Source organism: Mesoplodon densirostris, chromosome 14 (genome assembly GCF_025265405.1).
Source record: "Mesoplodon densirostris isolate mMesDen1 chromosome 14, mMesDen1 primary haplotype, whole genome shotgun sequence".
NCBI lineage: Eukaryota > Metazoa > Chordata > Mammalia > Artiodactyla > Ziphiidae > Mesoplodon > Mesoplodon densirostris.
Window position 1 is genome coordinate 2,068,521 of NC_082674.1, and position 71,661 is coordinate 2,140,181.

Here is a 71,661-nt window from a genome sequence, read left to right on the forward strand (position 1 = left end):
CTGGTACATTCTGGTCCCTGGGAATCGCTCTGAGGATGAAATACCGGGATTTGTGCGTTTGTGTTTTTAGAGCATTTTCTAATGTAATTCAGGGCATGGGTTGCAGCAAGGGCAGTGAAGAAGATCTCAATAAAATCAACTTCTGAATGACAAATATGAAAATCGCACAGCCTCTGCCCTGGCTGACATGGGTTAGTTTGCTGCCTGCTTCTCAAACTTTAAAATGCACAGAGGTGTGCTGGTGATCTTGGTATAATGCAAATTCTGACTCAGTAGGTGAAGGATAAACCCTGTGACCCTGCATCTCTACCTATTTTCTAGGCCAGAACTCCTCAAACCACCCAAGGACCCAGTCCAGGCCTCTGCCGTTTGGCCACAATGAGCTGAGAACAGCTTCTACGTTTGTGAAGGCCAGTGAAGGAAAATAAAGAAAAAGGTACAGCAGAGATGCAGGAGCCCCGAAGCCTGAGATGGCGACTGTCTGGCCTGGAGAAAGGAGATTCAGAACAGCGTCAGTGTCCCTAAGAGCCTCTAACATGGAGCCGGGCGGTGGAGGAAGAAGGGTGGCCTGAGCGTCTCTGTCTGGATGGAATCACTTACCCTCCTCATGAGGGCACCTGGAACATCCGCCAGAGACTCAACATACTGATGAGACGCCTCCCCTAAAACAACTCCTGATTCTTCTTGACTCATGTCTGAGCTGATCACGCTTCTCACCAGGCAACTTGAACAACCTCGCAGCTTTTGTGTTTATAAACCTCTGACTCTTCTTCCCCGAAACACTCTTTCAGTTTTAGCTGAAACTGTGTCTCCAGAATTGCAGGCCTTAAGACCCCGAATAAACTCTTCTGGTCTGCAGGCTCCTGCCCTGCTTTCTGGCCGGTGGCCCTCATGGAGATGGCTTCTGACACCTGAGTTAGACGATGCTAATATTCGCTGTCATCCACCCGCATCTAGAGCCGCAGCCCTAAGCCACCTGCTCCTTCAACCCCCAAACCAGGGAATCATCAACTTGAATAAACGCAGATTAAGTGTTTGGGCTGAACGAACAGGAAGTGCGGTCGTGGTCCCTGTGCCCTGCGCTGTGTCATGGCTCTCACGCCAACCCCTGGCCAGCGGGAGCCCTCCTCCATCTCCCCTGGCCCACGTGTCCACACGTCTACAGGACGGTCTTCACGCTGTCCTGCAGACATTTGCTTTTGTGTCTATTCTTCCTACTAGACCATACATTGAAGGAAGGAAGAGCTTGTTTGTTCCAAGAGTCTGTCATGTAGTAGGTGCTCCACAAATTCTGCTGAGAGCAAACAAGAGGCTATGACTCTGGGAAGCAGCTACTGTGGATGAACACACACTCGCGCCTTATGTGTCACATGTAAATGCAAGGTAATGCATTGACATGTAAGTGTATGACTACATATACCTGAGTTTATAATCTATACATAAATTGTATGCATCACGTTTACTATGTATCTATAACATACATATGTATTGTACATGTATATATATACACACAAATTCAAATGTGTATATGTACATACAAATGTATTGTATTATATTATACATATGTATTATATATATAATGTATATATGTATACTTGTATATATGTATGTATTTTAAATATATTATATATGTATGTATTATATATATATTAATATGTATGTATTTAAAGAAACTGATTGAGTTAAATCACAAAATTGATTCATTCACAATTCTGGAGGCCAGAAATCCAATATCAAAGAGTCAGCAGGACCATGCTTTCTCTAAAGCTCTAGGGGAGAATCCTTCTCTTATGGACTGAATGTGTCCCTCCAAAATTCATATATTGAAGCCCTAACTCCTAATGTGACAATATTTGGAGACAGGTCTTCAAGGAGGTAATTAAGGTTAAATGAGGTCATAAGGGAGGGTCCTAATCCAATATGATTGGTGTCCTTATGAGAAGATGAAACTGGGACACAGACACATGCACAGGGATGACAACGTGAGGACACAGGGAGAAGACGGCCGTCTACACACCAAGGAGAGAGGCCTCAGGAGAAACAAACACTGCCCACACCTTGATCTTGGACTTCCAGCCTCCAGGGCTGTGAGAAATGAATTTAGCTCTTTAAAGCCCTCAGTCTGTGCTCCAAACATGCTCATACGCCTTCCTTAACTTTTCAGGTCTCTGGTGACCCAGGTGTCCCTGGCTTCTGGCCACATCACTCTGATTTCTGCCTCTATCATCACATGGCTTCTCCTTTCTGTCTCTTGTAAAGTCACTTGTCACTGGATTTAAGGCTCGCCTAGATCATCCAGCATGATCTCGTCTTGTGATCCTTAAGTTAATTGTGTCTTTTTCCAGGTAAGACCCTTTTCCCAGGTAAGTCCACACTCACAGGTTCTGGGGGCTCGGACACAGATGCACCTTTCCTGGGGTCCCTCCCACACCATCATCATTGGGGACATTTCTCGAATGCCTTCTCCTCTGCAAGGTGGGGTGCCAGGTGCAGTGTCCTCCTCTCCAGGCACGCACCCCCAGCCCCGCTCCAGCTCTGATTCCAGGAATCACACCTTTTCTCCACCAATGCCCAGGCATAATAAATCCACTCCATCTGATGCAGGGGAATCTTGTTGCTGCTCTAAACCTGTGTGTCTGGCTGGTGAGCCCGTGGACGTCCTTTCCATCTCTCGGGCTCCCAGGTCTGCCTACTGTGCGCTGAGAGAGGAGGCTGGTCTGCCCTGACTCCACTCTGGCTTTGTAGTCTCCTGAAGCCCACAGCTCAGCTCATCACACTAACAAGACTCCAGGCATCTGAGGGCGGAGACGGGGATGCTCTCCTCGCCCCCCTTCACCTGCTGCCGCGCCGTGCACCCCGGTGGGGAGCGGATCTCACCAATGTGTTACCTACAAACACAAGGTGCCGTGGAGGGGCGAGAGGGGAGGCTCACTGCCCCATCTGGGCCCCTCCCACACTGGCCGGCACAAAACAGACACTCAATGACTGTCAGGAAAAGTGTGGCCTTCAACCACAGAAATGGGTCAAAGTGGCCCCTGCACTGCCCAGTCTCGTCAATGCAGTTGGTTGGGCTTTTGCTGAGAGCAGGGCCATGAGTGTATCATGAATCAAACACTGGAGGGACCCAGGATGGCAGGCGTTTATCACCCCTGAACTTATAGCAAAATGGGAGACCGAAGAGCACACAAGCTGGTCAGACTTTTTGCAGTTGGTCTCACATACTCTCTCCAGTGCTGTCATATTTCTGCCAGGTAACACGTCTGTCTGTCCGTCTTCCCCTCCCCAGTCCTCCTCGCTCTCCAAATGCTCCGCTTCTGCAGATGACCTTCCTGAACTCTGACCCTCTGAAGGGCTGAACCCCCAGGAGGCCTGTGGTGGAAGGCAGGTGTCCACCTAAGTCATGGGTCCATGGCCAAGCCCGTCGATGGTAAGTGGGCACCTGCCCCATGACAGATGGGCGCCAGCCCTCCTGGGAGGCTGTGCCCATCACGGTCAGGGTTTGAATGCTGGTCTCAGTTCCACGCAGTCTCCTAAACTGCCACCAGCCTGCTTAATGCACTGCCCGAAGAAAGGTCCACTTCCACAACTAACCAAGTGTATCCGGGGGTCACCCCAGAGGAGCCTGGGCCCCGCGTGACCCCAGGAGGTCAGGGAGCCCTGTGGTGAAGGCAGCCAGGCGTTAGCGTGGGGAGGGTCCCCTCTCCCAGGCAGCTCCTCGGCCAGTGTCTAGGAGATCCTGAGTCCCGCTGCAGGGCCTACCATGCAGTAGACTCTGAAACAGAGCTGGGCAAACGAAAGAGAACTCCAGATCAGAAAGCTGACTTGCGGCCATGATCTCCTCAAGCACCGTAACAGCCGCATGAGTTAGCTGTTACTATCTTTTTTTTTTTTTTTTTTCTTTTTGCGGTATGTGGGCCTCTCACTGTTGCGGCCTCCCCCGTTGCGGAGCACAGGCTCTGGACGCACAGGCCCAGCGGCCATGGCTCACGGGCCCAGCCGCTCCGCGGCATGTGGGATCTTCCCAGACCGGGGCACGAACCCGTGTCCCCTGCATCGGCAGGCGGACTCCCACCAGGGAGGCCCTGTTACTATCTTGATGTCATCGGTGCTCTGGGCTGAATTGCGTCCCCTCAAGTACATGGTCAAATCCTAATCTCTGAACCTGTGAATGAGACCTTATCTGGAAACGGTCTTCGCAGATGTAACAAGTTAACATGAGATCTCCCTGGAGTCAGGTGGGCCTGAGCCATGAAGGGTGTCCTTACCGACCAGGGAAGTCTGGATGCAGACACAAAGGGAGACGGCCCTGTGACCACAGGGAGATGGCCAGGTGGGGGGTGGAGGCAGGGACGAGGTGATGCAGCCACAAGCTAAGCAAGGTCAAGGTTGGCCAGGAGCCCCCAGAACCCAGGAGAGGCAGGAAAGGTCCTCTCCTGGAGCCTTCAGAGGGAGTGGGGCCCTGCTGGCACCTTGATCTTGGACTTGCAGCCTCCAAAACAGCAGAACAAATTTATCCCAAGGTGCCCCATTTGTCGAAATGGGTTGCAGCAGCCATGAGAGACCCACTCCGACGGATAAAGGGGAGCCAGTGTAGACCCCGCACTGTCTGCCCAGAGCTGCCGGCCTCCACCTTCGGGCCGGGAGGTGCCACGTGCTTCCTCGTCTGGCCTCATTTTCACTGCATCAATTTGACCCCTTAAACAAACAGAAAGCAACGCATTTAAAGGCAAAGGAACAACCAGCTCCTGCATTTCTATGTCTACAAAACATGAATGGTGATCACTGTACATATGCTGCCTAGGGGGATTCAAGAGGACACGCGTGTGAAGCTCTCGGCACAGGACGCCGCGTGCAGGAAACATCCTGTGATGCTCATTTTTATTCCGCTGCCTCGCACACACGAGGACGCCTTTACACACCACCCTTCTTTCTCCCTGTGAACGGCAGCCGCTCTGCGGGGGGGCCCATCTCTTCCACCCCCGGGAAACGGGGCCTCAGGGACCGTGCTGCCCGAGGCCAGGGGCAACGGTGGCAATGCCGAATCCCACACAGGGACCTCCCGCCGCCACCCTCAGCATCCAGCACGTTCCCAGGTAAACAGCGGTCCCTCGGTAAGTGCACAGGGTTTGCCGTCACGGTGATCCGAAGGCCTGCTCCTCGAGGCCTAGGCTGATGAAGCCCCTTCCTCCAGGACGTGCTAGGGTTTGTGTTTATTCCCCCGCTTCGCTGCCGATTACACAGATCACTGAACGAGGGCCCAGGCCTAGTCTCTAGCTCAGCCGTGCTGGGTTTTGCACCAGGTCGGGGCCGGGATCTGGGTTCCCCCTTCCCACTGCCCGGCTGCGGAGACGCGGGACAGCCTCAGGCAGAGGCAAGGCTGGTCACTTCCGAGCTGTCTGACACGTGGTCTGTGGACGTTAAAGGTCAGAGCTCTGCCACGGACTCCGTCATTCGGGGAAGCGGGGCCTGAGCACATGAGGTGCGGCAGACCTCCCCTGTAGCCGGGCGGTCACGCCTGCCCAAGCTCTGGCCGGCCTCTGCAGACCTGGGCCCAGCACGGGGTGAGACCCAGGAGGACTTCTCGGGGCAGGGTCCCTCGGGGCCAAGGCCCTGCGGCCCCTTAGGCCCACGGACTGCAGCCAGGGTCCCTCAGGCCTGCGTGCTCGGCTGGTGCATGACCCAGAGCCCTGCCTGATGCTCAAGCCACGCCCCCAGGGCCCAGCTCCCCCCCTCCCCCTGCCCAGCCCTCCCCCCATCCCCCTGCTCCCCTCCCACCAGGCAGTTGGAGCCCCCTCCTGCCAGGGGCGGTTCCGAGGTTTGGGCGCTGAAGGGGCCCCACGTAGTGCCCTCCTGGGAGAGCTTGTCTTTGATCAGTTCTCTTGCTGGGGAGGTGCCCGAGCAGGGGGCATCTCCCCAAAGGCCATGCCACCCGGCCAGGGGCCGAGACCCCAAAGAGAGACAGAGAGACGTTTCCAGGGAGACAGGGCAGGGAGGAGGGATGCGGAGTGGAATGTTCGGAGCGCTGGCCTGGGCTGCAGGGCCTGGGCGGGGCCAGGTGCCCGAGGTCGGTTGGAGTGAGTCTCGGGCAGAGCCCACCAGGGCAGCTGTATCCCTCCCAGCCAGGCAACCCCGCTGCTGCCACCAGCAAACGCCGGGTGCGGCTGTGAATACCTGTCCCTTCTCCAAAGCCCGCTTAGTGACATGAAAGTGACGAGCACCATTCCGAGCTCTCCTCCCCCCTTCCTGCTGGTGTGACCTTGGGCTTAAAGGAAAGCACCAACCCGGGTCCCCACATGTAACCTGGGGTCACGTGGGTACCTGGCCTGCGGGGTTGGCATAAGGACTAAACCAAATAATAAACATGATTCAATAGCATAATGCCTGAGACAAGGCTGGCCCTAAAAATAGTCACTATTATTCCTACTACTTAGGAGGCAAAGGGACCAGCCAGCCTCAAGTGCCCATGCAGTTTCCCACCACAATCTCTCTCCACCTTCCTGAGACTCTGGGCCGACGGCAGGCACGCAGGGCATCGTGCTTTACCACCTGCGCCTCAGAGCTGGGGACACTGGACTCAGAGAAGTGACTGCTCAAGGTCACGGCATCTGAGGTCCAGGAAGCTCCATCCTGAGCACCAGGGCCGAGTTTCTGGCAGGGGAAGAAGAGAGCCCCCTGTGTGCAGAGACCCCTGTGTGCAGAGCCCCTCTGTGTGCAGAGCCCCCACTGTGCAGAGCCCTCTGTGTGCAGAGCCCCCTGTGTGCAGAGCCCTCTGTGTGCAGAGCCCCCCTGTGTGCATAGCCCACTGTGTGCAGAGCCGCCCTGTGTGCAGAGCCCCTCTGTGTGCAGAGCCCACTGTGTGCAGAGCCCCTCTGTGTGCAGAGCACCCAGTGTGCAGAACCCCTCTGTGTGCAGAGCCCCCTGTGTGCAGAGCCCCTCTGTCTGCAGAGCCCCTCTGTGTGCAGAGCCCCCTGTGTGCAGAGCCCCCCTGTGTGCAGAGCCCACTGTATGCAGAGCCGCCCTGTGTGCAGAGCCCCTCTGTGTGCAGAGCCCCCTGTGTGCAGAGCCCCTCTGTGTGCAGAGCCCTTTGTGTGCAGAACCCCTCTGTGTGCAGAGCCCCTCTGTCTGCAGAGCCCCTCTGTTTGCAGAGCCCTCTCTGTGCAGAGCCCCCTCTGTGCAGAGCCCCTCTGTGTGCAGAGCCCTCTGTGTGCAGAGCCCTCTGTGTGCAGGGCGCTCTGTGTGCAGAGCCCCTCTGTGTGCAGAGTCCCTCTGTGTGCAGAGCACACTGTATGCAGAGCCGCCCTGTGTGCAGAGCCCCTCTGTGTGCAGAGCCCCCTGTGTGCAGAGCCCCTCTGTGTGCAGAGCCCTTTGTGTGCAAAACCCCTCTGTGTGCAGAGCCCCTCTGTCTGCAGAGCCCCTCTGTTTGCAGAGCCCTCTCTGTGCAGAGACCCCTGTGTGCAGAGCCCCCTGTGTGCAGAGCCCCCTGTGTGCAGAGCCCTCTTTGTGCAGAGCCCTCTGTGTGCAGAGCCCCTCTGTGTGCAGAGCCCTCTGTGTGCAGAGCCCCCTGTGTGCTGAGCCCCTCTGTGTGCAGAGCCCCCTGAGTGCAGAGCCCTCTGTGTGCAGAGCCCACTGTGTGCAGAGACCTCTGTGTGCAGAGCCCCCTGTGTGCAGAGCCCTCTGTGTGCAGAGCCCCTCTGTGTGCAGAGTCCCTCTGTGTGCAGAGCCCCCTGTGTGCAGAGCCCCTCTGTGTGCAGAGCCCTCTGTGTGCAGAGCCCCCCTGTGTGAAGAGTCCCTCTGTGTGCCGAGCCCCTCTGTGTGCAGATCCCCCCTGTGTGCAGAGCCCCCCTGTGTTCAGAGCCCTCTGTGTGCAGAGCCCCTCTGTGTGCAGAGTCCCTGTGTGTGCAGATCCCCCTGTGTGCAGAGCCCCCCTGTGTGCAGAGCCCTCTGTGTGCAGAGCCCCCCTGTGTGCAGAGTCCCTCTGTGTGCAGAGCCCCTCTGTGTGCAGAGCCCCCTGTGTGCAGAGCCCATCTGTGTGCAGAGCCCTTTGTGTGCAGAGCCCCTCTGTGTGCAGAGCCCCTCTGTTTGCAGAGCCCACTCTGTGCAGAGCCCCCTCTGTGCAGAGCCCCCTCTGTGCAGAGCGCCCTGTGTGCAGAGCCCTCTTTGTGCAGAGCCCTCTGTGTGCAGAGCCCCCCTGTGTGCAGAGCCCTCTGTGTGCAGAGCCCCCGGTGTGCAGAGCCCCTCTGTGTGCAGAGCCCCCTGTGTGCAGAGCCCTCTGTGTGCAGAGCCCACTGTGTGCAGAGCCCTCTGTGTGCAGAGCCCCCTGTGTGCAGAGCCCTCTGTGTGCAGAGCCGCCCTGTGTGCAGAGCCCCTCTGTGTGCAGAGCCCACTGTGTGCAGAGCCCCTCTGTGTGCAGAGCACCCAGTGTGCAGAACCCCTCTGTGTGCAGAGCCCCCTGTGTGCAGAGCCCCTCTGTCTGCAGAGCCCCTCTGTGTGCAGAGCCCCCTTTGTGCAGAGCCCCTCTGTCTGCAGAGCCCCTCTGTGTGCAGAGCCCCCTGTGTGCAGAGCCCCCCTGTGTGCAGAGCCCACTGTATGCAGAGCCGCCCTGTGTGCCGAGCCCCTCTGTGTGCAGAGCCCCCTGTGTGCAGAGCCCCTCTGTGTGCAGAGCCCTTTGTGTGCAGAACCCCTCTGTGTGCAGAGCCCCTCTGTCTGCAGAGCCCCTCTGTTTGCAGAGCCCTCTCTGTGCAGAGCCCCCTCTGTGCAGAGCCCCTCTGTGTGCAGAGCCCTCTGTGTGCAGAGCCCTCTGTGTGCAGGGCGCTCTGTGTGCAGAGCCCCTCTGTGTGCAGAGTCCCTCTGTGTGCAGAGCCCACTGTATGCAGAGCCGCCCTGTGTGCAGAGCCCCTCTGTGTGCAGAGCCCCCTGTGTGCAGAGCCCCTCTGTGTGCAGAGCCCTTTGTGTGCAAAACCCCTCTGTGTGCAGAGCCCCTCTGTCTGCAGAGCCCCTCTGTTTGCAGAGCCCTCTCTGTGCAGAGCCCCCTGTGTGCAGAGCCCCCTGTGTGCAGAGCCCTCTTTGTGCAGAGCCCTCTGTGTGCAGAGCCCCTCTGTGTGCAGAGCCCTCTGTGTGCAGAGCCCCCTGTGTGCAGAGCCCCTCTGTGTGCAGAGCCCCCTGAGTGCAGAGCCCTCTGTGTGCAGAGCCCCCTGTGTGCAGAGCCCTCTGTGTGCAGAGCCCCTCTGTGTGCAGAGTCCCTCTGTGTGCAGAGCCCCCTGTGTGCAGAGCCCCTCTGTGTGCAGAGCCCTCTGTGTGCAGAGCCCCCCTGTGTGAAGAGTCCCTCTGTGTGCCGAGCCCCTCTGTGTGCAGATCCCCCCTGTGTGCAGAGCCCCCCTGTGTTCAGAGCCCTCTGTGTGCAGAGCACCTCTGTGTGCAGAGTCCCTGTGTGTGCAGATCCCCCTGTGTGCAGAGTCCCCCTGTGTGCAGAGCCCTCTGTGTGCAGAGCCCCCCTGTGTGCAGAGTCCCTCTGTGTGCAGAGCCCCTCTGTGTGCAGAGCCCCCTGTGTGCAGAGCCCCTCTGTGTGCAGAGCCCTTTGTGTGCAAAACCCCTCTGTGTGCAGAGCCCCTCTGTCTGCAGAGCCACTCTGTTTGCAGAGCCCTCTCTGTGCAGAGCCCCCTCTGTGCAGAGCCCCCTCTGTGCAGAGCGCCCTGTGTGCAGAGCCCTCTTTGTGCAGAGCCCTCTGTGTGCAGAGCCCCTCTGTGTGCAGAGCCCTCTGTGTGCAGAGCCCCCTGTGTGCAGAGCCCCTCTGTGTGCAGAGCCCCCTGTGTGCAGAGCCCTGTGTGAGCAGAGCCCACTGTGTGCAGAGCCCTCTGTGTGCAGAGCGCCCTGTGTGCAGAGCCCTCTGTGTGCAGAGCCCCCTGTGTGCAGAGTCCCTCTGTGTGCGGAGCCCCCTGTGTGCAGAGCCCCTCTGTGTGCGGAGCCCCCTGTGTGCGGAGCCCCTCTGTGTGCGGAGCCCCTCTGTGTGCAGAGCCCCCTGTGTGCAGAGCCCCCTTTGTGCAGAGCCCCTCTGTGTGCAGAGCCCCTCTGTGTGCAGATCCCCCCTGTGTTCAGAGCCCCCCTGTGTTCAGAGCCCTCTGTGTGCAGAGCCCCTCTGTGTGCAGAGCCCTCTGTGTGCAGAGCCCCACTGTGTGCAGAGTCCCTCTGTGTGCAGAGCCCCTCTGTGTGCAGATCCCCCCTGTGTGCAGAGCCCCCCTGTGTTCAGAGCCCTCTGTGTGCAGAGCCCCTCTGTGTGCAGAGTCCCTCTGTGTGCAGATCCCCGTGTGCAGAGCCCCTCTGTGTGCAGAGCCCTCTGTGTGCAGAACCCCCCTGTGTGCAGAGTCCCTCTGTGTGCAGAGCCCCTCTGTGTGCAGAGCCCCCCTGTGTGCAGAGCCCACTGTATGCAGAGCCGCCCTGTGTGCAGAGCCCCTCTGTGTGCAGAGCCCCCTGTGTGCAGAGCCCCTCTGTGTGCAGAGCCCCCTGTGTGCAGAACCCCTCTGTGTGCAGAGCCCCTCTGTGTGCAGAGCCCCTCTGTTTGCAGAGCCCTCTCTGTGCAGAGCCCCCTCTGTGCAGAGCCCCCTGTGTGCAGAGCCCTCTGTGCGCAGAGCCCCTCTGTGCGCAGAGCCCTCTGTGTGCAGAGCCCCTCTGTGTGCAGAGCCCCTCTGTTTGCAGAGCCCTCTCTGTGCAGAGCCCCCTCTGTGCAGAGCCCCCTGTGTGCAGAGCCCTCTGTGCGCAGAGCCCCTCTGTTTGCAGAGCCCTCTCTGTGCAGAGCCCCCTGTGTGCAGAGCCCCCTGTGTGCAGAGCCCCTCTGTGTGCAGAGCCCCCTGTGTGCAGAGCCCCTCTGTGTGCAGAGCCCTCTGTGTGCAGAGCCCCCATGTGTGCAGAGTCCCTCTGTGTGCAGAGCCCCTCTGTGTGCAGATCCCCCCTGTGTGCAGAGCCCCCCTGTGTGCAGAGCCCTCTGTGTGCAGAGCCCCTCTGTGTGCACAGCCCCCCTGTGTGCAGAGCCCCTCTGTGTGCAGAGCCCTCTGTGTGCAGAGTCCCTCTGTGTGCAGAGCCCTCTCTGTGCAGAGCCCCTCTGTGTGCGGAGCCCCTCTGTGTGCAGAGCCCTCTGTGTGCGGTGTCCCTCTGTGTGCAGAGCCCTCTGTGTGCAGAGCCCCTCTGTGTGCAGATCCCTCTGTGTGCAGAGCCCCTTTGTCCCACCACACTCACGGGGATGTGTGTTCTGTGTCCTCCCTCCTCCTGGCCCCTCCAGTGCACCGTCTCTGGATAGGAATCGCATCCCACCTGGACACATGAGGCTCCACAGCCCAGCAGGACGGTCACTTGTGCACAGACCACCATCCCATTCCCTGGTGAGCAGGGTGAGGGGAGGGACGGAGCAGACACAAAGGATGCTGCAACCCCACCAAAGCGGCTGAGAACCCTGCGCCTCCAGGCAACAGACGGAGATACAGCAGGTTCCCAAAGCTCAGTCAGGTCCCGGAGGCTCAGCGTGAGGGCAGTGCTGCTTGTGCTCCCCCTCCCTGTCCCCCAGCCAGGGCACAGCCTTTCAGAGCACTTACACTCCTCATGTGACACATGCCCTGCCCTGGCGGGTTCCCGTGAAAGCCCTAACCCAATGTGACGGCATTTGGAGGTGGAGCCTTTGGAGGGGCACCTCAGTTTAGACGAGGCCACGATGAGGGCAGGGTCCTCATGGAGAGATCGGTGCCCCTGTAAGAAGAGGGGACACCAGAGAACTCTCTCGGCCAGGTGAGGACACAGGGAGAAGGCGGCCAGGAAGGGACTTCCCAGGATGGGGTCAGTCGGCACCCTGGTCCCGGGCAGCGGCATCCAGAGCTGTGAGGAGAAGCCTCTCTGCTGAAGCCCTGACCGTGATGCTCCCAGATGGCGCCGGAGCCCGCAGGGTGCCCACTGGCTGTGGAGGCAGAGGCAGCCCTCTTGGGAGGGCTGGAGGAGGGCTTCCTGGAGGGGGCGGAGAGCAGGCTCTTGGAAAGAAGAGGGAGCCTGTCGGCCAGAGGAAGCCATTCCTCATCACAGAGGCAGCATCTGCAAACGTCCAGACCCAGGGACAGCATTGGGGTAGGAGAGGCCGTGCGAGGCCGGGGCAAGGCTGGACACACACCTTGCGATCTGTGTCCACCTGTGGTCGCTGGCGCTTTGCCAGCACCATTGGGGCACAGGGCCTGATGAGGCCCGCTCCCACTCTGTGGGGGCTGAGGGCTTCAGTCAGGAGCAGGACCTCGAGGGATGCAGTCGCACCTTGGGTGGGTCGAGTCTCTAGCCCCGAGGCTCCCACGCCAGAGGCAACTCCGCAGGAAAGAAGCGGGCTCGCATCACAGCTTCTAAAAGGATAATTTTTTTTAAAGCTTGCAATGAGTTAGAAAAAAATGTTCTCACTTAGACATCGAAAAACCAAACACCCCAATTAAAAATTGGGCAGCAGACCTGAGTAGACACTTTTCCAAAGAAGACATACAATGGCCAACAAGGACATAAAAAGATGATCAGCATCACTAATTGTGGGGAAAATGCAAATCAAAACCACAATGAGATGTCACCTCACACCTGTCAGAATGGCCTTCATCAAAAAGTCTAAAAATAACAAGTGTTAGTAAGGATGCGGAGAAAAGGGAACCTCTGTGCACTGTTAGTGAGATTGTAAATTGGTGCAGTCACTGTGGAAAACAGTCTGGAGATTCCTCGCAAAATTAAAAGTAGAACTACCATATGATCCAGCAATTCCACCTCTGGATATTTATCTGAAGGAAACAAAAACACCAATTCAAAAAGATGTATGCACCCCTATGTTCATTGCAGCATTATTTACAGCTGCCCAGATATGGGAGACACCTACCGGCCAATCAACAGATGAATGAATAAAAGAAGATGCAGTACATATATACAATGGAATATTACTCAGCCTTAAAAAAGAATGAATTCTTGACGTTTGTGACAACATGAATAGACCTACAGGATATTGTGCTAAGTGCAGTAAGTCAGACAGAGAAAGACAAATACTGTATGATCTCACTTATATGTGGACTCTAAAACAAGCAAACAAATGAACAAGCAAAACTAAACAGAAACAGAGTCATAGATTCAGAGAACAAACAGGTGCTTGCCAGAGGGGAGGGGGTTGGGGGGATGAAAGAAATAAGTGAGGGAGATTAATAAGTACAAATTTTCAGTTCCAAAATAAATGAGTCATGGGTATGAAATGTACAGTGTGGGGAATATAGTCAACAATTATAAAGTATCTTGTGTAGTGACAGATCATAACTAAACTTATGGTCATCATTTTGAAGTGTATAGAAATTTTGAATCAGTACATTGTGCAGAAACTAGCGTGGTGTTGTAGGTTGATTATACTTCAGAGACAAACAAATAGACAAAAAAACTCATAGAAAAAGAGACCAGATTTTTGGTTACCAAAGGAGGTTATAGAGGGCGGGGGAACTAGATGAAGGCGGTTGAAAGGTGCAAACTTCCAGCTGTAAGATAAGTATGAGAGACGTCACGTATGTGATGAATCTAATTAACACAGCTCTACGTTATCTATGAAAGCTGATAGGACAGTACATCTTAAGAGTTCTCATCACAAGGAAAGAAGTTTCTTCTATTTCTTTAATGTTGTATCTCTATGAGATGATAGATATTCACTAAACTTCCTGTGGTCCTCATTTCATGATGTATGTAAGTCTAATCATTGTGCTGTGCACCTGAGACTTATCCTGTGCTGCAGGTCAATTATATCTCAATAAAACTGGAAGAAAAAAATGAGTTCTCCCAAAATGTGATAGTAAAACTGCTTCATTTTTTAGCCCAATTATATTTCTATTCAAATTAATTTGACAGTTCGGACTCATTATTTCAGCACGAAGGTTGCTGTAAGTCACATCTTCTTGACCTCCCTCTTGTCACATCACAGAGCTTCATGGGAGGCCGCTGTTCTGTTCTTGCACAGACAGGGTCCGGAGGAAGCACTGGGCAGGTCTTTCTGCAGGTGCAATTTACAAATAAATGGGCCCGGTTCTTCTTTGTTTGAGGCTCAGCTAGTGGCATCCATAATACTCTGTAATTAATCCATGGTGTGCGGGGAGGGACGGGGCTGGGGAACCAGCACCGGTTGGACTGGATGGTGTGGGGCTGAGAGCTGGGAGAAACCAGAGCCAAAAAGCCCCCAAGTCCTGGCACCTGGGAGCCTCTGTCTCCGGGGCGTAAAGTGGGGAGGCGTCACGTGTCAGGCTCACCTGGGGGCCCCTGCAAGTTTGTCAGAAATGCAGCCTCTCTGGCTCTCCCAGAGGCAGGGCTGGGCATGTCCAGCGCTCACCGACAGCCGGTGACCAGACAGGAAGGGCCGAGTCCCTCACCGGACACAGATCATTGCTCCGTGCACCGTCCAAACATCATTTAAATGAGTGGAATGAAGTGCTTCACCAGGCGTCACAGTCATCACTGCTCCGTGGGCTGCCCTGCTCAGGTGAGCCGCTGGAAGAGAGGGAAGCTGCCCCGTGGAGGCCGGCGCTGTCCTCCCAACCCCTCCACCCACGGCTTGGAGCCCACGGGCAACAGACACGGGGCCTTGGCCCTTGGTTTCCCAAGGGGTGACCAGGTCCTGACCGGACAGCTGGGGAAGACCCCACTGGACACTGGGCTCCAGTGCTTGGACTGATTCTGCAGGGTCCTCGGAGAGCTCCTTGACCTCACTTTCACGGATTGTGCTGAAATATCCATGTTACTTTTCTATTTCTTGACAAAAGCATTGCAGGAAAAACATAATCTGGCTGTTTGGGTTTTCCTATTGTTTCCCTGTAACATGTGTTTGTTTGTACTCTTGTGAATCTATGCTGCAGCATCATGGATTCGATGAATATTTGTTGAATGAATTTTGTTTTTCAGCCCTTATGGTGAAAGCTTATTCCAAACGACCACCTTGTAGAAATTAACCAAGTGTTGGTTTTGTACAAGATACGTATTAAATACAGGCTGTGGTCAGGAAGCCCGCTCCTTCTGCCGAGGAAATGCTTTGATGTCTGCTGTGAGCAAGAAGACACGTTCATCCTCTCCCTTGAACTCACCATGTGTGAATATCGTTCTGGTTTAACCCCACATTCACAGGGCTCTGTCCCCTTCGGGCTGAAGGCCTCCGGGGCCAATGGAGCTGAGGGGCCCACGACCCTATTCTCCCGCAAGTGACAGATGGTGGAGGAACATCAGTGAGTCTGAGGACGGAAAAGCAGGCTTGACTGGGACCAAGTGTCGAATATCGCAGTGTGGGAACAGCCCTGGTCCTTGGGGAGGAGGAAGCGGCAGGGGTCTTGCAGGCGTGGGTCCTGCCTTCCCGTCAGAAAGGCTCCAGAACCCCTTTGCCCTTCGAGGTGGGCAGTAGCCCTGCAGCCCCCTGCCCCTGCCTGCCTGAGGCTCTGCGACTTCACTGTCAGGCGCCCAGAGGGGAGACCACTGCTCATCACAGCCTGCTCTAAGGCAAGCCTTCAGGGCACTGATTTTGTGCCACCTTCAGACCGTGCTGACGGTGCAGACAGCCGCAGAGACAGGAGGAGGTGCCGCCTCTGGAAGCCCCAGTGTGTAAGGGGACCCCAGCGGGCCCCCCTCAGACAGGTGCCCTGAGGCAGGAGGGGCTGAGTCCAGAGGTTTCCGTAGAGGCAGCGCAAGGCAGGACCAAGGTGGCTCAGGGCCTGAGGGAAAGAGGAAGAGAGTCTGGGGATTGGTGGGTATGTGGTGGACGCCCGGGCCGTGGACACAGCTGCTGTCCATGGCCAGGTCAAGCCTCTTCTCTGAAGCAGGACGTTGGGCCAGGCGGCACGCACTCAGTCCTTGCCCTCCACCTGGGCCCTGTCCCGGGGACCCTCCTCTGCCTGCAGGCCTGGGGGTGAGGGCGGGGAGGGACTCGGAGGTGTCACAAGCTGGGAGGGTCGACAGGACCACCTCCAGGTCAGAGGGGAATCCTGACCTCCTGCCACTATCCTCTTGGCCTCCGGGTCACTTGTGGTCTGAGATGGAAGGTCCCAGTGTGTGCCAGCTTGTAAGACTAGCAGCTGAGAAGGCTCTGCAGGAAGCAGGGGCTACAGTCCACCCTGAACGAGCAGCACACGGCACCCCCGAGAAACCAGCTGCCCTCCCAGGAGGAGGATGGCCGTGGGGCCGGCCGGCTCGGTCCCGGTGCAGAAGCGGGCAGCCGGCTCCCGGCCGGCCTGGGGCAGCTGCTCGGTCCCTGCGCCCCCCGACTGCAGGCCAGTCGACAAAGAGGACTCTGAGCTGGGGTCACATCATGGCCGCAAAATGTTCACGGGACCAGTGGACGGGGAAGCAGCGGTGGTCAAGAGGAATTGTACAGGACGCAGCACGAGCAAGCAGGTGCGGCCTCAAGCCCCAGTGCGGTCACCGTTGCGGAGCCGTGGCTGCGGCGGGAGCGGCCCTCAGCTGGGCTTCCCGGCCGAGCGCAGACGCTGGGGCGCGGGCGGCCAGGCTCTGACCACACTCCAGCAGCGCGGGGAGAATCGGGGGTCTTGGCGGAAGCGAGCATCGGGGGCCAGGTGCTCCTTCAGCAAGCAAGGCCGGCGCTGCCCAGCGGCCCGACCCCCGAGGGTGCACGAAGCTGCTGCAGGAGGGTTTGTGCGGTGGACGCCCCCAGCCCTTTGCTGTCGGGGTTAGAAGGGAAGGAGGACACGCGACATGAGCAGAGGGGCCGGGACGGGGACAATGGGGCCGAGTCAGGAGCCGGGATGAGGGCTGCGGCCGAGCCCCCGGAGCTGAGGCCCGGCAGCCGGCCCCGGAGGCCGGGGCAGCCGGAGGGCAGCGTCCGAGAACGCCCAGGGCCAAGGTCGGAGGCCCCGGCCTCCTCCTGGCAGACACTTTGTTTCCAGCAAAGATGCTGTGGCCTCGGGGCCTCCCCCAGCCGCCCAGCGCCCAGCGCCCAGAGCCCAGCATCCAGTGTGCGTGACGGGGCAGCAGGCGCTGGAGACGCGGGACTCTGGGGGCACAGGGCCCGTGTCTGACCGGGCGCAGCTGGAACGGACATCCGCCGCCCTGTCCTTCCTGGTGACCAGGCAGGCTCAGTGCTGCAGGACCCGCGAGCGGGAGCCTCCTGAGCGCCGAGCTGCTGCTGGGCAATGGCGTGGGGCCGCGTCAGATCAGGGGCGCCTCTCCCCTCCGCAGGAGACGAGACCCCGCAGGGCTTCCTGCAGCAGCAGGCACCGTGGGGCGCCCCGAGATGACAGCGGCGAGGGGGTGGGCGGGGCTTCTGGTCAGGGCGCTGGAGGGTTGCTGGAGGCCTTGCCCCTCCCGCCCCTGCCCCGCACCTGCAGGTCGGGAAGCAGAGCCTCCGAGGCAGAGCCATATCTGAGAGGCCCCCCCGCCCTGAGGAGACAAGGAGGGTGGTCTGAGGCCGCTCAGCCCCGCGGTGCCGTCGACGCCTTTCCCAGAGCAGCCCTCGGTCCCTCTGCTGCCAGAAAGGCCGCTCCTCTCTGTCCCCTCCTCCTGTGTCCCGTCCTCCGCCTGCACGCCCCTCCTCTCCCTGCTGCTCGCTTTCCCTGAGTCCAGTGTCTGCAGCCTGTGCCTGGGGGAGCCTCCCTCACCAGGTGGGCGGCAGCTACAGGCTCCCTCACAGATGCCAAGGCTGGTCCGCAAGCTGGGGCCCGGCCGCCTGAGAGCAGGAGCTCCAGCCAGCCCGTCCCTCCGGCTCCAGGTTCTGCTCTTGGGACAGAGGACAGGGAGGCCAGAGTGCGGACGGCAAATCATATCAACACCATCTCGACTTCACTGTAAGAACCTGTGGTTTCCTCCTGACTCGCCCTGTCCTCCCTCCGAAATGGCAGAAAGATGCAGTAATGGCTTCAAAGATAATTAAATGGCACATTTCTGTAAGATGGAGAGAGATGGAAGTCAATTTGAAAGTGCTTCTGAGTAATTTGATTGCTAGGCTTTCCCCATGAATGGAGAAAACACACACATACCCAACACACATACACATGCAGACATGAACACATACACACCCACACAACACACACATCCAAACAAAAAACACACACAGCCATATACATACACACACACACTCCCCAAAGACACACATCAAACACAAAGATACACATACCCACACACCTCTGTATAAAGCTCCTTTAAAAATATATACATTGAAATTTTTTCCAGCATTTCTAATATTGAACATTTGTAACAAATCCTAGACACCGAAACATGCTATTCCACACCAGGAAAACCATTCCTCCATGTGTCCCACAGATGGATAATTTAGAATAACTATACAGGCGATTTTTTCAGACCCCCCTTTTCTTGGTCCCATGTCTGGTGAGCCTGGCGATTCCGTGGAGCGTACTTTAAGCTGGAGGGTGGGGGCAGCTCTCAGCCAAGGCAGAAGCCTGCTCTGAAGGGGATTCGAGATGCGGCCTCGTCGCCCTCGTGGCCTGAGATGCTGGCGGGTCCCTCCTGGTCACCTGGGCAGCAGGTGCTGGACAGTCCAGGCACGGACGAAGGTGTGTGGTCCTGACTTGAGCTGGGAGGCCGTGCGGAGAGCAGGTGAGCCACCCAGAACATCATCAAGCCCAGGTCGGGACTCAGAGCCCCCGGGTGGGAGCTGAGCCCTCAGGCACCGCCCTCTGAATGAGGCCCAGGAAGACCCGACACCCCTGCAAGGAGACTCTGTATGGTTTGTAAAGGGACTTGGGGACACAGAGCACATTGACTACCACGACAGAGAACAGGACGGGATGTCCACCGGTGAGCAGCGGGGTGGAGCTGGGCCGCAGGCCTCCCGGCTTGGGGAGCCGCCTTCTGGCTCAATCTAAGCTGCTGTCACCTAATCCATCCAGGGGTTTGGAGACAACGAAGGGCTTCCCTGGTGAGCCCCTCTGTGCTCCCCACCTCTCAGAGGCCCCGCTGCCTACAGAGCTCTGCTGACCCCTCGCCCAGCATCCTCCGGCTTCCTGGCCGCCAGGTCCTCAGGCCACGACTCCCGGGTGGAGGGCAGTGTGGCAGCTACTGGCCCCGCGCTGGCTCTGGACGCGTGCCTCTCGTGCCTGGGCTGCTCCTACCTCCTCCCCCTGCGTCCCATCATGCCTCGCCTGCCTGTGAGGCCCAGCTCAGGCCCCACCAGCCGTCCTCCCTGGGACCTGCTGTCAGCCGTCCCTGGAGGGGTGCAAGCGTGCTCCCTCACCCGGGCCCACAGCCCCGAAGCCGGACCAGCCCGCATGGATTTTGCCCCCAGGACACATGTCTTTTTGAAAAAGGAAACTCTCAACATGGAAAAACTCTTATAGAGCCAGTGATATGGATCCAAACCTCCATGCAATCGGAGCATCTGTGCCGTAGCTCAGAGAGCGGGCGCTGTAGGGGCTCCGAGGGGCTCTCAGACACGCAGAGTAACCAGCACAACTACTCTTAACATGCACCCAGCTGAGCCTTCCTGGCTATGACGCTGCATCCCTTGCATTTATGGTTTCCCACCTTGGCACAATGGGTGAAGGATGAATAACAGTGGTTTCCTGGAGTTGCTTGTTTGTGGGAGCAACTTTTTTTTTTTTTTTCAGGAATTTTGTAAGCCAGTTGACATCACGTTGTAGCTTGAAATCAGACATGATGGGAGTATTTACACTGCTGAAATTGGCAAATACTACAATCTGGGCTTTTTATTTTTCATTTTTGAATAGTTATGTAGCATATGCCAGTACAGCACTGATTAAACCCATCTATTAGTTGGATTATTTAACAGTGATTGTTTACTGAGTAAGAGTTACGTGCCAGTCAGTGAGCGGACAATGAGAATACACCTAAGATAAATAAGACCGACTCCTTTTTCATAAGTAGTTTCTGTTTAGCTTCAGGACATAAAGAGTAAGCCACCTGCCCTGAAATGTGCTGAGCCCTGGTGTCTGTGTCCACCAGGGGGGCTCTAACAGGACCATGCAGACTGGGGAGCTGGGGTCGGGGGTGGTGGTGGCGGCTGATAACCACAGACGCTGATTGTTCACAGCGCCAGAGATCGGAAGTCCGAGATCCGGTGCCAGCACAGCCGGGTGCGGGCACTTCAGGGTTGCAGACTTCTTACTGTGTCCTCACAAGAAAGAGGGGGTGGGGGGATCTCTTCAGCCTCTTTATTTTCCTTTTTTTCTTCCAGTTTTATTGAGATATAATCGACACACAACACTGTTTAAGGTGTACAGCATAAGGATTGACTTACATACATCAGGAAGTGATTATCACAGTAAGTTTAGTGAACATCCATCACCTTATATAGTTACACATAAAGAAATAGAAAAATAATTAAAAGGCAAAAATTGTTTCTTCTGATGAGAACTCTTAGGGTTTACTCTCTTAACTTTCAAATATAACACACAGCCGTGTTCATTATGTTTCTCGTGTTGTATGTTATATCCCTAGTTTTTATTTATCTCATAACTGGAAGTTTGTACCTTTGGACCACCTTCATTCTATTCCCCCTCCCCTCATCCCCCAGCTCTGGTAACACAAATCTGATCTCTTCCTCTATGAGTCTGTTTGATTGCTTGTTTTTGAAGTATGACTGACCTACAACACTACGTGAGTTTCTGGTACACAACGTAGTGATTCAATATTTCTATACATTACAAGATAATCACCATAAGTCTACTTACCATACGTCCCCAAACAAAGATATTGCTTAGTTATGGACTGTATTCCCCACACTGTGCATTTCATCCCCATGACTCATTTATTTTGCAACTGGAGGTTTGTCCCTCTTAATCTCCCTCACCTGTTTCTCTCCTCTCCCCACTCCTTTCCCTTCTGGCAAACCTCTGTTTATTGTCTCTGTCTGTGACTGTTTCTGTTTTCTTATGTTTGTTCATTTGTTTTCTGTTTTTAGATTCCACATATAACTGAAATTGCACAATATTTGTCTGATTTATTTCACTTAGCATGATACCCTCTCGGCCATCCATGTTATCACAAAAGACAAGATTTTATTATTTTTTATTGCCGAGTAATATTCCACTGTATATATATGTACCACATCTTTGTTTTCCAATCATCAGCTGTTGGACAAAGGTTGCTTCCATATCTTGGCTATTGCAAATAATGCTGCAATAAACATAGGGGTGCATGTATCTTTTTGAATTAGTGTTTTTGTTTTCTTTGGACAGATACCCAGGAGCGGAATTGCTGGATCTATGGTAGTTCTATTTTTTTATTTTTTGAGAACCTCTATATTGTTTTCCACAGTGGCTGCACCAAATTACATCTGCACCAACAGTGTAGGAGGTGTCCCTTTTCTCCACATCCTCACCAACACTTGCTTTTTGTTGTCTTTGGATAACAGTCATTCTGACAGTTGTGAGGTGTGGTTTTGATTTGCATTTCCCTGATGCTTAGTGATGCTGAGCATCTTTTTATGCGCCTCTTGGCTATCTACACGTCTTCCTTGGAAAAATGTCTATTCCAATCTTCTGCCCATTTTTAATCAGGTTGTTTTTTTTGTTGTTGTTATTGATGTTGTTTGAGTTCTTCGTATACTTTGGATTTTAGCCCCTTATCAAATATGTCATTTGCAAATATCTTGTCTCATTCAGTAGGCAGTCTTTTTATTTTTTTGAGTTTCCTTCTCTGTGAAAAAGCTTTTTAGTTTGATGTAGCTCTACTTGTTTATTTTTGCCTTTGTTTTCCTTGCCTGAGGAGACATAACCCAAAATATATTACTAAGACCAATGTCAAAGAGTGTACTGCCTATGTTTTCTTCTAGAGGTTTTATAGTTTCAGGCCTCATTTTGAATTTATTTTTGTGTATGATGTGGCAGAGTAGTTCAGTTTAATTATTTTGCATGGAGCTGTCCAGTTTTCCCAACACCATTTATTGAAGAGACTGTCTTTTCCCCATTATATATTCTTGCCTCCTTTTTTTTGTCGATTAATTGCCAATATAAGTGTTTGTTTCTGAACTTTCTGTTCTGTTCCATTAATAGATGTGTCTGTTTTTGTGCCAGCACCATACTATTTTGATTACTGTATCTTTGTAATATGGTTTGAAATCAGGGAGTGCAATATCTCCCAGCTTTGTTCCTCTTTCTCAAGATTGTTTTCAAGGTCTTTTGTGTTTCCATACAAATTTTACCATTATTTCTTCTAGTTCTGTGAAAAATGCCATTGGTGTTTTGGTAGGGAATTGCATTGAACCTGTAGATTGCCTTGGGTAGTATTGTCATTTTAACAATATTAATTCTTCCAATCCATGAACATGGTATATCTTTCCATATGTTTGTGTCATCTTTGATTTCTTTCATCAGTGTCTTATAGTTTTTGGAATACAGGTCTTTAGACTCCTTAGGTAGGTTTATTCCTAAATATTTTATTCTTTTTGATGTGATGGTAAATGGGAATTTTTTCTTAATTTCTCTCTCTGATAGTTCATTGTTAGCATATAGAAATGCAACAGATTTGTATATATTAGTTTTGTATTTTGCAATTTTGTCAAATTCATTGATGAACTCTTGTAATTTTTTGGTGGTCCCTTTAGAATTTTCTATGTATAGTATCATGTTATCTACAAACAGTGACAGTTTTACTTCTTTCTTTCAATTTGGATTTCTTTCATTTCTTTTTCTTATCTGATTGCTGTGGCTAGGATTTCCAACACCATGTTGAATAAAAGTGGTGAGAGTGGGCACCCTTGTCTTGTTCCTGACCCTAGAGAAAATGCTTTCATCTTTTCACCATGCGTATGATATTAGCTGTGGGCTTATCGTATATGGCCTTTAGTAAGTTGAGGTTCTGTTCCATCTATACCCACTTTGATAAAAGTTTTATCATAAGTGGATGTAGAATTTTGTGAACAGCTTCTTCTGCATCTTTAGGGGTCTCTGGCTGCTTGGCCTTGGGGGTCCCAGATTTGGTGTGTCAGCCCACTGGCAGCCTGGGCTGGGGCCCAGGGAGCCCTGAGGCTGGTCCCTGCTCACTGGTGGGTGAGGCTGTTCCCTGGTTTAGTTCTGGTCCGCTGGTGGGTGAAGCTAAGTCCCAGGGTCTCTGGCTGCACGGCCCTGTGAGATCTGGTGCCAGTGCCAGCACAAAGATGTGGGGGACTTTTTTCTGGACCCTCTGGTGGACAGGGCAGGGTCCCAAGGTGACTGTGGGCTCAGGGATGTCTTGAAGGAGCAGGCCTGCTGGTGGGTAGGGCTGTGTCTCCTCCAGGCTATTTGCTTGGCCAGGGGCATGCCAGGAGTGGTGCCTATAGGTTGTTGGGCAGGGGCAGGGCTGGGGCCTGGGGCTAATAATATAGAGAGAGGACTCCAAAGTGGTGCTTCCCAGTGCCAGTGTCCATGCAGTAGAACAAGCTCCCAAAAAGGTTGTGGCCACCATCCCTATCCCCAGGTGAGCTCCAGCCGCCTCCAGCCTCCCTGGAGACTCACCAAGATCAGAAGATGGGTCTGGCCCAGGCTCCTTTCAAATTCTTGCTTCTGCCTGCGTCCTGGAGGTTGTGAGATTTTATGTTCTCCCTTTAAGAGTGGAGTCTCTATTTGCCCCAGCCCTCTGGGACTCCTGAAAGTAAGCCCTGCTGGCCTTCAAAGACAAACGTTCTGGGGGCTCATCTTCCCAGTAAAAGACCCACAGGCTGGGGAGCCCAGTGTGGGACTCAGACCCTTCGCTCCTTGTGGAGAATCTCTGGCATTGTAATTATCCTCCCATTTGTGGGTTGCTCACCCTGAGGGACTTGGTCTTGACTGTACTGTGTCTCCACCCCTCCTACCCATCTTGCAGTTCTTTCTTTATGTCTTTAGTCATAGGAGATCTTTTCTGCAAATTTTTCAGTCTTTCCCAGCAATAGTTGGTCTGTAGGTAGCTGCAATTTTGATGTGTCCAAAGGAGGCAGTAAGCTCAGGGCCTTCCTACTCTGCCACCCTGGCACCCCTGGGTTCTTTCATAGGGGCGCTCATCCCATTATAAGGCTCCACCCTCATGACCTCATCAATGCCCAGAGACCCCACCTCCTAATGCCATGGCACTGGGGTTGGGTTTTTAACATAAGGATTTGGGGGACACAGACATTCAGACACAGCCGTGGATGTGTGGAAATTCTCTACACCTGGGTGACTGTCATCCTCTCCCTGGGGAAGCCTTCTCTACCCCCACAACCGCACCCTTACCTACCATCCTGGAAGCCTCTCCTCCCCTGGCACCAGAGAGTGGCTTAGTCAGAGGATTATGCTGGATCTCAACTACCTGTTCAGTCCTTAGTGAAGAACAGGCGGATGTGGCGTGGGAGTGGCTGGTGATAGCTCTCATGACGGGACGTGAGCACCGCCCCTGCTCAGGGACCGTGTTTTTCTGCGTCTTCCAAAGGCACATTCCTGGCCTGGAGGAGCCCCTAGACAAGTGCATAATATACAAGTGTGCTCAGAGCACCTGCCTCCCTGGGTTGGTGGTATGATCACCTACCTGATTCCCAAGCAGGTCCATAGACTCATAAGGGTTCATGGTGTGGCTTTCTCCTTTGTCTCCCTGGTACGCAGCAAAGAGCTGTGAACAACATAGGACTCCATCATTTCTTGTTGAATAAATGAATGAATAAAATAAAGATCCAGAGATGAAATAGATAATCGATAGCTCTGTTTATACCCCAGTGAGCTCCCCTATAGAAAATACACATCAGATATACCAAGGATGTAAGAAGGAACAAAGGAGGCGAGAAGGCAGGGGTGGGGGGAGAAGGGAAAACAAAGAACTTGTACATTGCTGCAACAAGAAAGATTTAGGATTTATTAGGAAGAACTTCCTTACTCTAAAATTTTTTAAGAAAATGATTAAAAATAAAGTCTTAAATAAAAAGAAGTCACAACAATATTTGAGAAATTTTTCTGAAAAATTGATTGTTTTTCCCCCTAAGGCCAAAGAGAGTGAAATATTGAGCTTTGTACAGGAAAAAGAAATTTCCACACATACACACACACGCACACACACACACACATGTGCCTGACTTCTCCCCCTATTCACTAATCCCACGGTTAATGCAAATACTTATATCTAACAAAAGCATTCGGATCAGCTCCCAACCATAGTGAAATGAAACAGTTATAAATTCGTGCAAAATTCCCCAAATTGATCTCCAAGACACCAGAAATGGTGCCCACTCACCACCAACAAGAAGGCATAAGTGATGGGAATTAGAACTTGGCTTTCTCTTCTACTTTAGGGTGCATTGGAAGGAAGGATGCTTGGAGGTGTGAGCGGCAGTGGACGCCTGCATCGCAGCCCATTTTGCTTTTCCCATAAACTGGAAAAGACAGAACAAGAATGTGGGAAAGGACACACACATGGGCAGAACGTAATCAGAAAAAGTGCGTGAAGCGTCCCTAGCCTGGAACCACGAACACTATTAACTCTGATCGGAAGTGCAGAAAAATGAAAACAATGGAGGTTTTGAGACATGTGCGTCGCAGAAGGTGCTGCAGTGTTTTAACAAAAGTCACCACCCTCATGGTGGGGTAAACAGCGCGCCTCCGGCACTACATCACACACTGCAGGGCGCTGAAATATCACCATTGTTTGCAGGAGGCAGCGCACAGCCACGCTGGGAGGCTTTCAAATCAATGTCAGCAAACAGCCTCACGACCCTCCAGAGAGGACTTATGCAGCCAGCAATTCAGTGTCCAAAACGTGCCCTTTCACGTCAGGGCTGAATCTCTGCTTTTGCGTTTATATCCATTTCCTCTTTCCTGGAACTTGCCAATGCGTCATGGGTTCTGGGGTGTTTCACTGAGATCATTTGAAAGCTTCTTCATGTCCTTTTCTAGCACCAGATTCAAAGTCTAATTTCTCACCTCCAAAGGCACTATTTTTTTAATGCCCAAGGCAGAAGCCGGAAGTACCGCTGCACATAATTAGTGTCACACCCAACGTGAGCCAGTCTACACCAGGCTTATACAACGTTTCCTCTTACAAAATGTGCTGACAGGTAATCTGGTTTAACAAGAATTAGGAAATAACCATATTCTAAACCACTAGTCCCTAGATTGTGGTGCACACATGCATGCATACTAATGAATAATTTGTCTTTTAAAACAGGCTTGGTTTTCAAATTAATTTTCCAAACTCTAAAATATTTCTCTTTAAAGGTTTAAGAATATCTCAGGAGTTGGGGTTGAAGGGGGTTTCTCCAAATAATTATAAAGACATAAACCAAACACACACACACATGTATATGCACAAAAACTCATGCATGTGTGTGTGAATGAATACACAAATGCATGTGCACATATACACATGTGTGCACACATGCATATGCATGCACACATACAGGTGATTTTGATCGGGGTCAAAATCTGCCGTACATCCTGCAGTTCCACGTCCCTCAGCTTGCCCGCTCCGGCCCTCAGCTCTGTCCCTGCATTACCGGTTCCTCTGGTGCACCTGAGGAGTCCTTCTGAAATGAAACTCAGCACACCCTTCCTTACACAAAAAATACCTGAAAACATACCATAAATTCAAATGTAAAACCATACAACTTTTAGAAGAAAACATAGGATTAGTTCCTTACGTGGAGTCCAAAGCACAAGTCACAAGAGAAAAAGTGGATCATTTGAACTTCATAAAAATTATATAGAAGTATTTTCCTGTGCAAAAGCCCCTGCTCGGCAGATGGAAAGACTTGAAGGAAGCGTGTGCAGGTCAGCAGCCCAGTGAAGGACTGTACCCAGAACAGTCGAAGGACCTCAGAACCGAGCAGAAGGGAACAAACAATCCACTTAGAAGATGAGCAAAAGACCCGGACAGACATCTTCCCAAAGGACGTACAGACAGCAGATAGACTCGAGGACAGACACTCTCAGCACCCTTATCTGGCAGGGAAATGAAAATTAAAGCCACCAGAGGCCCCACCACACACTTATCAGAAAGATGAAAACAGGAAATGTCCATCACAGCACGTGCTGGTGAGGACGAGCAGGAATCTGACTGCTCCTATGTCGCTGGTGGGAACGCAAAGTGCTCCCAGTGGGAACGTGGGCAGTTCCTTAAAATGCTCAGCGTTCACTCGCCCTGTGGCCCCAGTCCTGCTCCTGAGGCCATGAGAGAAATCAGCCCTTCACGTCAACACAAAAATCCATAAACAAAGGTTCATAGCAGTGGTGGTCATAACCATCAACACCTGGGAAAGAAAACTGTCCTTCAACAGATGGATGAGCGCTCGACCAGGTGCACCCCTGCAGCGGGATGTCACCCCTCAATGAGGAGGAAGCTGTGGCTGCCAGGACCTCCCAGGTGGGTTTCGAGGTGATTTTGCCAGTGAAAATGCCAATCTCCTAGGGCCACATGCTGTATGACTTCAGCCTATGATTTTCTCAAAGTGACAAAATCTCCCTGACGGAGAGAGGTCTGTGGTCCTCGGGGGTGCAATGTGGTGAGGCTGCGAGTGTGGAGGGGCGTCTGTATGGCTGTGCACAAATGCACACATGTGATACCATGTCACAGAAGTACACACTCCCCGGCCCCAGAAAAAAGAAATAAAAAGAGCACAGATGGGAGCTGGTGGGGTCTGAACAGGTCTGCAGTATGAAGGCCACTGCACCTGCGTCAGCTCCCTGGTCTGACCACTGTCCTCAGGTTGCATGAGACGTTCTCATGGCGGGGGGGGGGGGGGCAGGAGCACGCAGTGGGTCTGTGCTTCTCAACAACTCTTATGTGACCCTAAAATTATTTAAAATAAAACACTTCTAAAAATCTTGTTGGATCAGCACACTGATTAAAATGCTTTAAGGGGAGGGGGGATAAATTAGGAGTTTGGGATTAACATATACACACTACTATATATAAAATAGATAACCAACAAGGACGTACTGTAGAGCACAGGGAACTCTACCCAATATTCTGTAATAGCCTATATAAGGGAAAAGAATCTGAAAAAATAGATATCTATGCATCTGTGACTGAATCACTTTGCTGTACACTTGAAGCTAATACAACACAGTAAATCAACTATACCTCAATAAAAAATTTAAAAGTAAAATAAAATGCTCTAAGAGCATCACATGTCCTCTGTCTAAAGACCAAGGTCCCTCGCCTGTCCCCGGAGGTCCGCCGGGATCCGTCAGCAGCTCTGCAGCATCGCCCGGGTTGCCGTCTGCCTGGCCAACTCCTACAGACCTTTGCAGACTCTCCTCTGAGGTCTTTGGCGGCCGCCCCACCCGGGCTGAGTCAGGGGCCCTTTCTCTGCACCTTTACAAGCCCCGGCCCGTGTCAGGGGCCCTCGTGTGTGGCAAGGGCCGGCAAGCCCGCCCCGGTCTTGGTCTATCTGTGCAGGTGCAGAGACTTTACCTCTGCAGCTGCCTGGCAGCAAGTGGATTCTCAACCACGTGCCAGGAATGTGTGCAGAATGCGCACTGTGAATATGGGTCGAATGAACAAATCGGCAGTGAGAACATCTCCATACTGAAGACACACAAGAGGGAGGCCGACGGAGGCCCCGTTCCTGGGGGAGGGGAGCCGAGCAGGAGGGCACAAGTGTGGGCGGGCAGGTCCCGACAAGGACCCTCAGAAGAGCCCGCCTCCGCCCTGCTTCTCTCTTCTGTCCTTTAGTCCTTCTAAGAAATATGCTTTCGCGTCTGCTCCCTGCCAAGCCCCGCCCCTAGCACTGGGACACACACAGGGATTGGACCCGGACCATGTGGAAGAGCCACACACCCCAGGCAATGACACAAGAGGACATAAGTGAGCCCAACTCTGCTCCAGGTGGAGGGGGGAGGCGGGACGCCCGCCGGCACCCCTCCGCACCCTCCCCCCACCCCCGCCCCGGGAGGCTCAGCAGGGCTGCCCGGAGGCTGCACATCAGCATCACACTGGCTGTGTCGCAGCTCTTAATATCTGACTGACCAAGTCCCGCGTCCCTCTTATTTTATCAAATTTTTAAAATATCCTCAACTATTTTTTTGACAATCACGAAAAACATAGATACCTAGCACATTTCATTCAAACTACATTTCACTATAAAACTATTTATGAAAAACTAATGTAGTTATAGTATTATTATGTTTAATATATAGTGGATGTATATAATATTAAATAATATAACATATGTAACATATTTAATATATACATTTAGTATATATTTAATATATTCAGTATACATACTATTAAATGATAACAAGATCTTTGGGAAAGCTTACCTTTCAAAGTTCACACCAACTTAAATAACTAGGAACTTCAAAGTGAAAAGGAAGCAACCACCCACAGGAACACTTCCCGCCGGGGTGGGGTGAGGTGCGGGCAGCCATGGCAAGAATTACCCGGCTCCGGGGCCCTGGCCCACTGTGTGCCCCGAATCCTCCCAGCAGCCCTGCAGTTCCCAAACTCAGCTTCCCCTGGGCTCCCTGGGACCTGCAGCTGGTGCTGCTGACGGGGGCCATCTACCTGGGACTGGAGCGGGGTGTGGCCTGGACTTGCTCCTCACCTGTTCCAAGGGACAGGACAACCAGGCATCGCTGACTTAGGGGGGACTGGTCTCACTGCACCCACATCATATACATGAGGAAGCTGAAGTTCACTAGCCGTGGGGAAGTCCCCAGCCCTGAAAGTCTGAAAGTCACAGACACGAGCGTCAGACCAGCATTTCTGATTCCAAACACGAGCCCTTAGCCGTGCTGCTCTGTGACTTCTCCAAGGCTGAGACACCAGACTCTCCTGTCAGGTGAGAGCAGGACAGAGGGAGAAAGGGCTTCAGACCCACGTCCTAGCATCGGTAAACTGAGAGCAAACGCTGGTGTCTCACCGCCTCAGCTCTGGCTGCGTTCACCAAACCAGATTAGTTTCCTGCTGGATGAACTGACCCTTTGCCGTTAAGCCTTGACTATTCGGTTTGATCAAACTACGAGCATTTTGCCTTCATTTATAATGTCCTGGTGTGTTTTGGAATCCTTTGCACCTAAAATCATTTTGCTAGAAAGAGGACAGGAAGAAAGAGAAGAGGTTGCCAGGGTTTGCAAGAAACGTCATGTTGAGAAGCACGTGGGCAGCCGGGAGGTCAGCTCCATTGAGAGCTGGTACCACCACCCACCGCTGGGGAAGCTCGCAAAAGTGATGGACAGGAGCTCTGCAGGGAGTGGGGAGGGAAGCGGCCGTCGTTTAGTTTCTGCACACAGGGCTGTCGCATCTGCAGAAAGGTGACTGTGGAGACAGGGTGAGGAGGCAGGAGTGCGGCTCCCTGGGTCTCCCGGACACCCTGGTCTGGGGCAGCGCGGGCATCGGAGGCCTGCACCTCATCACTGACGCTCCGAGGGGCCCTGACCCTCCCTCCAGCCCTCACACGGGCTGACCTTGTCCTCCACCCCTGAAAGAGGAGGGTGACTTCAAGGAAGATGAACTTCCCAGGAAGGAGGGGGCGAGAAGAAGCACAGCTAGAGGTGCTCAGGGTGAACTTGGAAACAAATAGCGTGAAAACCACACCTGTGATGAGCGGGCTGCTTAGACGTGGGGGGCTCGAAGCAAACGCACCCACCGTCTCCTCTGCGGGACTCAGCTGACCACGGGGGTCGGGCTGAATGCGGTATCATTCGAATGTTCTACAAGCCCCCGTGTACTGGAGGAGACATGTGCAGTCATCACAAGGAAGGACAAGCGTGCTGATCTGGGTCTGCACGTGCAGTCAGTTTATGCGGCCTCACTGCCTGACGGCTTAGCTGAGCTGTTCCACCAGCCACCTGCAGACGACTCTGGTGAATTCCTTGGCATCTTTATTCTTCATGCTCTCATTCAACGGAGTAAAACCAGGCACATTGGACTTGAATGTCTGACGGTATTACTACGTATGTACATGGCTGCCTATACATACACGCACCCCTGTACTCACGCATGAGGCTCTACCCGCATCTACACGAACCAATGACCTTCTCTCTACAGGGCATCTGGCAACGCACTGGCAGTTGTCATAAATTTGGGTGTCTGGGCAGTTGTATATGCCCAGGATCAGGACGTGTAAACAATAAGGAGTGTGATCTGGTTTTCCTTTTTTAAAGTAGCAGTTTCTTAACAACCATATGATTAATAACCACAGCCAATATGAATATTGCTCCAACCATTCAGACCTTTACTCGTGAGCAAGTTTTGACTCTCCAGCCTCAGGCTCTGGAATTGAATTCTCACATACGAAGCCCTAGTTTCTAGGGGATGACAGACCCTCAGGAGAGGGGGGTTTCCTGCTGGAAGAAGGAGTGGACTCGGGTTGAGGAGCGGAACTGTCCTGAGACCCCCAGACCAGCCCTTTGCATCAGGGGCTCTGATAGGACAGTGTCACCTGCCTCCTCCCTTCAGCTCCCTTCCCTCCCCGGACGCTCACCCAGTGACCTGACAGTACAGACTTGCACCCAGAGCCACCCACGTGGCAAACCCACTCGATTTCTTTGCATCTTTGTGTCCTCACCTCCTATGTGATTCTTCTGTGGGGAAGACCCAGATTAGACCCAGAGAAGTTGGGCTGAAGCACTCCATTTCATGCTGTACCATTTTCTCTTTATAACTCCTAGTATTCGGTGGTATTGGCCCCTGATGCTAAGCTTTGAGGAGTCCCCATCTAAATGATTGTTGGTCTGCATAGCTAAATCCATCAGACACTTGAGACCCCTGACGAGACACAGCCTTCATTGCTGTGGTCCTTTCACACACGTGGCCTCGTCGTTCTGATTTCCATTCAGACACAGGCTTTGAGGGCAGCTGCGAAGGACTTACATGCCTCTCCTCCCATTTCTGAGAAGGGAACCCCGTGGCCCGATTGGAGTGTAGCCGCTGAGGACGCAGGGGGTGTGAGGCTGGCCTCTTGCAGCTTCGTGCTTCATCCACTTCCTGCCAGAGGTTGTTTCCTGACAAGAGAGGACAAGGGCGGAGCAGGGGGGCAGACCGTACCCAGAAGATGTGTCCTGGCTGTGGCAGTTGGTCCAAGTCTCAAAATTGCTCTCATTCTCAATTTCTTCAGCTGGAAAACAGGGCGCTTTGTGAGGACTGGGATACAGTAGGAAATGTGGCTGGTGCACACGGAACACTCGGTGTTACAGTGATTATTATTTTCCTGGTTCTGACTCTCTCCTCATCGCTGAGAGCTGTCTACTTACATCCTAATAACCTTAATTTATTTGGTGTATTTTCAGAGGGCGAGAAGAGAGACTGAGAAAACAGGCTCTCGGTGTTGCCCTTTCTCTCTTAGCTCAAAGCCGCTCAAGAAGTCCCCGCTTCGTCTCTGGATTGTGCGTGACAGAGGCTTAGAGGGCGGTGAGGATAATCCAGCGACGAGAAAGCCAGGAGGAGAGGCCACAGCTGAGAAGGAGCAACAGGGTGACCAGTTCAAAAAAGAGGACAGATGCACAGGCTTCTGTTGTCATGTGTGTGGTGTGTGTGTGTGTGTGTGTGTTTGCACAAGAAAGCATGCCTTCAGTTTCGTGAAACTTGAATTCAAACCCTGACCCCACTACTCCCCAGCTGTGTGAAACGGAGCAAACAGCCATCTTCCGGGCTCCAGCTGTTGAGAAGGTGACCCAAGATAACAGACAGGGAACACCGGTAACAGACAAAGCCAGCATCCACTCGATACACGTTCATTTTCTTCTATCTTCCTTCTTTTAAGAAAATAGGTGAGGCCACGGGAGATGTCTTCAGTGCACATCATCTTTGACCCACAGATTTCACTTTTCTAAGGCCCCCGGGGACATTGCTGTGGAGTCAGCCATCACCCCAGTGGGGCAAGATCTCTCTCTGGGCTGCAGCTCCAGGTAGGTTGTGGTCCCCACCTAACTGGGTCCAGGTCAGGAAGAGGCTCATGGGTCTCAGGACCCACCCTGTGGAGTCTTTCATTACTGGAGGCCTTCAGGTCAACACCGCCCTCCCTGGAAGACTAAGGGACCCTCCCCTCTTGGAGACTGCTGGACCCCAGGTCCCCCAAAAGAGACCTGCCCTCCCACCCACCAGTGAAAGTTCCCACGAGGAATTATCATCCGTGACAATGAAGACAGTCTGGACCAGGCTCTTAGCAGCTGTGCGACCTCACGCCTCCCAAAGAGGGGAACTAAGGTCCTTGCACACCAGCAAGGACTTTAATGAGGAACTTCCTGAGAGGTGAGGGGCTCCCCCAAGGAAACCAGAGTGTGGGTTGTCATTTTGTGGGTAAAACGTAGGCCTGTGGGCTTTGTCCAAATGGTCACAAAACGAGGCTGCCATCGTCCTGCTCCATCCTGTCCTGTGCTCACAGCTCAGCTCATCTGGTTCCTCACGTCTGCCTGGAGGGGAGACACTGCCCTGAGGTTCGCCTGTGGGGTGACTCACCCCCATCCGGGCCTCCCTGCTCCCTCCCCAGTGTGGACAAGGGGGTTCACCTCAGAGGGCTTGGTTTGACTTCCCAACTTTCCACACACAAATTTCCACCCCTAATGGAGATGTGTGCATTTCATTGCTTTGATAATTTAGCCCTGAGATGATTTATGGTTAGCATGTTAATTATGAATACGTACACTACCATTTTTATAGCCTATTTGGATATGGATCAGCAGAGAAGGAACTATTACCCCGTTTCCATTTATCACTTGTGTTCGGTCCTGCATGCTTGTAAAACAGAAGCCGTGTTCCAAATAGCAAGGATGAACCTGACCATTTCCCCAAGTCCCTTTGATTTCATCAAATGCACAGAATGTCAAGTTTTCACTTAAAAAATGTGTCTGGCCGGCAACCCTTGACAGAGCCTTTCCCAATTTCCCCCCCCCCAACTGCTGGGAAAACCCAGGAGAAAGTGAAGAGTCACATGCACATCACAGGTGACGCTCTGAACGTGGATGGGGTTTCCCATGATCGGCAGACCTGCGGGCTGGGTGAGGAGGTGGTGGGAGGGGCACCCAGCAGCACTGCCTCTTCTCAGCCCGCCTCGCTCCCACCCCCGCTGCAGCCCAGGACCTTTCGGTCCCCAGTTCCTCCTTCAGAGTAGCACTCAGGTCACTCTCTTCAGAGAATTGTCTGGATCCCCCACCCAGCAGAATCCCCGCCTCCCTCTGGGCTCCTGGGTGGCCTGTGCCCTCACCCCCTGCAGCGCCTCACGCCTGCTTTGCAGACATGAACACGATCTGATGTCCCGCCCTGGGCGCCATGGTCTGGTCACAGCCTCTGATGCAGCAAAGGTGGTTTAAGCCCAGGCTCTACCGTGTCCCCAGTGCTGCAGCCCTGAGCCCGTGGTTCATCCTCAGTTTCACCATCTGTGTACTGGGAATAAGGCAGGACAATCACAGGATTAGAGGTAAATATTTGAATGACTAGCATAACCTCTGGACCATTGCAGGTACCTGTGAAATATCTGTGGAAAGAAGCTGTGATGAAAAGAAAACAGAAACCTGGGTCTGCGCAGCCTCCTCTGCTCTCCCTGGGGCTCTGGGGTCTTTCTGTGTTGTTTGGATTCAGGAGAAGCAGCTGGGAACACGGAGCCACGGGCCGCATAGGTAAGGGGCATGGAGGCCGGGCGGGGTGGGGCGCTGGGCCAGTGCTTTGGGAGGAGAGTCTGGGGGTTTTGAGAGAGTCAGAGCCTGACAGCTCCCCGAAATGGGTCTCCCTCTCGACGTCTAGTCCTTCTCGTGGGGCGTCACCGTAGGACTTTGTCCGAAACCAGAGCACCTGTCCAACATGATGCAAGTTATCCAAGAGGAATGAAAACTAAACCTGGGCCCGGGCTCACCTGGAGATTCTGCAGTTCTTTGCAAAGATGCAGCATCCGGCCTGAAGCCGGGTTCATGGCTATGCCACCATCAGTGGTCAGCCCTGGACTCTGAGTATTTACTTATCTCTGCGAGACTGAGTCACAGCATTTGTAAGTGGAAACAACACCACCAGCCTCTGAGAGTGACCATTAGGATTCCACGTGTGTGCGCACTACAGTGCCTGCAGAGCGCCTGGCGTGTCGTAGGTGATAGGTAAACACTCAGCAGATCGACAGGAGATGTTTCTCCTCTCGTCCACATATCCTTATGCTATAATTAAGATACTAACATGGAATCATGCATCTCAAAAATCCTTGACTTGACAGCCCACAGTTTTGAGTGACGGTCACTGGCGTTCCTGAGTGACCGGCTTCATGGGGTCTGCTTCCCTTGATGAACGTGGCCAGAGTGCACCTGACCCTCCTGGCCACAGCAGCTGCCCCGACGGTCTGCGCAAACTGGTCCATCGCAAGGTCTCCTGGGCGTTTTCTTCATGCTGTGGACCTGCAGAGTCCCTACAGCTCCATAGGCCCCAGTCACAGCAAGCAGAAAGGTGTAAGCTGAGAAAAATCATTGCCCCGCAACAAAAACAGAAGAGAGATGCTCAAACCCACGCTCTGTGCTTTGGAGGGAGAACAGACGGCACAGTGGGTAAAGCCCAGAGCCGACCATTCGGAAGGTCGCAGTTGATCTTCCAAACAGCAAAGTATGTGGTTTCAGACACGCAGCATCCTCACTGGACCTTCCCTTTCACACCTGAAAAAGGAGAAGGAAGTGATCTGATCTGGTTGTTCGGGGAGCTGCCATCACTTTAAGAAGATCACATACAAACCGGAAGATGTTTAGATCAGAGCAGGCAGGATGTGGGGACAAAACGATCCTTCAGATGAGAAAGTGTTGAAGGAACTAGACTCAGAAGGGATGCATCACCTTTCCCTGAATTTCTGAAGGGCTGCCCTGCAGAGCAGAAGCCAGAAGCCCTGTGTGTCCTCAGAGGCTGAATCTAAGCTGTGGAGCAAGATGCTACAACTCTGAAATAATATATGTGAAAAGACATATAAGTGAATAATATGAAAGTGAAAATGCCTTAGCGATCCCAGTTTTTGGAAAGTAAGATGGTCTCTGAAGGGAGCAGTGTCACCTGTTCCAGGGAGCCTTTGCACACACAGCGTGACTATTTGGAGGGGATTTGAACTTTCAACAGGGGCTGGGCCTCCAGGACCCTTTGCAGGGGGGCAGCGGTGGTCACGCAGGCCGCGCAGTCAGAGCACAGGGGCAGGGGTGCTCCCCGAGGGTTTGCCATGTGACAGCGCCCCCTGAGGCTGTGCTGCGTGGCTGCCTGGACCCGTTAGCTCTCTCCCAGCCTTGAGATGCTCTAATTTCATTACTGTATCATCGAAGATCTCTAAGCTGCTTTACAGCCTCTAATTCCATGAATCCATGAAAAGGCTATTTTGCTGCCAGAAAATTCTGCCGGTACCCGTTAGTGTTCAGTAAAGTAATGCTTATTGATAGGTCTGTCTTTATACTTCGACCTATAAAGTCTGACTTAATAAAATCTTACTGATTCTAAAAGGAGTCAAAATGTTATTTTTTCTAATAAAAGCAAACATCTTCCACTTACCGAGACTGTCATTTGGCAAGCGTGTGTATGTGAGTTTGTGTGTCTTGAACAAGCATAACTCAAGTTTACTTCCGAGCTCTATCTTTGCCCCTTGGAGGGCTTTTCAAGGAGAATAGGCTTCATTTCTCCTAGAGGAAACCTCTAGAAGTCCGTGGTTATTTTGCTCACTGTGAAGTGTCATTGTGAGGGTCACTTAAGTCACAAAGCCTCTCAATTCAGAGGGTGGAATGTCGAGACCAGATACTAATCGACTGCAAATTTGGTGCAACATCACCCTCTTGCTCCCCCAGCCTGGGCTGCAGGGGGATGGGACTGTACTGGCTTCTCTGATTCCCTGTCTGGGCGTCTCCCTACCCCTCCCCGCTGCATCAGGGAGAAACAAGGGTGTTACGAACAGAAACCCTTTTTATTGAACTTGTACTGTCATACACTGGCTCCCCACCCTCAATCTGACAGATGTTTGAAACTGATTCTTTCTCCTGTGGACACTTTTGAGCATATTTTTGGAATTTCGTCTTGCTGGGATTCTCTCCTGCTGTTCCTTCCACTTCGCAGATGAACCTCTGTTCTGGAAGGCTGCCTCTGGCTCCCCCATCGTCCTGGAAGCTGGAGTCCCTCCATCCTCTTCGCAGACCTTCCGCCGCCCTCCAAGCACCACCCCGTCTTGGCCTCCTCCCCACGCCATGCTGCGTACTAAGCTCGGTTCCTACCGTGATGAACTCTGGGCATGTAAGCCAAACTCAGCACAGCTGCAGAAGGCTGCTGGACTCCCTGGGCCTGAGACAGGCACCAACAGAGCCTCTTCTCAACTGCAGGGGACAAGCTGCCCGGGAAGTCCCCTCTCACTAGGATAGGAAATGCACAGCCTAGCAACATTTCCCCACACCTGTTCCTCTCCCCCAGCCTGGCAATTTTGTGTTCAGTTAAGGAGGAAGTTCAAGAATGGGGGAGTTGTTTTGAATGATTTCTTTTATCATGTCTACTTGTGTGGCATGTGGTGCCCTCACCCTGGTGTCGGATAAGCAATCACATGGATGCTTCTGTTGACGCACAGGCGGGAAGATTTCCGTTTAAACCCCTTATTCATACATGAGGCATCATCTCCCAGGAAACATATCTAACATAATATACAACGTATTTAATAGCAACCTGCCAAGGCAGTTTAATTATCCTCATTTACATGTAAAGGACCTCAGACTGGAGAAGTTAGGTAACTTGTTCCTGGTTACACAGGTAAAAGGTGGCGGAGCTGAGATTCAATCCCAAGACCGCTTACTCCATAAGCTCCCTGGTGCTCGAGACCCATGACCCCCAAGTTTCAGGGAGCATCACAATCAGCCGAAAGGGTGGGTGAGATGTGCATCACTGCCCACCCCGCACTCCTAGACCTTCCAATCAGCAGCTCTCGGAGGAAGGGCGGAGAACTTGCCTTTCTAACACGTTTCCAGGTGATGCTGCTGCTCCTTGGTCAGAGGACCCCACTTTGGGAAGCACTGTGTTACACTAGCCTGACTTCCTTGGATGAATGATTTCCTCTCTCTCTTCCCCTTCCAGGGACATCTTCACCTGTCAGTGCCAGCCTGGGTGTGCCTTTCCCAGAGACCTGGCTGGGCAGGTCTCCACCACCAACATCGCTGGGGTCCCAGGTATATTTGGTGGCACACCTGCCTGAGGACACCTAATGGGTCCTTGTGATCATGAGAAGCTTGCTAAGGTTTTCTCAAGGGAGAAGGGAAGCTTAGACTTGTGGTTTAAAAGGTCATGGTGGAAACAGGATTCCCAGCTCGTGCAGACAAGTGTTTATCTGAGGAAGACACACCCGGAGCCAAACATTTCACTGGGTTTGTTGGTGACACGTAATGCAATTTCATTCAGTATAACTCTCTACCTTAACAGACCTTAAAATGTACACACATGCAGGGGACTCAAATGTTCTGCTTTTGCCCACTGGCTGATATGTTTAAGGGTCATGTAAGAAGGGTGGAGAAGAAAATAATTAAATAAATGAAAAAGCAAGATAATTTAATTTTGAACACTGTTGAGTATTCATTTGGAATAAACCAATTTATAAAGCTGGAAGTGACAAGCTCAAATTAAATGTACTTCCTTTTATTACTGTTTTTCTACACCCTCATCAGCCAATTACACTCTCAAATCATTTAGCAGAAGGATCATCTTTACTCTCTTCTAAAGTAGATAAATTCTTCTTAAAAATCCATTTTAATGTCTGCTTGACATCGCATTTACATTTGTATTTATCACGTTTCCTGAGTTTTCTCCATAAGAGGATTTCCATTCGGGATCTGTGTATCTGGACATGGGGTTAAGTGCCCTTATACAAGGACACCTGGATATCATGAAGAATTCAGAACCCTAGACGATTTCTAAACCCCGGCCCCAGCACAGCCTTCACGCTCAGTAATACCTCTACATTTACAAAGATCATGAGCAGCGTCCTGCCTTCGAGGGCACACAAGCCATGAGACTGAAGGTCAAATCCAACGCCACACCGGCTGACTGTCTACTCCTGGCTACTCAGGCAAGGTTCGCTTTACAGAGTGGTTCAGACAGCGTTCATTTCCTGTTTACATCAAAGCAATCCCAATTTTAGAAGTGGATTAAATGTACATTATACTTCTATTGTGGTATTTTATTCATTCTGTAATCCTGCTCAAAGGCAGCAAACCAGGAGCATCGTTTGGGCACCATGAATATGAATTACATGTATAGATAGATGAAGATGAGGAGGAGGATTGGACTGGGGATGGGGAGGGGGTGGGGTAGAGAGGGAGGCACTCAGGCTGATCGCTGCTCACTTACCTGGGCATGCTTCTCACCACTTCTTTATTTGCCAACACTCTGCCTTCAATTTTGTCTTCAATTTTGAGAGGCTCCTTTGGGTGGGAGCTGCCCCTCTCTAGCCCTGGGCAGCTCTCAGGGAGGTCCCTAACCGCTGGAGCCCACTGAGGGCAGCTTTGGCTGCACCGCTGTGGCTTACAGAGGAGAGGGCACGCACAGCTAGGGGGGCAGCATGGAGATGGGGAGCCTGGGGCCCTGTCAGAGGCCCTTCCCAGCACCCTCACCACCCTCAGCCACGCTGGGCATCACCTCTGCCATCACCTTGTGGGCAACCAGCCAATTTACTTACCCCTCTGGGTCTTTGTTTCCTCATTTCTAAATGGGGGTGATGAAACCTCTCATAGTGAGAATTATGTACAGCAAGGGGCCACCCATCTAAAGCTGCATCACTTATTTATGATAAACGCTACTCCTCATATCCATCTCGCCTTCCCGCCCTGTGCCCCTACCTCCTGCGGTCCTAGGAGGGAGGGCCTACTTTCTGATTCCATGCTGCCAGCTAGTCCTCAGCTTAGGTTAATCAGGAAGGAAAGGGCTGTGCCTCCAAAGGGTACCTGCCTTTGACCAGCAGTCCCTGGGAGACCTGGAGACGGGGTCCCCTGAGTCAGGAATGAGGCCCTGACAGCGGAGCTCTGGCCACAGCGGTCCACCAGTTGCAGACATCGTTTGAAGAATTCCAAACCTATGCCAGGCTGTTGGTCTGGTTTGGTGGCAAAACGTAATATAGAAAAATTAATAGAAAAATCCCTGCTTTACAAAACCCATAAAATGTTCTAGAGCAGTGTGGGTGGTCGGGGTGCCTGACCCCGGCTGCTGAGCCCTCCACAAGCTAAACGCTTGAGCTGCGGGCTGCAGGAAGGGTGCCCAGGAGGTGCTACTGACCGAGGAGGGATTCAAACAGGTAACATACCTGCCATCACAGCTCTGGCTGCCCCACACTTTTATGGGATTAAGAACAAAAAGTCTGGTGTGAGCAATAATGCATTTATTTCAGATGAGGGGGATATCACTGGAGTGTAGACTGGATTTGAAGCATCTGAGTTAGCACGGGCAGGATGTATGGGTAAAAAAATTAGTAATAACCAGAGGTCTCCAGCTGGAGGAAACCACAGGGCAAAGAGTGGAAAAGGAAAAAGGGGAAATTATTTGGGGACAGTGAGTAGAGGCATTCAGCTGGAGTGGGGTTTGTGACCAGTGAGCTGTGAGGTGCGCTGGGACAGCAGACACCCTTTAAATGAATTGAATTCGGTTGAGGTTGGACTGCCTGCATTTGGACTTGCTCCTGTATGTTTCTTTTTTGTTTGTTTGTTTTTGTGGTACACGGGCCTCCCACTGCTGTGGCCTCTCCCGTTGCGGAGCACAGGCTCCAGACGCGCAGGCTCAGCGACCATGGCTCGCGGGCCCAGCCGCTCCGCGGCATGTGGGATCTTCCCGGACCGGGGCACGAACCCACGTCCCCTGCATCGGCAGGCGGACTCTCAACCACTGCACCACCAGGGAAGCCCTCCTGTATGTTTCCTGATCTTGCATTTTAATGGCCATTTTCTGACCACAGAATCTTTAAGGTAACTGAGTTCTAAAAACGCAAGGACCACGCTCATCGCTGAGGCTTGCCTCTGAGTCTGGGGCTTAGCTCTAAACGGTGCTTCCAGAAGTCATGCCACCTCCCTGGGGAACGGGGTCCAGACTCACCTCCTGGGAGATGCACAGAGCTTCGCAGGAAAAGCCACAGGTACAAACACCCAGAAATAGAAACTGTACACAGAAGACACCCCTGTTCTCCCCTGGGGTGGCGTTGAGGGTCTGCAGGGAGGACGGGTCCTGCCAGTGTCTGCTCTGCTTGATGCTGGCACGGGAGGACCGCGACCTGCCCCCAACCCTCCGACCCTGAGCTGCAGCCCAGCCCTGCTCTCTCTTCCTGATGACTTTCCCGCTCCTTCTCGCGCCACTAGCAGGGTGGATGTTGCCTCCTCTTAACCCGGTCCTCCTGCCTCTGCCCGTCTGTCCTCACAGCCTCACTCCTCTCACAGACCTGACACACAAAGCCACCCCTAGAAAGTTCTCCCACTCCCAGGCCCCGCCGGGAGCAGGACCCAGCCGAGCGGGGAGCTGTCCTGTTTATGGCTGGAGGCTGCTGTGTCCTCGCCCTGAACTGCTTCAGCCGCTGCTTCTCAAGAGAGGCCGACTCTGCCCTCCCACGTGCCTGACGCAGATGCTACACGTGCGTTCAGAGTGTGTGATGAGGCTCTGCCATCACTGTTCTTCCGAGGCTCGTGTCAAGCAGCCACCTCTGGGCCGGAGACCCGAAATCCTCTCCTTGGAACACTTTGAAGGCCGTGGCCCGCCTCGCAGGACACAGGCATATGAGGCACAGCCGGACAGCGACCGTGGCAAGTGGTCAGAAGCTCCTTCCGTAGAAGCACAGCCCGGCCACTTGCCTTTCCTAGAGGAGAATGTGCTGCTCTGTTAGAACCTGCAGGTCATCTCAGGACCCTGCCACCAGGGCTGCCACCCGCCAGCCTCCGTCGAGGTCCTGTGATGTGTCAGACACCTGCCAGGCGCTTCACTTGCCCTGGTAGCCCCTCACAGTAACCGCACTAGGCAGACACAGATATTACTCCCTTTGATGCGTGAACAGTGGCTTAGACAAATCCAGCACCTCCCCTAAGACCTCACAGCTAGCGAGCGGGGATCCAGGGTCCAAACACAGGGCTGCGTGACCGCAGAGCCAGTGCATGTTCTCAGAGGACATAGTCCCATCAAGAATCAATCAGTGGGGGGCTTCCCTGGTGACGCAGTGGTTAAGAGTCCGCCTGCCGATGCAGGGGGACACGGGTTCGTGCCCCGGTCCGGGAAGATCCCACATGCCGCGGAGCGGCTGGGCCCGTGAGCCATGGCCGCTGAGCCTGCGCGTCCGGAGCCTGTGCTCTGCAACGGGAGAGGCCACAACAGTGAGAGGCCTGCGTACCGCAAAAAAAAAAAAAAAAAGAATCAATCAGTGGGTCCATCTCTGAAATGGACATGTGACACAGGTCCCCAGGTTCTCCGGAGGAATGAGTGAATTCTGGGTGGGCAACTTAAACAACAATCAGAATGACAGGGAGGGCCTGGATGAGGCTATTATGTGTATGGACCCCAGGCTGGAATTTCTCCCAGAAGGGCCTCCGGGAAGGCTGTCTCAGACAAGGAGCAGCCCATCATATTTGTACAGCTCTCATTATGCTAGGGGAGGGGGCATTATATAAGAGGGACTGGGTGTCAGCCACTAACTCAGTTCCAAGAGAGGGCCCAAAGTTCTCCCTGTCACTAGCAAACCCCAGACCCCAGAGCCAAATGCAAACCATTACACCTCCTCTGCTTCAGGCTCTGACTCTTCCTGTGGGCCTGCTCTTTAAGACACCTCTAAGACAGACCCCTGCATCTTTCCAGACCCTGCTCTACCTTCAGTTCTGTGAACAGTGCTGACCCTGCCAACTGCCCATCCTGGGAACCTCCCCAGCCCACCCTGCACCCACTCTCCCGGCCCGGGCCCCACTGCTCCTGTCTTCATCTCGGGACAGCACCCCACCCTCTGGGGTCTCAGCTCCACAGCCTTGCCCACCCCAACAAGCCAGGGTATTTCTGTGGGTGCAAAGGCATCTGACGGAGTCAGAAATGAGAAGCAAAGTGGGGAACAGAGCCACTCATCACCCGCACTGGGCCCTGACAAGGACGAGAGCAGAGGCCTGGGCCTCTGAGGGCCCAGGAGAAGGCGGAGGGGAGGTCAAGGAGCTGATACCAGCACTTCTGTTCAGTTTTCCAGAAACCAGTGGTCTTCTAGAGGGCTTTCATTTATTTTTAAAAGAAACACATACCCCACAAGATGTTTAAAAAAATTAAAATGTCATTCACAGTCTCATACTAAAGAGATTATTAATTTAATATTTTGGCATATTTTTCCTCTAGGAAATTTCCAAGGATAGATACTTTTCAATGATATTTACCTGGACTTCTGAAACTGATGGTAAATTCCATTTTCTGGAAAGGTTTTTCCAGAAGGATTTCTTCTGTCCACTTAAAGAAATTTGTCCTCAATTTCTTATGAAATTATGTAATTCATCATGTCAAATGAAAAAAAAAATGTACATCCTAAAAGTTGAGAATTCTGTTTTACTGGACAGACTTGTTGAGGATTCAAGCCCAGGACACAGCATCTCAGATGCTCTGAGGGACCACTCACAAGAGGTCAGGGGGGAGCCAGGATCTACAGGGGTTTTTGCAACAAAGACCAGGTAGTCTGAACATCAAAAGATGACTGTTCATTAAAGAAAACCAGACGTTTCAGGTTAATGAATTCAGCACTTTTCTAATCATGGGAAGAGGCAAGAGTCTGGGCTCACTGGACTCGCTCCTTTGATCTGCACCTCAGCTACCTGGGGCCAGGATCCTGTGCTTTCTCATCCTAAGTCCCTGCAGGGGGCACCGTCTTCAGGGGGTGGCTGCAGGGGCTGAGGGCTTGGTGGCCGCAACATCCTTCATTTACTGATATGGGAGGTGACATTCTTTGATTTTTCTCCCCGCCATCTTCAATGCAGGTTTTAATTCGGCTATTTAAATTTGTGTCTCCTTGTAGCCTTTCCCTGCTCTAACCAGCTCTAACCTAATCTTTGCTTTATTGAGTTTTCACCCACCTAGTCTAGTGCCAGGTGTGTAGGTCTAGAAAATGGCTTGGATTCAAATCCGTGCTTCCCATTAGCCATGAAGCCTCGGGAGCCACACTTCTCCTCTCTGTTCTTTGGCTTCATCACCTACACCTCGGGGGAATCAACAAGACCTGCCTCACAAGGTGGTCTGTGAGTTTTGTGAGTTAATGCAAGTCTAGTACTTGGGATGATGCCTGCCGTAAACCCTCAATATATGTGCTCGGTATCATCATTATTAACACCATCAGAAGGGAATTCTGCCCTGCTTCTCTCAGGTAATTTTTATTGCAGATGGCGTGCAGTTTCCTAAACGTCTTTATCTCTGTTAAGAAGTGAGTCCTCTTCAGAGGCTGGCTGTCCTCCTGTGCCCAGCCTGAGGAGCGCCTACCTCCGCCCCGCACGCACCATCCCCTTAGGTCCCGTGGGGTTCTTTTACTCCTCTCATTTATGTCTCATTTTGGGTTCATTCTTCCCCTGAAGAACCCAGCCTCCCGGGCTGGTGTCTGCACCCCCTGCACATCTGTGTGGATGAACCTTGGCTCCACCCGCCCCGCTCGCTCACGGCTCATCCAATCACCTCCCAGGTCTGCAGCTACAGAGCAGTGAATTGAAACCGTCGGGCTCAAGTGTGGCCTTGGCAGCTCTGCGGGACGGGTGAGCATCTCCCCAGCCCCACACTTTCCTGGGGCTCATTGAACATGCGGCCCGCGGAGGACCACAGTCCCCAGAATGCACTGCGCTAGGGCCGCGCCTGCCCGCGCGGAGGAGCATGGAACTACAATCCCCAGCATGCTCTGCGCCCGTGGAATTGAAAGGAACTACACTTCCCAGCATGCAGCGCGCCACCGGCGCCTCATTCCTGTTTTCCGGTGGTGTTCTGTGCGGGGACAGGGACACCCTGATGATTCAGTGAGGCTGTGATGGCTACCGGAAGAGTAGCGTGGCTGCAACCGACAGGCCGCCTGCTTCTCTGCGGTCGATACCGGCTTCCGTGCTCTGGAGCAGGGAGCAGGCCATGCAATTCCTGCAGCCACGCAAGGTCCTTGGACCATTTTAAAGAGCATAGCACACGTTTTAAAATATGGCTCCATCAGCTCTATCGAAAGAGGGAGTTCTCGTATAATATGGCAGTCAGGCGTTGTTTGAGGGGGAGTTATGGATTGTGATCATTTTGCATCAAGGAGAGCTAGCTGGGTACCATTCCACACTGGGCACCTTTACTGTGGGACTTGAGCACAGGCACCTGTAATTCTGTGCATCCAAATGAAGTGTGTGAGCCTGAGCGCTCAAGATTGTGTGTGCTTGTGTGCCCCTCCACCCGCAGAGAATGCATCGGGCCGGTGACATTTCTTACAAGAGAATATTCTCAGGCTGCAGGCTGCAGCAGCTGCGGCTGCCTCTCCCACAGGCCTGACTGGCAAGATGGAGGGGCCCCTGAGCGGGCTGCCCTGTCCTGCACCTGCCTGCTGGCGAGGACTCCCTCCCCACCGACAGAAGCTCTCTCGGCTGAGGCTCAGCGCCGCCCTTGGCTGTCAGCTCCCTCCCAGGCCAGCAGGAGACCCAGGGGGCCCCCAGCACACGGAGCCTGTCCTTGTCAAGAAGGCATGAGCCTTCAGGGACCCGCTGTAACCTGAACAGAGACAGCCTCCAGCTGCTTCTCCAGGACAGGCTGGGGCTCTGCACAAGCTGCGGGTTCCCCCAAGGAGCTCCGCACCTCACATGGTGCTGACAGCGGGGCAAGGTCAGCGTGTCCTTCCTCTGTTTTCTTACATCTAGCAGGATGCCTGCCCTGCTTGCTAAACTGGGCTCCCGGGGGCTCTTCCTCTAGGGGTTATCCTTGATCTAGTTTGTGTGCAAGGACAGTGGACTGAAAACAGAAAAACTAGGAAACCGTAAGTCGTGCTTGAATTCCAGGTTAAGCCTTATTATGTCTAGGGGCAGGGGGCAGACAATCAAAAATTCTACTCAGTGACAGAGCAGCATTAGTTCTTCGTGATCAGAACCTAGGCTCGCAGTCCTGGGCCAGACACCAGAGCCAGCTTCGTGGGTCTGTGGCCTGGGCGATCACACAGGGCCCCTGACTTGGAAGGGTTTCATGCTTAGCCTAACACTCTGCTTTTCCTGTCTTGAAATTCTTAATGATATTTGAACAAAGGGCCATGCATTTTTGTTTTGCACTGGTCTCCACAAATCATGTATCTGGTCCTGACAGACACTCCTCCTGGAGGCCTCAGTGTCTTTTCTGTAAGATGGTGTCTTAGCTGGTTGGGCTGTCATAACAAAACACCGTGGACAGAGGGACTTGAACAACAGATACTTATTTTTTCACAGTTCTGGAGGCTGGGCAGTCCAAGATCAAGGCACCTGCATGGGGGAGCTCTCTTCCTGGCGTGCAGACAGACACCTTCTTGCTGTGTGGCCTCACCTGGCAGAGAGATTGAGTTGGGGGAGCCCTCTGGGGCCTCTTCCGCTTCACATAAGGACGTCAACCCCATTGTAGGGGCCCCACCCTCGTGACCTCATTTACACCTGATTGTCTCCCCAGGGCCCCCCTCTAAGTACCATCCTACCGAGGGGTAAGGCTTCAGTATATGAATGAGGGGCGGGGGGAGGCACAGTTGAGTCCATAGCTGATGGGAAGACTGGACTAAGACATTTTCAAGGGCATTTTAGGTACAAAACCCCTTTGTCAAAAGAAATTCTATGTAGAACTTGATGTGTCCCATGTGAGAGGCTGATTTTTCTAATCTTTTTTTTTTTTAATTTATTTTTTGCGGTACGTGGGCCTCTCACTGTTGTGGCCTCTCCTGTTGCGGAGCACAGGCTCCGGACGCGCAGGCTTAGCGGCCATGGCTCACGGGCCCAGCCGCTCCACGGCATGTGGGATCTTCCCAGACCAGGGCACGAACCTGTGTCCCCTGCATCGGCAGGCAGACTCTCAACCACTGCGCCACCAGGGAAGCCCTCTAATCTTTTGTTTTTTCTTTTGTTTCTTTTTCTTGACTTTTCTTGACTTTTCTTGCCCTTTCTGCAGAGTGTGTTCTGGCTCTATGGAGGTTGGTGAGGTGGCCTGGGAACCCTCACCCTCATCATGGGAAGCAGCTGTTTTGTTGCCCTGTAGCTCGAAAGGAAGGTGATTTATCCATGGTGGGGGGTGGTTCCCTTGTCTCCCCAACGCCTCCCTCATCTGTAAAATGGAGATGACAGTAGCGCCAACATGGTAGGTTGGTTATTAATGAGGTAATTAATGGAAAGCACTAAAATAGCATCTGGCGAAGAGTGAGCACTTAGAACGGGTTGGCTGTGTGTATTTCCATGCATATGGTCAGTACTGATACATCTCAGCTGCATCCACCTTGAAGCAGCTACACTCAGACAGCCTGTAGACAGAGAACAGAGTCACAAACACACACATGCCTGGTGTTCTGCCTGGCAACATGTTCTAGACTGTGGTCCCAGTAAGGGCAGTGGTACTGCTGAGCTGAGGACACAGAGCCTGACAGTCAGGAATGTGGAGACGGCTGGGCACGGTCCTCAGAGAGAGGATGACTGAGAGGGAGTGAGCTCCAGACGTCCGCCTGGGCCCTGTGAGTCTGCTCAGCGCATGTCTGCATAAGTTTAGGGCGAAACTCCACGGGACAAGGCAGAGACAACGCCAAGTGACCTCCAGTGAGCAGGTGCCAAATCTCACACTGGGAGAGGAGACGGGAATGGAGTCCAGTCCCGGGGCAGAGACCTCCTGGAACTGTGCGGACCATTAGTATCAGTCTGTTCCAGCTACTGTAACAAGTACTACAGACAGGGCCGGGGAGGGGGGCGCACTTATAAACAACAGAAACTTACTCCTCGCAGCTCTGGGTCTGGAGGCCCGCGATGGGTGCCAGCAGGTGAGGCATCTGATGAGGGCCCTCTCACGGGCTACAGAGTGCAGACATCCCGGTGAGTCCTCACATGGTAGAAGGGGTAAGGGAGCTCCCTGGGGTCTCCTCCACGAGAGCACAAACCTCCTTCATGGGCGCTCCACCCTGGACCGAAGCATCTCCCAGAGGGCCCCACCTCCTAATACCATTGCCTTGGGTGTTTGTTAGGATTTCAACATATGAATTTGGGGGGAGACAAACATTCAGACCATAGCAATCAATAAAAACACCGGACTGGCCAAATCTTTCCGCCAGTTTGGTGAAATTAGACCCAGAGTAAAGGCTTCTCTGCCCACCACTATAAAAGCTACAAACAAGCCTGTGAGAGGATTGAACTGATCTAAGGAGAACCTGACCGCCTGCTAATCCAAACTTCAGGCTTCTTTAAAGGAAGTAAAGCAAAGCCACACTCTTGGCAAGCTCTGCTCACCATCAGATGTAGACAGGTACAGTCACTACACATCCGTAAGCAGATCCAGGAGGAAAGCAAGTCAATGTAAACCAAGTAAGAAATAACAGATGTGAGGAAATTAGCAGACACAGACGTTGAAACCGCTATTATAAACATTATAAATAGGCTCCACTATTTAAATGAAATCATGAACATAATGAGTAGGAAATATAAGCCACTAAAATGATGTAATTTGTATATCAAAAGACACCATCAACAGAGTGAAAAAGCAACTCATGGGATGGGAGAAAATATTTGCAAATCATACATCTGATAAGGGATTAATATTTAGAATATATAAAGAAAGTTAGAACTCAACAATAACAAGAAACAGCTCGTTTTAAAAATGGGCAAAGGATCTGAAGATATACAGATATCCAATAAGCACATGAAAAGTTGCTCAGCATCACTAATCATTGGAGAGACGCAAATCAAAATCTGACACAGGCTACAGCGTGGCTGAGTGATGGACATGATTCTGAATGGAATAAGTCAGACAAAAGTGGACAAACGCTGCATGAGTCTGCTTACATGGGGTCCTTAGAGTAGTCAAATTCCTGGAGACAGGAAGTAGGATGGTGAGTGCCAGGGGCTGGGGGGCAACTGCAGAAGAAAAGAGTAGTTAATTTAGGACATCAGAACAGAATCCATAGAAAAAAACTGGAAAAAAAAGGAGAAGAGTAAAAAGAGGGACAGATAAATTAAAGAGATTATGACCAGAAATTGTGAAAATCTGATGAAAATTATAAACCCACACATACAAGAAGCTCAGTGACCCACCAAGCAGAATAAACAGCAAAAGAACCACACAAAGAGCATCACAATCAGATTTCTGAAAAACAGTAATAGTCAGAAAATCTTAAAAGCAGACAGAAAAACAAAACCATGTTATTTACAGAGGAACAATTGTAATAAGACAAGAGCCTTTCGAGTGACTACAAGAAAGTCAAAAATAGCATCTTTAAAGTTACTGGGGAAAAAAGCTGCCAACCTACAAGTTGGCAAGGATACAAGTAAAAGTATCCTTTTCAAAATGAACATGAGAAGAAGACTTTTCCACATTAAAAAAAGGTGAAAGAATTCATTGTTAGCAGAGCCATAGGAGAAGACATTATAAAAGAGGTGTTTCAAGTGGAGAAGTGATATTAGATGGAAAATTGAAGTGACAGATATGAAATACACGAGAATGAAATTACCAAGAAGAGCAGTTTCTACAGGAAGAAAACCACCTAAACTTAACTGAGGAAGATAAAAGAACACGTGACCAACTGGAGTAATATGTGATGTTCTATAACAGGACTATAAGGTACTGTAAAAATGCTGTTTCTCTCCAAATTAATCTATAAATTTTAATATTTTTAGTGAAAAATCCCACTGAACCCAAAAAAATTCCAACTGGTTCAAAAAATTCAAAATATTTCTAAAGTTCATTAGAAAATAATTTAAATGAAAACATAATAGGGAATATTGTTTCTAATTGTTCTAAGAACTACATGGAGCTACAATAATTAAAACTGTGTAACTAGAGTTAGAAAAAGCAGTCAGATGATGGAAAAGAATCAAAAGTAAAAGAATGCACCCAGTTTACGTAACAGTTTTGTGCATTTTAAGAGTGATCCTAACCTCGAAAATAAGTAGGGGAAAATGGCAAAATGTTTACGCTAATGAACGGCTACATTTAGAAGCAAATATCTCAAAACTTTCAGAGACCAGTTACGCAACAGGTATCAAAAGTCTTAAAATGTGTTTGTGCTTTGGCTCATGAATTCTACGTCTAGAAATTTACCCACATACAAATATCAAACAGGAGACTCAATATGCTCGTACAAAAATGCCATAAAATTGACATTCACAATTGTGAAAAATTAGAGATCTCTTAAATGTTTTACACTGGGGAACTGATTGAATAATTATAATTTTGTACTTAATATACCATGAGCACAATTGCACATAATCAAATATGCAGCTACAATATTTCTTCCAAAATCAGTTTATTATTTATTTGATTTGTTGGAGAAGTAATCTGTGCCATGCATTAGGCCGGAAGCCAGAAATCCGCACGAATAAGGGAAGTATTTGTCCTTGAGAAGCTCATTCCAGTGGAAGGACAGACATGAGAAGGCAAGGTGCCCCCAGTGAGTAAATCCATAACCACTTAGCTCGTCCCTGATGACAGTTTTGTTACTGAACGTCGACTGTCTACCAGGTTCTCTAAGTACTTTGTCTTTACTAAAGTCTACAGCTCCAGCAGGATAACAAGTGAGTTCACCGTGTAAACGAGGTGACGGGACGTGTCCGGTGTCCGGGGAGGAACCCTGAAGCCGCGTCCTCTTTCCAGGGCAGCCCTCTGCCGGCACTCCTGCTTGGGAAGCCTGTAGCCTTCAGCTGCTCGGAAGGCAGAACACTGCCTGGGAACTTAGGACGTCATCTCGCTTATTTTGTTTTGTTTTGATTTTTGGTCTGTTATCCCTTATGATGGAAATGAAGGACACTAAACCCTAAGCAGCTGAGTTTCACGGCTGGTCACTTCTGTCACAGTGACGTAGGCATCCCTTCTCCTGCCTGGACCTCTGGCTTCTGCAAGGAGGAGACTCTGGCAGTTGCCCTGACCCACTGGACCAAAGGCTCTGTGGCTCCCAAGTGCTCATGAGGAAGCTGACGAGCTGAAGGTAAGTGAGGAGGACAGCCGGTGTCCAGGGTGGAGTGGACGCCCCCAGAGCAGCTGTGGGAGCTCTCTCGTGCTACACATGCAGACTCAGCCACAGACACATCACACACACACCTTTTCCTTGTGCACGTGTGTGTGTGTGCGTGCTTTCTTTGTTACCTCAATTATACACTGAGGTAGAAGTATCTAGAGTATACTCAGGAATTGAAACACATTGAAATTAGAAGTTTGAAATGATGTTTCATAGAGCAAAAGTGCCATAACTTCGTACCTCTGAACAAACAGATAAACGATACCCTTCTTTTAGTAATGACTGTATTCACACAAAGTTTTTGTGTGTATTGCTGGAGTTGTGAGCGTCTGTGGGCCAACACTTAGAATCCCCATCTTTTCCTATGTCTGTAAAATAGTGTTAAAGAAAGCAGAAGTGGACAAGATTTCAGGAAGCTGCCACTGACTAAATGCTGTGTGATGTTTGGTAAATCTCTCTCCGGCTACGAGCCCTGGTTCATCCATAAAGTGAGGGTAAGACAAGATGCCTCAGTGGGTTGTGGAGAAGGAGGTATGGAGCATCTTGACCAAGATGTCTGACAGCGGTGTAGTGCTGGAGGTGGCTTAGACCAGCACAGGAAAACTGACTTTTAACTTGTCACGAATTTCCTGAGCCCATTGTTAAATACAGCCATTATTAAAAATTAAATTATAGACTTACAATCAAATGAATTATATTTAAAACATAATAATAAAAAATAATAATTTCTCCAAACTCATTGCTTCCTAATTACATCATTATATTTTACTATTACCCTTGAGGTTATTTACATCTGCCATGTCTGTATGTGGAAGTGTATGTATCCTGACATGTTACTGCATACCTCTTCCCAACCTCACATGTAGTGGCATCATGTTGGGCACTTGAAATTGACCCAAGTGAGACTGATTTCACCATGGAAACTGGCACACCCCTGAATCACAGCTCGATGTATTGTTTTGAAGATTGTCTAGACTTAAGATGATGATAGTATTTAGTAACACAGATTAAATTTAAATGGAAATGATATCTGTGACCATTGCATTGTGAAAAGTGCAAATCATTGAGGCATTATTATTTTAGTATCTAAAAACTATCGTCTGATTCAGCAAAGAAGTCACACACATCATTGACAAAGGAGGGAAGTTCTAACATACAGACACATTGTTTCACTTCCGCCTCACTCGGTCTGTGTTAGGTAAACGAAAATATCGACCAATGTATGCATTGTAATTATGCTCACCTGTAAATGGCAAATCATAGTTTGGCTATGGTTCTGGAGTTTTGAAAAAAATGAACAAAAACATTGTTTGAGAATCGAGTTTTCTCTACACAATTTATAAGTTTATGTGTTTATTTCTGTTTGTAAATATTGGGTGACATATCCTTTACATCATTACAATTTTGACAAAGTATTGCGTGTATACATGCACACATTAATTCTTGTTAAACAGTCACCTGCACACCACTGTAACTGCTGGTACCTCAAGCATGGTAGAGCAGCGGGTCCTGAGCTCTGTCCCTGGGTCAGTCCTCCAGTCCTGGCAGGGTTGTCAAAACAGATGCAAAATAATTGATCTCATGGGAAAGCTGAGGCCAATGGGAAATTTCGCAAACTGGTGGGATGTTTTAAATCATCCTCGGAGCCCTGGGGAGACACGTTTTTGCGGGCTTTGTTGTTGGGTGGTTGGTTTTAGCAAAGCTGTGGCACAAGCCACCATCACTTGCCCAGGAAGTCCAACCAGACGTCAGTCTGCTTCCCGCCAACCATGTCTTAGCTCTTGGATTTCTCTCTGTCCAGAATGCTCCGTCACCTGCTCTTTCCCTGTATAATATTTCCTCATTCTGTAAGACTCGGCCCAATCGTCGCATCCTCGGGGAAGTCATCACCAGCTGGGTGCCTCTTCTCTTTCCTCTCATAGTTCCTTGTTGTAACTCTTATCATGTATTTCGTCTGTCAGTGTCCGAAATTGACTATAATATCCTCAGGGACAGGAAAAGAGAATTACTTATCTCTGCTAGCAGTTAACAACAATTTCTTATTGAATTGAATAGCGGTGATGAACAGAAGAAAAGCTGGAGGATGTGCCCTTCCATAGTGATTCTGGGCTGTTGTCACGGCATCGCTGAATAAAGGAGTCTCGTGGGGAGACTGTCCACGTGCCTCGTACACAAGTGGGGACTTGGGGAGTCACGTCTAAGGTGGGGTTCTCATAGTTGGGGCTGTAATTGGATGGGTTGGGGTTTGTCCATGGGCTAAAGAACCCGGAATCAAGATTTATCTGAAAGTCAGTGTTCAGAGATGTTTTAGGAATTGGGAAGCAAAATAAATAGCCCAAAAAACCACACACACAAAAAAAAAAACAGTCCAGGCTTAAAATTTAAAATGAAGTCCAGCACAGAAGGCACAGCAGTGTGGAGCACATGAAAACACAAGATCTGGTTTACAAAGATCCTGGGGCAGACGTGAGTCTAGCCTGCGGGAACTAAGTTAGGTGTTGAGGACACTGAGTTGCACAATGAGAGTGAGAGACCCACCTTTATTTCTGTGTTTTGTCTGTTGAGGGATAACACAGACAAAGGTACAATAATTATAAATATACATGCTGATGAGCTTTTACAAAGTGAATGCGCCTATGTAATCACCACCCAGTTCAAGACAGAAACATCCTGGATCCAAGAAACCTCCAGGTGACCCTTCAAGTCAACACGCCATCACTGGAGAACCGCTCTGACATCAACCCCACACCTTAGCTTTGGAGGCTTTTGTGTCTGGTCTCCTTCACACGGACTTGTTTGTAGCATCCACTGATGTTCTCTCAGGTGACAATGGTTTGCCATTATTCATTGCCCTGGGATATTCTGTGACATAAATATACTACAGTTTTCATCCATTCTACTCAATTTCGGTTGTTATGAATAACCCTGCTAAGGACATTATTGTCTGTGTCTCTCGGTGCACATATGTGCACATTTCTTTGGAGTTTATACTTAGGAAAGGAATCACTAGGTCAAAAGGTAATGCTCCTTTTCTCTACTTTACTTCTTTTGAGTTAACCAGTATATATATTTTTTAATTTTACCTATATCATATTAATTTCATAAACTTCCCTCCTTCTTTAAAGAATTAGGATTATAAATTCAGGATAATAATGTGTATTCTTGATCAGTAACAGTCTAATGTAATGTGACACTATTACCACTCTTAGTCAGTGATATACTCTGAGAAGGCAGAAAGTCAGCTATCTCTGTCTGTTATTCTCATACATTTTTACTCTCCATATATTTTAGAGCACGTCAGATATTGTTATTCTTGTGAAGTTAATATTTGTTTGTATTTATCTATATATTTCCCATTTTCCCTTTCCCTTGCTTTTATTGCTTTTTCTGGATTTCTGTGTTTCTCTCTGAAATCATTTTCTTTCTTCCTAAAGAATTCTTACTGCTTCTTTTCATGTACACTTGCAGGCAACAAAACCTCTCAGCTTTTTCACGATGGAAATGTATTTATTTTGCCTTTGCACGTGAAGGACACTTTCTCTATTATGCAGCTAGAGAAAGTAATAGCAGGTTTTCAGCTATTTTCTTCCGCACTTTAAAGGCATCATTCCATTGTCTTCTAGCTCGTACTGCTTCTGTGGAAATGCCAAAGATTAGTAATTTTGTTCCTCCTTTTTCTCTGCCCACTTCTAAGATTCTTCTCTTCGTCTTTGGATTTGAGCAGTTTTGTTATGATGTGTCAGGTGGGTTTGCCTCCTGTCTGTGCTGCATGGGATCCACAGTACTTTGTGTACCTATGACTTGAGTTTGATCATCAGTTTGGGAAAATTCTCAGCGTTATCTTTCTAACTACTCCTTTTGCCCCCATTCTCTCTCACCACTCCTCCCAAGACTTCAATTATGCAGTTAAATTTTCCCCATGTTCCACACGTCTCTCGGGTTATTTTCTGTGTTTTCCTTCTCTCTGCTCAAGCATGGATATTTTCTACTAATTTGTTGTCCTATAATCTAATCCTCTTCTCTGTGCTTTAAACTCAACTATTACTTAATTGAATCTTAGTTTCAGTTACTGAAATTTTTACTGCTAAAATTATTAGTTGACTCTTTTTATGGATTTGGATTTTCTGCTTAAATTCCTCATCTTTGCTTTAACATATTAAGCAGAGCTATTTTACAGTCCAGGTATTATAACTCCAGTAAATGGGCTATCTGGGGCTGTTTTCCTACTTTTTCTTTTTTCCTTAATTTTTTTCATAGTTGCACCTGGTGAGCTTTTATGAAATGCTGGACACTGTATATGAAAAGTGATAGAGGCTCTGGATGATGGTGCTTTTTTTTTCAGAAGGTGCATCTTTCCCGGGTCCACAAACAAAGAGGGGCGGCTCTCCTTACTCTAGTTGTGGGCTGAGTTCATTCGTGACCAGGATGCAGGGCTGCTTGTTTACTTGTTTGTTTATTTGTTTGCAGTTTTGTAAGGCTCCAGATCCCTCTTGTTTTCCTCTCTTCTAGGGAGGTTTCCAACTGAAATTCAACCCATCTGCCTAACCCACTTTTAGGTGGGACAGAGGTCAGTCAGTCATTTTGGTCAAACACCTGCCAACTTCAGGCCAAAAGTGGCACAGCAGTTGCCTGAATGAATTCAATAGCTTTTTTCATGCAATTCTGGTTTTCCTGGCTAAATTCAGACTGACTTCCTCTATTGGAATAGTTTGTGTCTCTTCCCCCAGTCCTTAGAAATGAAAAGAATAATGCTCATGACTGAAGAGAGGGTCATGAAGACTATGCAAATATTTGGAAAGCAACATAGTTTGAACACTTGAAAGAAAAGTGCAATATAAATGATTATTTTTTAAAGCACCATATGTAGGAAATGCAATCCAGCTTTTTTAAAGAAGAAGTGTTTTGGCGTTTCATCCCAATTTACTGATGAATGGTAACTAATGAAATGTTTGTCTGGGATTCTGAAGAGGCAATTCAATTGGCTGTATGTAGATAGATAACGTCAGTTGCTTCTGATCTTGCAGACCAAAGCATCTTATATAATGATAAATTATACCAGGTTTCAAAATCCTCTAAATGATGTTATCTGCAATACCACTGCCTCTCCTTACTATCTCCCATTTTTACTTTCTCTCAGTGAAAGAAAGAACGGTTTGCAAAGGCTTATAAATTCCAACTCTTATCTTTGAAAATGGTTGTTCTTTTCCCTCATCTTAACATACAAATAGACTCCCTTCCTTAAGCCTGTGATAAAGAGCCAGAAGAAGACTTCGCAAGGTTTTGATAAAACATCCTGAGTAGCCCAGCCAATGAACAAAGGTATGAGAGTAAATTATTATCTACCTGGACCACTGCTAGCAGACCCTGTTGACATTCTCAAAGGAGGCCAAGCTTAAACTGAAGGAGAGGCTCAGAGAAAGTGGAGAAGTAAACAAACAGGAATCTGGTAAAGAACTTGGAATCACAAAAGAAATGTACCTAATTGTCCCCAGGACTGTGGACAGCACGAGGGAGTAGAAAGGCCTTTGAAGGGGGCTTCAGGCAAGGTGACTTGCAGGTTTCCTGGGAACTTCCAGTCTTCCCAGTCATGACTTGGCCACTGATTAGCTGCACGACTTGGGAGGACCGCTGGGCTGTCAGGATCTTCCTCCGTGAAAGGAGGAGATGAACTGTGATGTCTGATTCGCCTACAGCCCTGCGGCTTCTGCCCACAGGGTGTGGGGTTTTAGTTCCGGAGGGATCGCTGGGAGATGGTGGGCACCACCCACCCCTTGTCGCAAGGCTCCCCACATTCAGTCCCAGATGCACAAAACCTCGTCCTCATCTTCATTTCCTTTTCCTCCTACCCATCCACAGGTCGGCTCAGCTTATTTTCTGAAGTGTAGTTTTGATCACGTTCCCTTTCTTCTTAAAAAATAAAACTTTAAAAGTTATCCCCCATGGCCTGGCCCTCTATTCCAAATGCCCAGGTGCCTCTCCTGTCCCTCCCCTCCTCTGTTACTACCTTCAGCTTTATATTTTAAATGTATTTATTTATTTTGGCTGCACCATGCAGCATACGGGATCTTAGTTCCCTGACCAGGGATAGAACTCGCGCCGCCTGCAGTGGAAGCGCGGAGTCTTGACCACTGGACCGCCAGGGGAGTCCCACTACCTTCAGCTTGAAACTCACCTCCTGGCCGTGGCATCATCTCTCCCCTACGCTCTTCCTCCCGGTGTTTCTTCTGCTCCAATATCTTCCCCTGCTTCTCTGCTTATCAGCAGTCAGCGCCTTCCTCTCCTCATCCTAAATGCCGCCTCTGTCTATTGTGTGACTGCTGATCCCAGCATTTTTTAAGTCGTGTTTGTTGTTTTATTATCTTCTGTCCAAAGGGCCCTAAATATGTGCTTTCAGAGAAGACTTTTCTATCCCAAGAAAATGTAAAAAACAACAGGACTTGGTAACTGTTGTCACATTTATTTTACAATAAAAATTAACATTCAAAACCTTAAGAAGGTAGTCAGCTCTGCCCCACCCCCAAGTAGAATGCTCACAGCTCCCTCGAGACTGAAAGAGAATTACGTGATCTGAGGGCGGGGTCTCAGATGAGTTGGTCTGGGTTTGTGGTCTTCAACCTATTTTTAGAGGTGAGACTAAGGAAAAACAAACGCTGGTCTCTCTTGTCTAACCACATGTATCCATGAAATTCAAGGAGATAATGGAGACAGTTTTAGGACTCTGGTTGTTAGGACAATGAATAAGGAATATCAGAAGAAACATGCCTCAAAAAGTGTACTGGGGGCTTCCCTGGTGGCGCAGTGGTTGAGAGTCCGCCTGCTGATGCAGGGGACGCGGGTTCATGCCCGGGTCTGGGAGGATTCCACATGCCGCGGAGCGGCTGGGCCCGTGAGCCATGGCCGCTGAGCCTGCGCGTTCGGAGCCTGTGCTCCACAACGGGAGAGGCCACAACAGTGAGAGGTCCGCGTACAGCAAAAAAACAAACAAACAAAACAAAACAAAACAAAAAAGTATACTGGGAATCTCTGGTTATGAAAGAGATCACCACAAACTTAGTATCTTAAAACAACCTGCGTTTATTATCTCCTGGTGTCCAGCGGTCAGGAGCCTGGGCTGGCTGAGCTGGGCCTCAGCTCAGGGTTCCCCAGGCTGCAGTCAGGGTTTCAGCTGCAGTTCAATTCCATTGCCTTCGCTATGCCTGCTGGTTTCAAGGAAGTCACAGGACCTGCCCCTGTGAGGGGAGGGGACCACAAAGCAGTACTCACTGGAGTTGCCCTGGGGTGTGTTCATAACAGAAACTTATTGGAGAGATAGGCAATCACTCAACGTGGATGGAACATGTAAATGAACATCGCGGATCAAAAATGTCAAATTAGGGGGATGGAGCCTGGGAAGTAAAACAGGCATTTACCCAGTGGCTTCCGGCCTAAGCCTTCCTTACGAGCCCCCTGACATAATCAGATCACTCCATCTGCCATTAGCCTTGCCACTCAGAACAGCACGTCCTGAGTTTATGGACAAGAAACTGCATCTCAGTGCAAATGGGAAACTTGCCAAGGCAGCAGGGGTGTTCTGTGGGGAGCCGGAGGGTATCTGAGACCATCCTGGCCTTGGTCGTGGATGCTTGTCCAGAGGGACAGGGGTCCATCACAAGTGTGCACAGAGCACCTTGACGTGGGCCTGTGCACCCACTCAGCCCTCTCAGGGGAAAGGGGACCTCAGCAGCGCACAGCAGCGACCCCGTCCCACTCCGGCCTTCAGTGGGACATCAGACGCCGTGGGCTCAGGCTTCTCAGCAGCTCCTGAATCCCCGCCTCTGCTGGTCCCGCTGCCACATCAGCCCACCACTCGCCCCGCAGTGTCCCTGACTCCAGACCTGTCCATCACCCCCAACCCAGTCTCCCCGCTGGGGTGAGAGAGCCTCTCAAGAGCAGCTCGGACCCCAGGGCTCCCTGTGAAGACCCCCCAGGGCCCCGCCCTCCTTCCTGGTGGAGTCCAGGCCTTAGCCTGGCTTCGCTGGCCTGTGTGCCCGGGAGCTCATGCTGGTTCTCCCTCCAGCCCCCGGTGAGGGATCCTCCCTTCCTTCACTGCCTGCGTATCCTGTGGTCCTCCAGAGCCCTCCCAGAGGACTCAGGGTGGTCCGCATCCACCCTGGACTCACCCCTGCAGAGCTTGTCACCCAGGATGGAGCCCACGCACAGCTGCTCAGGACTGGCACACAGTAAGCACTTGATAAATGGCCTTTTCTCAATGAATGGTGGGCGAGCAACCCAGCCCAGCCTCAGCCGTCCCTGTTCAGGCCCTGCGTCCCCAGGAGGTGGCTGGCGGCGGACGCGTGGTTCGCAGACGCTGCACAGAGCTTCCTGCGGCCAGTTTGGCTGCTTGGGAGCTAGTCCTTCCACGACCCTTGTGAAGACTTGCTTAGAGCTCCTTTAGGGCGGGCTGGCTGGGTCTCTCCAGGCCCCTGGGAAGTATCCTGCTGGGACTCGGGCCCTCCACCTTCACCGAGCCCTCTCCCGCTCACCTTGCTGGGGCTGCGCTGCCCCTGCGGGAGCCTGACCACACACACACACACACACACACACACACACCCGCCCCACTCTCCTCCCGAGCAGCTGTAGCCAGGGAAAGAGGCTGGAAGGGGCTCACCTGGGAGAGGGGCAGGGCTACACCTCGGGGACCTGGCCGGGCTAGGCAGGGTCCTTACGCCCACTGCTCACCGGAGGAGCAGCTGCAGGGCCGAGGGGACCTGCTGAGGCTGAGGCCTGTGAATCCCAGAATCAGAGAACCGTCAAGGGGCTTGGACATCCGTGCACGGTACCACGGGATGGCGTTGCCTTGGCGCTGTTGCCCTGGCCCAGCCCAGTAAACAGGTCCCCTGAGCTCCGCTCTCCTGCACCCACTGGGGTGGGAGAGGTTTCAGCCCCTCCCACATTCCAACTTCCCCAAAGCGGAGGGGAAATGCAGGATGGGGGCTGGAGTCCAGTCTCTGACTTCAGTGAGGTCCCTGGTAAGGCCTGGATTTGAGTCAAGAGAATGGAGCCTCCCTCCGTACGACCTTGGGGGCCACAGTTTCTCCTGAAAAATGAGGGAATGGTGAAGGTCACCTGCGAGATCCTGCAGAGCTTTAAAGGTCTAAGGGTTTTGGAAGGTGGCTTTACTGATGGGCTATTATTTTTATTGAGATGAAATCCATACAACATAAAGTTATGCCATCTGAGGCGCAACTTTGGAGCCACTCTGTACTTTCGCGACGCTGAGCAACCAGACGGGTTACTCTGTGCCCAGACGGGACCCTCACTCCCACCACCCACAGCAGGCGGCAGTGCAGCAAGCGAGAGCACTCGGCGGCCTGTGAGGGGCATTGCCTGCTCCCACGAGGCGCCTCTCCACCCACGGGGCTCCGTTCCAGGGCACAGTCTGGCCTTCCTCTCCTGCTGGGCCACGTTCATGATCAGCCAGCACTGTGAGCATCCAGAAAAACTCAGGAAGAGCCCCTGCAGGCCCAGAGGTGAGGAGACATGGCTCTGCAGGCCGGGCCCGTGGACCGGAAAGCCCTGCAGAGCCCGGGAAAGGCCGCAGGAGCTGGGCGGGCACGAGGGCCCCCGGCTTCCAGGGCTGCAGGAGCAGCGGCCGGGCTGATGCACAGCACTGTCTGCTCTGCACAGAATGAGGCTACTCGCTTTCCGGAGAGGCTCAGAGCTTTGGGGGAGCAGAAACTGAGTGTGGCCCTGAGGCGGGAGGGAGCAAGTGCGCCGGATTTCTCACCTGATCCCAGCAAAGGCGTGAAATTGGAAATGGGCCCCAGCCTCACCTCCCAGATCCCTGTGCTTTTCCCTAATCTCCTTTCCAGCATCTGAAAGCAGACGTTAGTCTCTTCCCTGATCTTTATCTTCATCTCCACCCCCTTCGAAGAGTAGTCTATGTTAGTGTCTGTCAATTTGCCAACCCAGGGCTGTGTTTTCTGTGAAAACCTGTGCTCCTGTATTTATTATATTCTCTGTAGACATAAAAGCTATGCCTCTTTTACATGAGAGCTATGAAGATGGAAATAAATATACATAGAAAATATACTCTCAGCTCAACCTGCCAGGTGCTATGCCGGGACTGATTCCGGTTTCTGAGGCAGGACAGCCAGGCATCCATCACCATGTTGGGGTGGTTTGGGGGGACATTAGGTCCTTGCTGTGGGTCATGCAGGGAGCAGGGGTTGCAGTGGGGGAGACTGAGCCCGTGACGGTCAGGACGGCTCAAGCCAGAGCCTCATTTCATAAATGATCAGAGCGACGCGCTCCCAAGGTCATCCAGGGGCGGCTGGAGAGGCCTCGCCCAGCGTGGGGTCTGCCAGCCCCTGGCAGAAACCCCGGCCCGCCTCCCCCGCCGCCCGGCCCCTCAGCTCCATCTGGGCAAATCCCTCGCACGACCCCTCGCTTAGGCAAGGGAAAGAGCCTCGCTCCCGGGACCACGGGAAGCGTGGTTTATGGCTGCCGCAGACGCGCTCTCCGGGAGACTCTAAATTACCGCGCCCTCGGAGACGTGCGTGCATGAATAATAGATCCAGCCCAGACGCAGAGCGCCTTCTGTGCAATTTCTCAAGGCGCCTCGAGAGCCTCTCAAGGGTGCTTGCCGAGGTCACAGCCTACTTGAGCTATTCCGGGCCAGGAGAACCAGATCTCTGCAGGTGGAGACGAAATGCCAGCGAGGAGAGACGTCCTCACCAACGTCAGACCTGTGCTGGAACCGGCTGAGGGGCCAGAGGAGGGGTCGGAGCTGCCCCCGAGGAAGAGGTGGCGCGGCCGGGGCTCTGCAGCCGCTGTCTCCTTCATCCTTCCCGGCCAGCGAGGGTGGATGGTGCGGTAGAAACCCAGACCGTCCTACCTGTCCCAGAGCCCGGACTCTGTCCAGGATCACACATCACAGCAGACAGAGAAAATTCCAAATCTGAGAGGGAGGTGTGTGCGATTTTGATGCCTTCCTGGAAAGCTGGAACTTCCCTGCTAGTCCCATGCTGGGCTCAGTGACCTTGAGCCTGTCACCGACACTCCTGGAGCACAGAGAGCTCGAAGTCCCCGTGTGGACAGGGATGAAAGGCCGTCCCGGGCTGTAAACGGCACAGTGAATGAAACAGGAAGGACCTTGGGGGAGGGGGGCGTCCGCGGCTCCAGCTCCAAAGTGGGCACCAAGGTCCTCCCCTGACCTCAATTCTCGTGGAGAGAGAATCTCGTGCTCTGTCATTAGCACTCAGCCTCCGACCCTTTCCTATAAGTGCAAGTTCAATCACAGTCTTGGAAGGAAGTGGAGGCCACCCTGTCAGTCCATCGTATGCACAGCAGGTGTGTGCCTTCATGCATCCCAGGATCACGGTGGAATGCTTTGGGACGAATCAGGGGCTTGTCCTGGATTGGTCGCCGCCAGGAAGTGGGGTAATGAATCCTGTTTTGGTGATGAACCTGAGCCAGGGGCAGGAAGAAGGAGCCGGAATAACGCTTTCCTCATCCTCCCTACGAGGCAGGGAGAGCTGTGGGTCACTTGTGTGGTCTGCACGGGCGGTTTCATTCCGTCACGATGTCTCGGGGAGGTGGTGGCCTCATCCGACATGGCACATGGTTCTGTGCTATGTGTCTGCTCCCTGGGAGAGCCTGGGCCCAGCTGCAAGCGGCCGGCCGAGGTCAGGAAGTCTCTCCTCTCAAGACTGTGTATACCATTCCCGCTTTCAGCATCCCTGGTTTAGCTGCACAAGCTTCATGCTCTCTCTCTAATTATTGCAAAGAGTGGCAAGCCTCTATGGGCCTGATAAAACCAGAATAAACTTCAAATAGCTTTAACTTTGAAAGCAAGCCAATATTATCTCAGGGGTCAATCACAGGCATGTGTCTCAAAATCAAATAAGAGTATCTGGAAAACAGTCACCTGTCTAGAAAATCTAGAAATATGTGCCCCAAAAGTTTGGTGTGTTAGAAAGTCTGTTTCAGAGAGAGAGACTACAGTGTATTAACTCCTGATGTAATGCCTTAAAAGCAAGGTTTAACTGAGGAAAATTCTAAATTAAAATATTTCCTGTACAGTTACAGGGAATAAGTGTTACTACTGATTATACTGTATTTATCCTCATTTCGGCAATTTAATTTACATGCAATTTAAGCCCAGCCAGTAATAATAGTTGGAAGAATATTACCTCTTAAGACACCCTTACATGCAGATTGTTTTTATATGAGCCTAGGGAATAAGAAATTTCTGTAACAATTTTTCTTTCGCTCAAATTTGTAAAACATATTAGAAAGCATATAAAACTTAGCGCACATTTCTAGAAAACCAGGAAATGAAAGCAACGGGCTCCCATGTGAACGCCTCCTGCCGCCTGACACCAGCTCCGGCCTCGCCGTCTGGCCTGTACCGGCGCCCAGCATCTCTCGGCTTGGACCCGGCCCACCAGCACTGCGGCCCCTGCAGCCACTGCACCATGCAGAGCAGGAGCTTCCGGGTGCAGCCCCAGCAGTGGATGGCAGCCCGGGACAGACCAAGTGCAGCCCAGCCAGTCACCCCCACAGGTCTCCCTGGTGGGTCTAGGGAAGGTTGTGTCCCAGTGGTCCCAGGGCAGCTCCGGACACAGGACACTAGTCTTAGACCCAAAGCCCAGCGCCCTTGGCCAGTGGGAGTGGGCTCTGCCGGGCGGGAGGTCGGGGTTGATGCTCAGTGGCTCCCAAGCAGGCAAGATCAGCCCCTCGGCGCGAGATGGAGATGCCTGTCCCGGAGGAGCTGAGCCTGCGGTAACAGGTACAAACTGCCCTCGGCCAGGGCACCACCGCTTCCACCCACTGGGCTGGCTTCTGCCTCCGGAAGAAGAGCCAGCTCAGCCACCTCTAGCCCAGCCCCGAACCTCCGCCGGGCAAGCGTGCCTCTGCCTGGGGCTCTCTGACGCTGGGGCTGGCCGTGCTCTGGGTTTGGCCCCTTCCTGTCCTGAGAGGGGGTCCGGGGCTCAGACCAGCCTCTTCTCGGCTATAGGCAGGCATCAGGGAGTTCCAGGGAGGTCCGAAGCATGCCCAGGAAGTCAGGCTGGACCACCTTACTGGAGTCGAAGTCAGCTCCGCAGGGCCACGCGACTCCAGGGGGGCCGAGGTCAGGCAGGCCGGGCTGGGGTCCTCCTTCAGCCTGCATGGACCCTTGGTGGTGGGTACGGTGACCAGAGGGACCCGTGGGAGGCTGGACCAGGGCACAGGTTAACACCACTGGTCACGCACGTAGCTGTCACTCCTTTTTTCCCTTTAAAACCTTTTTTTTATGAAGCCTTTTCTGACAGTCTTTTCTGTGGACCCCTTTAAGTCTGTATCACTGTATGATGTTCATTTCCAACAGATGACTTATTGCAAGTTGTAACAACATATTTGTTTATATGATTGTTGTCTGCCTCTCTGTATTATTTGGGATAATTTCAGATGTGTAACAAAACACCCAAAATAACTGGGGCTTAAATAAGACAGAAGTTTAGTTTTATCTAAATAAAGTTATTTTGGAGCTACACAGTCTAGGGCTGGTCTGATAATTCCCCAAACGTCAGGGACTCTGGATTCCCTCGATTATGTTGCTCTACCATCCCCGACATATGACTCATAACTCACGCTGTGAGAAGGCTGCCTGAGCTCCTGCCACCACATTCAATTCCAGCAGGAAGGAAGAAGATATTCAAACAGATATGTCCTCTTGCTCGAAATGGCTCCATCTGGAATTGAACACAACCCTTCTGCTTACGCCTTTGTCAGAGCTTAGTCACAGACCACTGCTGGCTCCAAGAAAGCAGGGAAATATGAACTTTATTTCAGATGGCCATGTGTCCAGCTAAGAATTTGTTTTACAATTAAGGAAGAAGGGAGAAAAAGGATATGGGGGAAAATAACAAACCTCTGACCCTCTCTACTAGTAGAAAGAAAAGCCCTGTGTCAGCTCAGCAGTGCACACCAGCTCCAAGCAGAGTTGGCACCCAAGAAGAAACTGTGAAAAAGTAAGTGTATTAAATAAGTGAAACCTCCCCAAAGTGGAGGCTTACTTAGACTCTCAGAGAATACAGCAGCCGCCATAAACCTTGAATAGCTTATCTGTCCTGTGTTGTACTAAACATAAGCAAACAGTGAAGATTCCCATCATTTACTTCTACTTATGCCCAACTGTGCGTCCGGCTGTTGCTACTCATTTTCCCTCCCACCCCACCCCCCCCGCCCTGACTTCAGAAAAACATGGCTCTTCCAGTGGAAGTGTCACCCGGTCAGCAAAGTTTGTCTCTAACTCACATCCCCTCAGCTGTGTTTACCACCAACCTCTACCTTCACGCTTTTAGTAATTGAGCATGTCAACATCTCCTGACCAATCCTCACTTTGCTCAGGAGTGAAACACAGACACAAGAACTTCTCCTGAGCGCCTGCCCCTCTCCTGCTACAAACTTCTATCTCCCCCTCCTTTCCAAGACGGTGGTAGGCAGGGAACGCCCGCTTCCTCACCTGGTGCTGTTTCCAGCTCATCGAGTTGGCAGTGCGGCCCCAAAGTGGCCCTGAAATTGGCCAGAGCATCCGAGGCCTCTCTGTCCAGACTCCGCGTTCCGTTTTCAGTTGTATTATTGTCTCTCGCCTCTGCAGCATCTGCTCCTTCCTGCTCTCTCCTCTCGGTTTCCAGGAAACCGCTCCTTCCTGATTCACTTCCTCCCTCTCCAGCCACTTCTTTTCCATCTCCTTTGTGGGTTCCCCTCCGTTATCCTCCCTCATGCATATTGATGCTCCCCAGGGCCCCATCCTGAGCTTTCCACTCTCATTCCAGACAATTTTCTAGGCAGATCTCATTCAAGCTCAGGACTGTAACTGCCACATGCCCCTCCTGTCCATCCCCTCCCGTCCATCCCCTCCCGTCCATCCCCTCCGGTCCATCCAGTCCAGAGGGAAGTGCAGCTCTCGACTAGATGGTACCAGGCAGATTTCTCATCAGAACCCAAACTCAGATTCCCCAAGGGTTCGCTCAATCCTCCCCAGCTCTCTGCTTCCCTCTTTTAGTAAGAGACCCCTGTCTGTGCAAATATCAAAGACAACTGTGCAGGGTATCTGGGATTTCTTTTTGGGCCTCACTTTGCACCCAACCAGGTACCGAGCTCTCTCATTTCTCCTCTTACTTTCTTCCTACGTCTGCCTCTATTTTTTCACGCATCCACGCTGATTAACCCCCCTGTGGATGCCTCAGCTTCTTCCCCCAGGCACTCCCGGCCTTCACGTGTCCATCCAAGCTCAACCAAGTGACATTCCTAACAGAAATCTGTGCCACCTCTCTGGGGACAAGCCTTGCTGTTACCCACAGAATCCAGTCTTAGGAGCTTGTGGGGACGTTGCCCCTGCCCGTCCAGCCTGCACCGTCCCCAGCACCGCTTCCTGGACCTCCCCATGCCCCGGGCTTCCTGGAGCATCACAGCCTCTCTCCCCACACGCGCTGCCCTCTGTGTGGGAGGTTCTCCCCACCGTCCTACTAATTAACATTGTTCATCTTTGGAATTCAGTTCAAACTCCTCCATCAAACTTCCTTTACCTTTTCATCTGGGTCCTTGCTCTAACTGTAATTAATTTCCTGTGTGAAAGGAGCTTGTCAGCCTAACCGTTGGGCTGTCAGCCCTGGCAGGACAGGAGTCGGGGCCAGAGCCTGGCTACTCCGCTGTGCCCTGAGGTCCCACACAGGCCGGGGGGGGGGGGTCCTTCCCGCACACGTCCAGTGCGCCTCTGTCACCCTCTTCTCCTTGCATCCTTGTGCCGTCTGCCCACCTGCCTGATCATTGGACTATGAGACAGAGATCAGAGACGGCGTTTGGAACCATGGCTGTTTAGTTCAAGCCAGAGACTCGGGCAGCAGGCCCTCAGTATAGACCTTGACACAGTGAAGGACTGGACGATATTCTTGGGTTCGTGCCTGGACCCCCTTTGTTGACGGCACCACCTTTCTGCACGTGGGGCGGGGCCCACACAGGACACTGATGGAAAAGGAGAGCTGGAGACCCACTTTTTATTGACAGGTCATTCTAGAAACGTTGAGTCTACCATTTGAGTTTTTAAAAACTCTCACGTGAAGCTGTGAGCATCTGAGGCCCAAGGGCCGACCTCTGAGGGCCCAGTGCGTGTCTAAGCCTCAGTCGTCCCTCTGCTGACCTCCGTGCACCTCTGATGCCCCAGCTAGCTTCCTGGGCCCTAATTCCCCTCCCAACCCCGTCTCAGAGCTGATCTACCTGGACGGCGTGTCAGCCCCTGCAAGAGACCACTCTCCTGACATCCTTTGCTCTCCTCACTACCCGCAGGAGAAAGACCCACCTTGTAGCTGCCCAGTGAGACCCCCTCATCTGTCCCTGTCTTCTCCTCCAGCCCATCTCCACCTGCCCAGGCACACCTGGCACTGCCTGTGCCTTGCCACCCGCCCCCAGGTCTCCCCACCCCAGACAGCCCCGTGTGGCTCTCCCACTGCTGCTGTAGCAAATTGCCACAAACTCAGGGGCTAAAACAACACACATTTATTACCTCATGGTTCTGCAAGTCAGGAGTCCAAACTGGGTCTCCCTGGGCTGAGTCAAGGTCCGGCCTCCCTTCTGGGGGCTCAGAGGCGAGAATCCGTTTCCTGCCCCTCCCAACTTCTAGGGGCGCCTGCATTCCTTGGCTTATGGTCCTTTGCTCCAACTTTAAAACCAGCAGCATCTTCAGATCTCTCACTCTCAGCCCTCATACTGTCCTTACATCTGATCTGGGCTTCCTGCTTCCTGCCTTCCTAAAACAGACCCCGTGATGACCCTAACTGGTCTCTCATCTCAAGATCCTGGACTTTAACACACTTCAAATTCTCCTTTGCCACATAAGGCCACGTGTTCTCTGGTTCCAGGCAGGAGGATGTGGACATCTTGGGGATGGCTCCCCCACGTCAGGTCGCCCCCTGTCCCCGGTGCCCGGCTCTCACCACCCACTCACCGCTGACCTTCAACAGGATGGGAGGAGAAGCTCATCTCCACGTCCACGCAATGCTGAGCACTGGGTCAGCACAGGGAGAACCCCCAGAAGAGCTGTCCAGAGCCACGGATGCTTTCCCAGGTCCCGACCCTGCAGCGTGTGTTTTCTCTGGGTCTGGTAGGAACTGGCCTGTGCTCATAAGCTGGTCGTATTTATTACTCTTAGGAGTGACTTCACGCACAGAGGCCCCTTTCCAGAATGGGAAATGGAGCACGATGGCTCCGGGGGCAGGCTTCTCCCTGCCCTTGACCTAGAAGCCTGGGCCACAGCTCAGGCTCGGGAGCCAAGTGCGGGCTCCGGGGACAAGCAGCTCATGAGACACCCAGCCGGGAGCTCCCTGAGCTTGTGCTCCAGGCCTAAGACCTGCACCTCACTCCCATCCCAGCACACAGCAGGAGCTCTGCAAGTCTGTGTTCACGAATCTGTCCCCAGACGCAGGCTACTCCAGGGATGACGGGGCCTCCGAGGCATCTCCAACTTGGAGCAAGTTCTGTTTAGAACAGCAGACACGCGGTCCTCCACCTGGGGCTCCAGGTGCCACCGAGGAAGGATGAGGCCAGGTGGCCTGAGCCTCTTTCCCAAGCCGCTCAGCCACCAGGGATCCACCCTCCAGGCTGCAGCTCAGAGCCGCTCTCAACCATCCGACCCTGAGCCTCCACCGCAAAGCACTGTCACCCCAGCCGGATCCCACACCGGGCGTCAGAGTCCAGACAGACACCCTGCCGTCCAGCAACAGCGATGACATGGGTGAAGCAGGAGCTCTGCCAACCATCGTTAGCGGCAGTGACTCACCAGTGGATATGGCTCCAAAAGCAGTTTAAGGAACTAAAAGAAGCAAGAAAACGCAATGACACTTCTTCAAACCTTAAATTTCAGGCAGTAACTTAGGCTGTGTGTTCCCTGATTATTATATCTTCGCTCGTGTTCTGGCAACTTTCCCTCCCTTTGATACAGAACCACAAAACCCCAGTCGGCATCTCCTGAATCAGAGAAGCCATCGGCCCAGCCTTGATGCCAAGAAGCCCGTGCACAGATGCATCTCCAAGGAGCCTTATTCACGCTGCCCTCACCTTCTGATGGCCGCTGGGGTCCATTAGGTTCAAATGAAAGACTTGAAGACACAGAGGCATTTCCGGGGAAAACTTAAAGGGCTGAGCCGAAGAGTAAATGCCAGTGAAAGCAGGAATCTGCATTTCTCCCCCTTCAGCAAGGGGTCCCGTCTAAGGGTCTGCCCCTTGACGTCCCGAGCAAGTTCCCATTAAAGTGAAAGGAAGTGAACCCAGGTGCACTTCCTTCCCGGTGCACCTCCTTCCCGGTGCGTTAGACCGAGCGACTGGAGTCCCAGTGTCCCCGTTCCCGACTCCAGAGTCGCTGCCTTTGTGGCCTTTCTTTGTCCCTCCAACAGCTCCATTTACTACTGAGTGAAATCACAAGTTCACGTTTTCAGAAACATCCAAATCTCATCGCAGTGAGACTCGGCGAAGATATAAATTTGAGGAGGACAGGGCCCGTTGGAAGATAGCTCTTTTTATTTCACGTGTGTAAAACAATGAGGCTTTTAAAAATTGCTCTAATTTTCTTGAAAAATAATAGACTTTGAGGTGATATCAATAGAGGGATTAATAAGGACAATAAAGCAGATATTGTAGATGAGGTAAAGGGGTAAAAATGAGGGCGTCGTGCTGAAGGCGGAGAGGCTGCACATCAGAGGTAATGAGCATATGGGATAAATGAGGAGAAGAGACAAATGTAGCAAAAGACGAATCCGAGCCCCTGACTTATTTCCAGGGAGGGAGGCACACCGACAGATGGCAGAGCATCAGGATGTGGGATTAAGGTCGATCCTCAGAGGACAGGTGTGCAGGACAGAGTGGCCTTTTCTGTGTCAGAGACGCGTTCCCTCCGTAATATTTCACTGCCGGCTGGAGCCCAAGGTGCATCCCCCAGCCCTCTGTCCAACGCGCCCTTACAGCTGTGCGCTGCGTCCTGTCTGCTTCACAGGCTGAACTTTCATCCCTTCCGAGAGAGATGTATGGCTCCCTCCCCACTTTTCAGCAGGATGTTCAGGCTCCTGAATTCAGGGAGAAACTCCATTTGGAGAGCATCCCGCTGGCGTAGCTGGGCTGTAATCAGGAATCAGAACAGAGTGCCTGCTCATAAAACACCAGACGTCACAGAAAAACACTTGTCTGACTGTATACAAATGCAGTAACACTGAGCATCATAAACACTGTAACAAAATTAAATGGCAAATGAAAAAATACTTGCTCCATGTAACAGATCAATGTCCTTAAAATATAAAGAAATCTGACAAAGAAATAAGAACAAATGACTGACCAAGAAAATAAATGGGTAATTGAAAATATAAATGGGCGATAAATATGTGAAAATATTCAAATTCATTAGAAATATAAATCAAATGAAGATAAAAGTTGTACCCTGTACCTATCAAATTGATAGAGATAAATGTAAATGAGTATTTCAGAAGTGGTGAAAAAATAAATATAATTCTCTTGGATGTTTGTGATGAGACTATAAATTAGTATAGCATTTCTGAATAATCATTTGGTAATTATTATCAAGAGCCATGTAAATACCCATACTTTTTTGCCTGGAAACATTGCATTGAAGAATGTACCCTAAGTTAACACCAAAAATACACCCAAAGATGTATATACATGTGGCTTGGTGCATGACACTTAAAACGTGTGCCAGTGGAAGATTGGTTAAATCCATGCGTTCATCCAGCAAGTATTTGTTGAGTTTCTATTTCTGTGTTCTGGGGACACCGCAGTGGAGAGCCTGGCTGTGGTCTGTGCTGCTGGGGTCTCTCTTTCATCTGAGGACACAGGTGAGAAACAACTGAATACATTGTAAAATAGCACCATGAAGAAAAGTGTAAAAAGGAAAAGAGATGGAGAGAGACGAGATTGTTCTTTAGCAGAAATACTAGGCAGCCACAAAAATAATATCATAGAGACCATTTAATAATGACACAGAAAGCAGCCCAGGACATTTTAAGATATAGAAGGATATTGTAAAGCAAAAAAAATTTATGATGATTGCATTAAAACACACACAGAAACTAACTCTACCAACAGGAGAAGAGACACATTCACTGAAATGCTTAGTTATCTCTGAGTGATGAGATTGCATGTGATTTTTTTCAAAGCTACTTCTTGTATTTTCCAAGGTTTCTACTGGTTGTGTGCTTTCCCAATGATGGTGCCTCTTTTGAAATATACGTGTTTCACATTTCACATGGAATTTTCAAGTTGCATGTGGAAATGGGGAAAATAAGTCCATAAAAGACCTCACGTTTCTTCACAAATTGTGATAAACTTCTCTAAGGAACCTGTTGTGTGTGCACTGCTGTGTGAGCTGGTTCAGAAGGGACAGCGTGAAAGGCCAGAGGTGAGGGGACAGCTTGAGAGGCTGTGTCTTCACCTGGCTGTCAGGCAGAGCAGGTGAGACAGAGACCTCGGGACAGGGTGGGGGTCCCTCCTGGGGACAGGCCGTGCCTTTGCGGGATGCCTGGGAGGACCCAGCAGGCGGTGAGAGGACCCAGATGCTAGGATCACGCACAACTCTGGGGTCCAGGAAGGGGGTCCTTGTGGCTCAACCTCAGCTCAGAACAGCCCCAGCCAAAGAGCTTTCACTCGTGGGTCACCAAGAGCATCCTCAAAGCTGGCTG